At 47.9% G+C, this 70,580-nt stretch overlaps 1 protein-coding gene and 2 long non-coding RNA genes across 13 annotated transcripts; 2 read left to right on the top strand and 1 right to left on the bottom strand.

The window, feature by feature from the left end:
• The first annotated feature begins 20,853 nt into the window (after positions 1–20,853).
• On the top strand, positions 20,854–42,162 carry LOC106010653 (uncharacterized). Of its 3 annotated transcripts, none has more exons than XR_015449676.1 (5): positions 20,854–20,971; positions 32,800–32,875; positions 33,355–33,482; positions 33,965–34,079; positions 36,088–42,162. It is a non-coding gene; the product is annotated as an uncharacterized LOC106010653 (long non-coding RNA). The 3 variants fall into 3 exon arrangements; XR_002387832.2 differs by lacking the exon at positions 20,854–20,971 and adding an exon at positions 20,978–21,197; XR_015449675.1 differs by lacking the exon at positions 20,854–20,971 and adding an exon at positions 29,519–32,570.
• Positions 42,163–42,235: 73 nt separating this feature from the next.
• Positions 42,236–62,227, bottom strand: Msrb2 (methionine sulfoxide reductase B2). Of its 4 annotated transcripts, none has more exons than XM_087207241.1 (6): positions 62,171–62,227; positions 60,895–60,945; positions 57,612–57,712; positions 52,656–52,732; positions 43,805–43,952; positions 42,236–42,940 (listed from the first exon to the last, which is right to left on the bottom strand). In XM_087207241.1, exons 2-6 carry the CDS (start codon positions 60,914–60,916, stop codon positions 42,836–42,838), a joined length of 453 nt encoding a protein of 150 aa, XP_087063367.1. In that variant the 5' UTR covers positions 60,917–60,945; positions 62,171–62,227; the 3' UTR covers positions 42,236–42,835. The 4 variants fall into 4 exon arrangements, with proteins under 4 accessions (XP_087063367.1, XP_004859975.1, XP_087063366.1 ...); XM_004859918.4 differs by lacking the exon at positions 62,171–62,227 and adding an exon at positions 61,798–61,931; XM_087207240.1 differs by lacking the exon at positions 62,171–62,227 and adding an exon at positions 61,280–61,561.
• LOC106010650 (uncharacterized) lies at positions 53,587–65,035 on the top strand. Of its 6 annotated transcripts, none has more exons than XR_015449673.1 (6): positions 53,587–54,618; positions 55,890–56,292; positions 56,613–56,701; positions 57,253–57,876; positions 59,305–59,654; positions 64,639–65,035. It is a non-coding gene; the product is annotated as an uncharacterized LOC106010650 (long non-coding RNA). The 6 variants fall into 6 exon arrangements; XR_015449672.1 differs by having other exon boundaries at positions 53,588–54,547; XR_001184414.3 differs by having other exon boundaries at positions 53,588–55,748.
• Positions 65,036–70,580: the final 5,545 nt, after the last annotated feature.

Raw genomic sequence — 70,580 nt, 5'->3', positions numbered from 1 at the left:
ACTAAGGTATGAGCAGCACATGGCAACCATGTCTCTATCTCTCTGGCACTTTGTTAGTGCCCTTGAGAGGCGATGCCATAAATCAAGGAATGGATTTTTTTAATGTGGCATTTGTGGTCTTCTTGTGTTTGTTTGCAAGCATTTTGGGGGGTAGCCAGGGATTTTTCTCATGTCCCTTGAACCTCAGTTTATTGAGGTTTTGCCAGCCTTGGAAACCTGTTCCCTGTATTCACCCCATGGCAAAAGACCTCTCTGTGTCCACCTGTGCTCCTGACCCTTGGTGTCTTTTTGTCAGAAGCTTAGGACCTAGCACACCTGAATGCAAAAACCCACAAGGGAGCTGGGAACATGTGCAGAGGCGCCTGGAAGTGATAAGGGCTTCCTACAAGTCAGTGGAGCTGCGGATGCACCATCCACTTTATTATTTCCCTGCCTTGATTTCAAATGAGGTGGTGAATTCCTGTCATCTTCAGCTTTCTAGGTCCCCAAAATGTAGGGAGTACTTCCCTTCCTCCGCTGGGCAGGTTTGAGCAGGGAGGAAAGGGAGGTGCAGAAGGATCATGAGGTTGGGTGAGGGTGAGCTCAGTGGCCAAGCACTTGCCTGGTATGCGTGACACCCTGGGTTCCTTCCCCAGCACCCCCCACACACCACACAAAGTCATTAACTACCCGTGACTAGGAGTTAACCTGAAACGTCTGCCATTAACAGACTGAGGGGGCCCGAAGGCCACAGATACTCTAGTTCTTCTAGTGGAGGATGACTTGTCTTTCCCCACCCTCTGGGAGTGGAATGGAGCCCTCTGACTTGCTGGAGCTAAGGAAAAAATGACTGAAAATGATAGGCTACTCCTGGGAGGAAGTCTTAGAAGCCAGTGCCCAGTTTCTCTCTTTTTCTTTCCTCTCCTGTAACAGTGGTGGGAGCCTGGCTTGAGGCAGAGCTTGTGAGCAGGGGACCTCAAGTGACCATGGACAGGAAGTAAACTTTGATTGTGTGAAGCCTCTGAGATTCGGGCGTTGCTCCTGCAGCAACCCCTGGCCTGATACAGCTGGGTTGGTGCACATTACATTCTGCACCTTGTGCCATCATGTGGTTACTCGGCACATTTGTGCATTAGTTCAAGATCTTTTGATTTCAAGGAATTGACACCAATTTGAACTAACTTCAGCATTAAAATGGCCTGAGGATGTGGGGCATGTCGATCTTCTGTACTCCAAGAGCAGAAATGTATTAGTTAATTTACTTTCCCTTGCAGCTCAGTATGGTTGTGAAACTAACTTCTAACTAATGAGTTGTGGATAGAAGTGAGGTTGGGGCTCAGTCTTTGAAGGAGAATCACATATTCTATGTTCTCTCTCTCTTTTCACTGGATCAAATGCAGAGGCAATGGGAGATGTTGGAGCAGCCATTTATGAACTGCGAGTTCAAAGTTACATACTGAGGACAGGTAATTATTCCACAGAAGGAACTTGAGTATCCTACATCATTAGAGCCCCTACCTAGCCTCACCTATCATTTTGTTTCAGTAAGTCACAAATCTAGCAAAAAGATAGACAGAATTCTACCTTATATTCTTAAAAACTCCTTTATACAGCAGCCAAACTTGTTTCTCAGCTAGCACTCTATGATCTGGAAGGATGCTTAGATAGTCCCCTCATCTTCATGGTGCCTTCATTCTTTTTATTTTCTGTGGACCAGCTTTCTTTCTGTAGAAAACATGGCTGCCTTAGAGATGGACAATGTTCATTTGTACAACACACATTTACTGAGCGCCTATTCTGTGCTGAGAACTGGGATAGGCAGTGAATGAAGATCCTTTATCATGGAGCTTATAGACTAGCAGAAATGGAGAGTGAAGTAGACATCACTGTGAAACAGAGACAGGGTATGATTATCATGACATATGAAGAAGTAAAAGGACTTCATTAAGAATGAAGTAGATGAGATTTCACCTCACCCCACAAAGAATGGCTGCTATCAAGAAATCAACCAATAACATGGTGGCAAGGGTGTGGGGAGAAAGGAACCCTTCTCCATTGTTGGTGGGAGTGCAGACTGGTGCAACCACTGTGGAAATCAGTATGGAGATACCTCAAAGAACTAGGACTAGAGGTCCCATTTGACCCAGCTATTCCCCTGCTGGGTATCTTCCCCAAAGAATTGAAAGAATTATACCACAGCGATATATGTGCACCTATGTTTATAGCGGCACAGTTTGTAATAGCTAAAGTTTGGAAACAGCCCAAGTGCCCATCAACTGGAGACTGGATAAAGAAGATGTGGTTTTTTTATAAAATGGAGTACTACTCAGCCACAAAGAATGAGAAACTAGAGTCATTTATAGCTAAATGGATGCACATTGAGGCCATACTCTTAAGTGAAATAAATAGGACACATATGTGTAAATACCGAATAGTGTCTCTAGTGTGAGAAACTGAAAGCGTAAATAAGGATGAAAATGATTGAAACGAATAATTGATAATTTGAAATAGGAAAAGGTCCAAAGGGGTAGAGGTGGTGGGAGGGGAAAGGGAAGAAGGGAAAGGAAAAATTATGAGAAAGAAAAAAAAATGGAAACAAAGTCTATGTAAATAGGGAAGGGGGGGGTGAAGGGTGCACAGGGAATGGGGAAAAAAATAAGAACCAAGATACAGCATGTTCAGGCACAAGCACCCAGTGAGAAATGTAAATGTACTGTATACCTAAAATGTACCAATTAATATATAAATAAAAAAAGAATGAAGTAGAGAAAATGAGGGTGCAGATGAACATCCTCAAAGCAGGGAAACCCTACCTGTTGTGTGAAGGAGTTTGACCCAAAGACCAGTCATTCCCAGAGTGGATAAGCTCCACTGGGACATGGGAAGAAGATAATAGAATGATCATCTGTATTTTTTTTATCTCATGCTTTTCAAATCACATTTTTTTGCATTCTTTACAATGTACGGAATTGATTGCTACAGTAGCACATTTACAATGTATAAATAAATCATCAGGGAAGGATGCTGGGGGTGAAGCTCAGAAGTAGAGCATTTGCCCAGTATGTACGAGGCCCTGGCTTCTATTCCGGCAGGGAGGTACAATAATCAGGAAAGAGAGAGCCATCAAAGAATTCTAAGCAGAGGTAGTGGGATCAGCTCTGCCCTTTAGGAAGGACAGTTGGGCTGCAGTGTGGAGGATGCAGTTGGAGACACCAGTCAGAGGGAACTGCAGGAGATGAAGGCCTGAGCTGAGCAGAGGCGGCTGGGCACACTGGAGCAAGATTCTGGAGAGAGAATTGTTAGATTTGTGACTCACTAAATGTGGGGCTTGGAAAAAAGGCAGGAGTGTAAAGGTGATGCGGGAGATGCTGGTTTTGGCATGGAGATGGGCCTGTTATGCAACCTGAGGCCAGATAAAGCCTGTGAATTGTCCTTAAATCAGGGGCCATAGAAGTCACTGGTAAAAGTGATCAAAACAGTTTTGGTGTGAGAGGGTAGGTCTGTGTGCAGAGCGCTGGGGGCTGAATAGAGGTGATGGAATCCAAACACCTATGGGAAGGGGCCTTGCCCCGGACATACAGCTGTGACTGAGACAAGAGAGGCCAGGGTGATTATTTTTTAAGATGGGAAGATGTTCGTCTTGGAAGGGATCCAGTCTCTCCCTCTACTCTTTTCTCCATTCTTTTCAGACACAGTCATCTTGATTCTTTTCACCATCCCTGGTCCACCTTCTCGGTCACTGTGAGAAGGTCTCTCAGTCCACCACCGAGGGCACCTACAGCAGCAGCGAGGCTGTGACCGGCAACCAGGCAGCTTCGGGCTCAGCTTAGACAGTAAGGAACCGACTCCAGAACCTTTAGCTGTTCCCTCAGACACGCCGAGACACAGACGCAGCAAACACCTCGGGGTGTTTTTATATTGTCTCACTGTGGTAGCAGGACTTTCTGTACGTGCTGTTTTCTTTTTCAGTGTTTGGGCTACGTGAAGTCTTTTGGGGGCCCAACCTAGGAAGTAAACCGCGTGCACAGGTGTGTGTGTGTGTGTGTGTGTGTGTGTGTGTGTGCATCTTTGAAGTTTTGTTTCAGAGCCCAGCTTGAGGGCGAGTCCCTGGCTTGCCAGGGCAGGGAGGACGAGGCACAAGGTGATCCTCGGAGGGCACAGCCGTCGCCATAGCCTGACCAACTCTGGCACCTTCCGCGGTTGCTTCCTGGGCAGAGCTGGGGAGAGGATCTCCGAGGAAGGAAGGGGAACTGCTGTTAAAGGGGCGGGTCTGGGCCCGGGGAGGGTGGAGGGGCCGGCCCGGCCCGGCCCGTGTGGTGGGGGAAGTTCCAGTGAAGTCCTGGCCGATCTGAGGTTCCAGGCGGCCCGACACGGCTCCCCGGAGAGCCGGCCTGCGCTCTGCCTCTGCTCTTTGCCTTGGAAACGGGTCGGGGCTGGGCAGAAGCCCAAAGCCTCCGCGCCCCTTCTCCATCCAGAGGCGCCTGTAAATAACGCCCGGGCCCCTCCTCTCGGGCTTCCCCTGCCGCCCGGACCTCCACCTGCAGCCCCGGCTGGCGGCTCGGGCTATCCCCCGCCCTGCGCGCCCCGTCCGCTCCCGGGCGCCTTACAGCAGGCACCTGCAGCTCGGGCGGCCGCCGGGCTTTCCGACACAAGGCGCTGGTACCTGAGCCCTTGACTGGTAATGCACCGTAGACGGGCTCCTTTCAGGCCCTTTCACAGCCGGAACGCGGAGGTCACCGCGTCCACAAACCCCTCTGTGTCGCCGCGCCTCCGGGCCGGGCGGCCGCGCGCCGGCCGTGGGAATCCGAACACTTGTGCCGGGCGGGCGGGCGGGGCGGGGCGGGACCACCCGGCCTCCGGGCCTCCCCGGCCGCCTGCTGCCGCCCGCCGCTCTCGCAGAGCGCAGCGAGTGGAACGAATGGGGCGCAGCGTCCTCGGACGCTCCCGGAAACCCAATGCGGGGCGGGGCGCGACCCCTCTCCCTCCGGCCGGGCCGGGCTGCTCCGGCCCGGACGCCACGCGCCTCGCTGTCCCTGGCGGGTCCCTGGGGCGCGATCCGGGCGCGGAGCCTTCCGAGCGCCCGGTGGGCGTGGGCGCCGCGCTCGAGGCGCAGGTGCGGGACGGATCGTGGGCGGCCATCAACACGTGCGCACGCCCTGGGAGGCTGAGGCAGGCGGTGCTCGCGTCTCCCAGGCCCAGCCGCGTGCCAGGGCCTCAGCTCCGGGGCGCCGAGTCGCAGCGTGGGTCCGGGGAGGAGTCCGGGTCCCGAAGCGGGACCGAGTAGCTGGCGGGTGTCGGAGGACGCCACGCTGCCGTCTCCCCGCCGGCCCGCTCTGGGGACGGTTGGGACGCGGCGCCACAGCGAGGGCGCGGGAGGAAGCGGCGGCCCAGGCCTGCCCTTCGCGCCGCGCGCCCCCTCCCGAGGCCACGGGGACGCGAGTTACCTGCGGCGCCGGGCTTTGTGGGCCGCGCTGGCCCCCGGGCCCAGAACTAATCAAACGCCCCCGGGGCGGAGCGGCCCGAGGCTGCCGGGCGGGGCGGCGGGGCGGCCTGTGCGCCGGGATAATCGGGATAATCGGTCCCATTCTTGCGCTTCCACAAAACCCGCGGCGAGCAGGGCACAGCGGCCCCTGAGAGGCGGTTTCAAAAGGCGACACCTGCGGGCGCGGCCGGCCTGCAGTGAATGCGCGAGCGGCGCCCGCGTACCTGCGCCGGCCGCCGCTCCATGGGAATGCGGCCACTTGTGCGCGGGCGGGAGGGGCGCCGCCTTTCAGAGCCTACACAATCAGGCGCAGCGCTCGCGAACGTTATAAATGATGTGCGATCGCTCTGCAGATTGCCTGGCAAATCAAATTATATGGTCGCTGGCGGGCGATTTCCACGTGCTTTAAAAACTTAAACAGGTATTGGCCCATTAAAGTAAAAAGGGGGGCCGACTCAGATTCCGGAAAACAACTGAAACTACAACTGAAAGACTCGGTGCTGAATATTCACACGTCCCTTAGAGAGCGGCTGGCTGCACAATGGGCTTGCGCAGGGGGCGCGCTGGGACGAGACACATTTTTTACTGTCTTGCGTACTGCGGAGGAAGGCGCCAGAAGTTTGCATTTATTTCGACTCACAATGACAGTGACACTGTTTTTCTCTTAAGACTAAAATCCTCTGTAGCTGGGGATTTGGCTCAGCCGTTCCGCCGCCTGCCTTTCAAGCACAAGGACCCGAGTTCGATCCCAGGTACAAAAAAAAAAGACTAAAATCCTCCCAGTGAATGACTCCAAAGCTTCTGTCATTCTAATCAGACGGAAGAAGAAACATTGTAATCAGACTGAAACGCGCCCCCGCACTCTTGGGGAAGGGAGGGCTCTGCTCCCCGGCGTGGTTTTAACCCTGGAGGAGCTGGGCCGCCAGGCTCCGGCCGGTCCCCGAGGCTCCCCGGCTGTCCACCCCCTCCTTCCGTGCGCCGAGGGGCGAGGGGCAGCAGCGCCTGGCGGCCAGGGCGGCTCTGGCACCGGTTCCGGCACCTCGGCCACTGTTGCTCCGCCCGGGCTGGCCCTGCACTCTGGCCGGCGACCCTCGCAAGAAAAGGGGCAGCTGGAGGCGACAGGATCGCGCCGAGTCCAGGAGCCGCCTTCACGGAGCAAGAGCTGAGTCGATTTTGGCTTCTGGAAAAGAAAGAAAAGAAGTGGCTGCGGTCCGCGGCCTCACATCCCTGCCGACCTCCGTCTTCAAGTTTTCAAGTTTCCACTGTGCTGGTTTCCAGATAATCGGGCGAGGGGAGGGGTGCTGTTCTGTGGACCCTGGATACAGCAGACGGACGGCGGCGGAAAGACCAGAGGAAAAGAACCCTGGAGAGCCGACGTCTGGGGTCACCTTGCCAGGGGCTCAAGTTTCCTCATCCATGAAATGCGAGCCAAAGTCTGGCCTTTCTTCTTCACTGGATTTTTTTGATTACTTTAGCCAAGAACGCCAATTTTTTGGTAGATTGTTACAGTCTGTTTGTCAGCTTTAAAGTCAGGAGCTATACACAAACCCCAGGGCGAGAAAAGTTGTTTGGAAGAACAAACCTCCGAAAACCAGAGTCCAGAGCATTTCCCGTTTCTGAGTCCTTGTCTAGGAGGCAAGGAATGCTCTGCCTTCCACTGCGAAGAGGGACTGAGCCCTGAGGAACTGAACCCTAATAACTTACAACCCATCCGGCTACACGTGCATGTGTGTGTACGTGTGTGTGCATGAGTATGTGTGTGTGTGCGTGTGTGTGTTCGCTCACGCGCAAGGGGGCCAGGCCTCCAGTAAACTGATCATTTTCATATCCCCTTGTCCAACACGTTCCCGTGCTGGTACCCACAGCCCCTCTGTGAAGAGCAATTATTGAAGCTCAACTGGAATTAGCGCGTCTCCTGGAGAAGGAACCCTCCTTTCCTGGAGTCCTGGGCGCCAGAGCCCCGCCAGGAGTTGGGCTGGAGGAGCCCGGCCGGCCGGGAGCGCTGGCCTTGGTGCTGAAGGTGGAGGAGGCGCCTGTGGAGCGACCTCTCTCAAACCCTGGGCCATCTGCTGAGGAAACCGCCCACCCCTCCGGCCACCTGCCCTGGGTGAACCTCTCCAGCCCTCCCCACCCCTTGCAGTGAGAAAAACACACTGAAGCTTCTGCCTGGACCACGGCCTTTCTCTCTGCGGTAAGATGGAATCTCAGCTGTTTTCATTTGCATTTATCTAACAGGCAGCGATGTTGAGCATTTCATGTATTTATGGGCCATTTGCACTTCCATGAAGTAGCTATTCATTTCGCTTGAAAGTTTTTTATTGGGTCTTTTATATTAAGGGGTCTAACTTTTTTGAGCTCCTTATACATTCTAGATATGAGTCCTCTGTCTGAGGAATTGCTGGCAAAACTTTATTCCCTTGCTGTAGGCCATCTCTTCACTCTGTCAGTTGTTTCTTTTGCTATGCAGAAGCTTTCTAATTTGATAGGATCTCATTTGTTGATTTTTGGAGCTATTTTCTGTGCCATCCCATCGCTAAGAAATCATAAATACTGAAGAGTCTTCAGGAAAAGAACGCTTCTACATTGTTGGTGGGAATGTAAATTAGTTATAACCACTGTGCAAATCGGTATGGAGATGCCTCAAAAAACTGAAAATAGAAGTTGCATTTGATCCAGCTATTTCTTTTCTATGTATCTTCCCAAAAGAGTTAAAGACACTTATATATTACAGTGATGCATGCACACCCATATTTGTAGCAGCCTAATTCACAATAGCTAAATCTTGGAAGCAGCCCACATGTCCATCAACAGATGAATGGATAAAGAAAATGTGGTATTTACCCACCATGGAGTACTACTCTGTCATGAAGAATGATAAATGTGAGTCATTTGTAAGAACATGGATGCATCTTGAGACCATAATGTTAAGTGAAATAAACCAGATGCACAAGCTTAGATATCACATGGTTTCTCTTCTATGAGAACCCAGAGTAAGTAAAAATAAAGAGCAAAATAAAAGATGTATGATAGGAAGTAGGAATATAAGTCTTTCTTAAATGGGAAGGGAAATCAAGGGAAGGGGAGGAAAAAGGGATCAAGATGTGCTACGTACACGTATCAGCTTCCACAAGGAATATAAGCACTATGCACTACACATGTGGACCAATAAACTATAATCAACATTTAAAAATAAAGCATACTGCCTGAAATATAATAAGTTCCCAGTAAATTTTAGACAATTGTATGGATATGTAGATATTTTTCTCTCAATTTCTGTAGTAGCCTACTGAATTCAGTGTAGGAATGGTTTACTAAATGATGGCCTTACACTACCTTAAGAATACTTGGAATTCTTTCCAGTTTTCTTTTCACTCTTTGATGTCAACATGATTGGCAACAGTTTGGACAACAGATGAAATCATCAGGGTCAAAAGTTGTTACCAGTCACTGCTCCCTGGTGGCATTTAGGCTTCTCCTCCTGGGCTCAGAATGAGCTGATTCCTTCTCAGGAAAAACAGGATGACAGGGACAGGGAAGTCTTGGAAAGGTACGTGTGGTTTTAATTAAAGGAGGAAACTCAACTAGTGCCCAGTGTCCAAGGCTGTGTGCTGTCATTCACGGGGAACATTGCCCCCTGGCTAAATGTAGTCAAAAGACCAATGACCAATATTTGTGTTCACTTTGCTGTCATAATATCATATTTGGTCATTGAAACTATTTATAACTCATTCAAGATAGCAAGTAACATGTGCAAATACGCTTTAACAGCATAAGAAGATAAGTAAATGAGAGTATTTTGGTAAAATGTAGGGAAAATAAGATGTCATTGGGATGAAGTTCTGTGCACCAGCTAGAGATGGGCCAAGCTTTGGCTCCAAACTTCCCAGCAGCCAATACAAAGAGGATACAGAACAAAGGTCATGATTCACAATGTCTATGATAAAAGAAAACTGGCTTCTCACAGGACCAAGATTTATGTGGTACTAACAGTTGAGAGAAATTCTTCCATGTATCCCCCTAAAATGACATCTTCAATGGTGACATCGACAATGTCTCACAGGCAAATAGATTTGAGTTGTGCAGGACAACTCCTATTTGCATCACTTGGTGTAGCCCTGTGACTCCCTCTTTGTCTAAATCAGAACAAAACTGGTGAGAAAAAAGGCTGAGCCACACCCTTCATGGAATGTTAAAATCTGAGTGTTGGGGAAAACCTGCCCTTGTATTAGAGTAGCTGCAGCTTCTGAAAGATTTGCAAGAATGCTCTGAGGTTCCAGTGTGTGTTTAAGGTAAATAAAGTCACAGTCCTTGGAAAAGAGGAGCTATAACTACACTTAGCCCTGGAAATATAAATGCCATTTCTGGGCCAGTGGCCCAGCTTTGTTACCCATGAAAATACTCTCTTTGAACTTCTTATTTCCAGGCCCTGTGATTCTGAGCCAGTCTACGTAGCACCAGGGAATGATTATATGAGATTTTGGAAGAAATACATAATTTTGATAAGCACCCTGCTATACAATGAGATTGGTAAATTTTGCCTTTTACCCTGGGTTAGAGCTAAACTACAGTTTCCAGAAGCAGTACAGGACAGGGCAAGAGAGTCTCAGCCAACAGGATCTAGGCAAAAGAGACATACACCTCTTCTAGCACAAGTCTCTATAACCTTGAAATCCTTTACATTGCCCTTTTCTCCTCCTGTCATCTACAAGCTGTGTAGAGGACACTGTGGGAGTCTCTGAGGTCCAGGATGATGGCAGAGGCATCAGACAGAGGGAACCTGAGCCCCTAAGTGATTGCTTAGTGAAGCCCATGCTTCACAACCTGCCATTTACTCACTGGACCTACAAAATGAACCACATAATCAGTAATAACTAAATCTATGCACCATTAAGCTACTGAGATTTGGGGATGGTTTGTTACAGCATCTAGCTTTACCTAACCTAATATACCAGGTGACTCTAAAATGAGCCAATAGCCACTTCCAGGCAAGACTGTGAAGAAGGAAGTGCTCAGCTTTCTGATGACAATGTTTAATGTCTAGGAATGGGTCAAGTGGTAGCAATTCCAGGTTAAGTGGTAGTCCAAGTGAAGGCAAGATTTGGGGTAACTGCCTCTCTAATTATACCCTGTAAATGCTGCATCCTCAAAATATAGCAGGAAATCGTGATTTCTATGGTATTACTTAATTTCCTGGATATTTTCCTCTTCTTTTTCTCTTCCTTGATTCTGTCACCACTGGGGGGAGAAAGGTGGACCTTAAGCGAAAAGGAGGCACTTCCTAGCTTTGCTGTGTGTAGTGTGTGGTAGATCTTGGCTGAACCCTTGTGGTGTGTTACTCACAATGTTGCTTCAAAACAGCCATTCATAATTCCATTTTACCACGAGGGTTCTAAAACTTTGTTTGAATTGTGCAGAGATGTACCAGTTAATTGGAAGCTTTTTAATTCCTTAGAGACTCTTACTAGATGACCTAAGTGCACCAGTTTATGGTTGTCTGGAATGAACCGATAGGAGATGGATGGATAGACAGCTGGTAGACAGATGCACAGACAGACAGATGGACTGACAGACAGAGGGGCTATATTGGTGGAACTGGCTCACATGGTTATAGAGACTGAGAAGTCCCATGCAGGCTCCGTGCAGGCTGGAAACCCTGGGACACCAGCAGCATGGATGGCTCAGTGCAGGTTTGAAGGCCCTGGAACTGAGGAAGCCGGTGGGGAACTCTCGGTCCAGGACTGAGGCTGGGGAACCCATGGCTTCTGGTGTGAAGTCCTGGAGTTCAAAGTCCAGGGAACTTGGCATTCTGATGTCTAAGAACATGTGAAGGAGGGTGTGCCTGGCCCAGGAGATAGACATGTTCGCCTTTTCTCTGTGTTTGTTCTCTCTGTCCCCTTGGCCAACTGGTTGGTGCCTGCTCACACTGGGAGCAGATCTTCACTCAGTCCACTGACTTATGCATTAATTTCCTCACAGACCCAAAGTAATGTTGTATCACTGTTCCTCACTTTCGTTTAACATTGTAATGCCCAGTAACATTGCAACATCCAGTAACATTGTAATACCCAGTAACAACATTGTAACACCCAGTAACACTGTAACACCCAAGTTATGCAGCAAGAAGAAAGGCAAAGGGACATGATGTTAGTGGACCACTGGACCAGAGCAGCTGATTGGGAAGATCTGTACTCCATGGAATACACCAACTGGCCCAGGGGCTATTCTACTCAGACCCAGGATAGACCTATCTGAACTAGTTTTTCTTTCTTTAAATTTTTCTTCTTTTTCTCTTTCTTTTTCTTTTTCAATACTGGGGATTAAATCCAAGGCCATCACACTGGGCTATATCCCTAGCCCTTTTTCATTTCTTTCTTTACTTTGAGACAGTATCTTGCTAAGTTTCCAAGTTATCCAGGCTGGGCTGGAATTTGCAATTGTGCCTCCCAGAAAGTAGAGATTACAGGCATGTACATATTCTAAGGAAATAATTTGAAATATAGAAAAGACCTACACAAACAGTTCTGCCATGATGCTATATACAAATTGAAAAAGAATAACCTATGTGCTGTTTAAGTGGTCATTAAAATAACCCATTAAGCATGGTAGTGCATGCCTGTAGTCTCAGCTACTTAGGAGGCTGAGGCAGGAAGACTGCTTAAGCTCATAAATTCAAAACTATCTTGGGCAATGTAGTGAGACCTTGTCTCAAAGGAAAATCATGCAGAAGGCTTGAAATAACTTTGAAGATGATTAAAGTCCATCATAGAAAAATGTCTGGAAAGAAATATATCAAAATGTTAATAGTATTTGTCTTTGGGAGAAAGAATTAGAGGTAAATTTCCTCCACTTTTCTATTTTTTAAAATGTTCTCTTATGCTCATGAATATATTTTATGATATAAAATCATAAAATAAAACTTTAAATATGAGGAATTTGTTTTTAGGGAAACAGATTTAAATAACAATTTTAAAACTTTTAAAATTGTAAAATATAAAAATGTATAAAATACACAACTGAAGGATTTATCACAAGACAAGAGCCACCAAGGGAAAAAACAGACAAATAAACCAGAGCACAGCCAGAGCTCAGAACTCCATTGTATCTCCTTTCAATCATGATCCCCTTTGTTGCCCCAGGAGTAATGACTATCAAATTTCTGTGGGAATTATTTCCTTCCTTTCCTTAAAAATGTTGTCTACTAAGTTTAAATGCTTAAACATTACATTAGCAACTACTTTTTGAACTTTATGTAAGTGGAATCAGAACATTCTGCTTTTCTATTCTGCTTTTTAAAAAAAAATCCAACAGCATAAACCCACAGAACTGAAGGACAATCAGAAACAACACTTAGATACTGCAAGGTTTAACTGTGAAAGTGAACTACATCCATGGTGTTACATATGGCAAAAGTTGTTCACTGCGTGGTCGGAGCACCACCATTTGTTACCATGGTCTCCTAGCAGTTTCCGGTCTGGCCTGGTAGGCAGTAGGCTGTGAACACCCTAGTGCATGTGTGCAGACATTCTGAGGCGGAGCCTAGGACTGAAAGTCCTGGGTCAGGACTGGGCTTGTCTTTACCTTCAGTAGCCCAATGCTGAACTTTCCCACAGTGACCCTGACCCTTTACACTCCCATGAGCAGGAAGCTCATGCTTAACTCTGCTTAGCCTGAGAGCATATGGCCCATGAAGGGTGATTCCGGGGATTTGCTGTTAGCCCTTTCCTCCCAGGGACAGGCTGGGGGAGTCTGTGTCAGACTGTGGGATCGCCTTGGCTCTCTGCCAGGCAAGAATCTATGCTGACCTCCAAGTGAATCTTCCAGGGTGGTGAAAACAACCCACCACCCACATGGAAAGACCCGCAGGTGAGCGACACTGAGGCGTTAAGTTCCAGCTGTAACCAGACAAGAATGAAACATCTCCTGGTAATTCTCAAGCTCGGGGCTTCAGGAAGCTGTAGGGGTCTACTGGGTACAGATTGGATGCCCCAATATAAAAATGTTCTGAATGCTGACATGCTGCTACAGGTGGAAAATTCCACGCCTCACCTCATATGGTCACAGTCACAGTGCAGACACACTAAAAATGCTTCGTGAAGTTACCCTCAGGCTGTGTGTCTCAGGTACAGTGGATAGAAAGTGTAAATGAATATTTAGACTTGGGTCCCACTCCTCAGATATCTCACTCTATGTGTACACAAATATCCCCAAATCCAAAATACATCTGACATGCAAACTCTTCTGGTCCGTCCCAAGCATTTCAGGTAATGGTTACTCAATCTCTATTTTAAATACTAAAAATGAAGAGAAATCAAACATTTACTCAGGATGGAGTGGGAAGGATTTCTAAAGTTTTCTGGCTTTGTTTTTGCCTGGAGTTCTATGAATTTCCAGTGAGAACCCTGGCTGCTTCATACTACTCACATACTACTCACCAGCTTTGCTGGAGCCATACGTATCTCTAATAAAACTTGGAGAATTAGTTAAAAATTGCATGTGTGTGGTGGTGAAAGGCTGGAAGCACTGAAGGGTTATTGGGTGGAAGACAAGGCTCTGGGCCACCCCTAAAAATGCCCACAATCACCGCTCCACACCGATTTCTAGGCCATTCTCTGCCTCCCCGCGGGGCTCGCACTGAAGGTTCCATGTGGGATTTACCCGTTTTTAAAAAGGTGGAAGTGCCTACCAACATCTGGCTAGCCTGTTACCTGGGTTAAAAGAAAAAGCATGGAAATAGGTTATGCTAGCTTCTTAGGAAACACATCTTGGAAGCCAGGGTGGGTACACCAGGTGATAGGAAAAAGACTCTCCATTCACTGGTGGCTTAAAACACCACTTTTCAGTTCTGTAGATTAAATATCCAGCACAGACCTCACTGGACTAAACTCGAGGTGTCTGCACGGCTGCACTCCTTTCTGGAGGTGCCAGGGGGAGTCCAGCTTCTGCGGGCCGTGACTCCACTATGGCTTGAAAGTTAGTGGCAGCAAAATTTGTTGGAACTTAATTTCCAGTGGGATGGGATTAGGAGAGGGGGCCCTTCAGGAAGTGATTTTGTCATGAGGGTGGGGCCCTTTTTAATGGGATTAGTGCCTGCTGAAGGGGTGTGATTGCCCCTCCACCATGTAAAGACACAGCAGTGGCCCCTTCCCTTCTACCAATGAGGGTGAGCAAGACGACTCCACCTTGGAAAGAGAAGGTGTCTCAAGTCTGCTGGTGCCTTGAGCTTGGACTTCCAGTCTCGGAAACCAAGAAATGTTGATTGTATTCGTAAATCATCCCAGCTAAAGTGTTTTGTTGCAGCAGCAGGAGCAGATGCACACAGACTCCCTCCATCTTCAAAGCTGGTGACAGTAAACCTCTCTGACCATTTTTCCATTATACCTCCTTCTTCTTCCTCTTCCACCTTGAAGAATCAATCCTGTGACTACCTTGGGCCGCCAGGTCACCTGAGAGACTTTCTCTCTGAAGGTTGGATGATCAGCACCTGCATTTCGCCTCTGACCTAGCATATTCACACGCTCCAGAGATTAAGGTGTGGATATATTTGGGGACTCATTATTCTGCCCACCCAGGCTCTGGGTTGCAAAACAGTTGGCTGGTGAGCCATGGGGCTGCAGAAAGTGGAAGAGGCTGTGGGTGTGAGGGAGAAATGCCAGGCTGAGTAGGCCCCACTCCCCACCTCCCCTTCCTCCTGGCGAGGCAGGTACAAGTGGAATGACTACATTTCGGTCCTGAAAGCAGCCTCCCTGGGTTCCCAAAGAGCCTGATCTTCCAGAGAGTTCCAGACAGCAGCTCGATCTGTTTCAGAGACACTGATGTACAAGTGGTTCTTCTCAGTGGTGGATTTGAACCCTTCTCCCCTCGCCTCTCGGGAGAGATATTTTAGTCCGTTTTATGTCACTGTGACAAAGTGCCCAAGATAAGCAACTTAAAGGGAGGAAAGGTTTGCTTCAGCTCATGGTTTCAGAGATTGTCGTCCATGGGTGCCTGGCCCTGTTGCTGGGTGGCACATGGTATCCTGGTGGGAGGACTTGGTCCACTCCATGGTGGCCAGGATGCAGAAGCAAAAACAAAACAGAGAATGGAAGGGCTGGGGGCCCAGGATCCCCTGCGAGGGACCCAATGACCTAACTTCCTCTCACAAGGCCTGAACTCACAGCAGTCACCATCTTCAGCACATGCATGGGTTTTTGCTGGAACATTCAGAATCCAAACCACAGCAAGTGGTGTTGTCTAAACGTTGGCTAGAAAGGACTAGAAATACCCCAAGGAGGGGCAGAAATCCTAGAAATCAGCAGCAGCATAACCGCTAACATGGGTCTTTGTATACATCCGAGATCGGGCTGAAGTACTCAGCATACATGACCTTAATCTTTGGGAAAGTAGATAGCATGAGGGGCAGGAACACATGCCTGACCCTGAGCCTCACAATCCTGCAGTCCTGGCCCGAGGAGGGGCAGGAGGAACCGGGCATGGAGAAGCTTTTCCTCGGCCAATGTTGCCATCCCGAAGGTTGTCACGTGGTGCGTGGTGCATCTGCAGCTCTGCTCAACCTCACTGCGCACGCGTGACTGCCTGCATCCTCCCTGCCCGCCTGGGCGTTACATTCCTAATTGAGCAGATTAAAAAAGCCACTTCCCAGGGGCTGAAGGCAGCACCGCCCCCAGGGCCACCTGGCCCCTAGAGGCCCCAGCCGTGCCCAGAGGGGAGGGAGGCCCAGGGCTGGCCCAGGGACTTAGCTGTCCTTTGTCCCCAACCCCTCTGGCCTGGGTGGGGCCGCATCTGCCGGGGGCAGGCTGTCCTGTAACGAGGCCAGTGTCTTGGCCGTTTCTGCCCTGTGGCCTGGTTGGCAGGGGCCCAGCCTTGCTGGGATGGGCCTGAGCCGAGTGCCCTCCTTATGGAGCTGAGCGGCATCCTGACCCCTCCTCCTGCCCAACTGCGGTTCTCACGGCTGTGGAGCTGCCTGGCCGCATCGCTGCTCACAGCACTCAGCTTCGTCTTCACTTTCAAATCATTTCAAGAGGGTCGCCTCTCACTGAGTTTCCGGAAGGCAAACACTGCTCCCATTCTCTGGAGTTGCCAAGTGCTGAGCCCTATGAGGAGCACTGAGTAATTGCTGCTGAACTCTAGCAAGAAATAAGTAGTTTAAACCGATTTCTAACATGTGTGGTTCTCTGGGAGCAATAATCGAAAGACCTAAACCTTCTCAGCAACACCTACCAGAGGCTTTATCTGCCTTATTAAAAAATGATTTCCCATGCTTAGATTTTATCTTCTAAAACAAAAACTGATGCCAGAAAACTCTGTGGTTTTGTCAGGAAACCTTTCCTGTCCAGAATTTGGGCTGTGCTCTCCTTTCTGTGAATTAGAAGTATTTAAACAATTTGATTTAAATTAAAGGAGTAATTATTAAATTATTACTTAAATAATACTGTTTTCTTTCTGACAGGGGCCTCAAGGTGAAAATAAAAATGTATTCAGAACCACAGTAGTCCTTCTCACGGCTCAAATTGTTCATTCTGTCCTCAGGTTATGTTTAGCGAGGGGTGCGGTGCAGGAGTGAGTGCACAGCTGAGGGTGCAGCAGCTACAGGAGCCAGAGGCTGCCTTGCTGAGGAGGAGACTCGACCAGAAGGTCTTCGGGAATGGTGTTCCTGTCACCGTTTACTTTCTTCCTTTCAAAGCCCTTTGGTCCTGGCCCCCAGCCCACTCCTTCCTGGGTGTGCTCCCAGGGCCGGGCCGTGAGGCTGCCCAGGTGGACCCCCCTCCCCAGCCAGGGCTCCAGCCAGCACAGCCCCGAGCCCCGAGGACAGACAGACTCTCCCAGTGTGGCCCCCAGCGTGCCCAGGACGGGTGTCTCCCACCGCTGCATTTCCAGTGTTGGCTCAGCTCCCCAGGCCACCGGAAGGAAGCAAAATCAGGAAAGGTCCAGTTCAGCACCTGCACTCTCCCGCCAGAAAGGCCCAGCCCCGTCCTCGTGTGGCGGAGCCGGCCCACCAGGTCCCGGGTCTGTTAAGCTGTATCGCCCCTGATTTACTCTTCTTTTTGGTACCCGGGATCGAACTTGGGTCCTTGCGGTTGCGCAGCAGGCGGCAAAACCGCTGAGCTAAATCCCCGGCCCCCTGATTTACTCTTATGCGGGGGTGTTTTCAGGGTGCAGCAGCTGAATCCTCCACGGAGCCGTGACATGTCACCTGGGTTTCGGCCTGCTGTTCCAGCTGATTATCACCTGTGAACTCTTAAATGGCCCGTGAAGCATTCCAGAGCACTCAGCAAACCCACTCTACGCCATGTCCATCTCTGCTATCCATGGCAGAGCCTCGTATGACCCCACAAAGAACCCTCGCTGTCCTTAGCTCTCCCTCCCTGCTCCTCTAGCACCTTGGGGAAGCCACTAATCTACTTTCCATCCCCACAGATTTGTCTGTTCTGGAGATTTCACACAGCTGGCTTCCCACAACATGAGTCAACTGGCTTCTTTCACCTAGCTGCCCGTCCGTGCGCACACCTGTTGGTCCACTATGCAGTTCTTGCCATAGGACAGACAGTCCATTATATGTGGGGACCACAGTAGCTGGTGGACATCGGGTTATCCCCACATTTCAGTAATGGAGGGCATATTGTTATGAATACAGTGCAGGTTTGTGTGAGGAGACGTTTTGATTGGGGTCTGCACCGTGAGTAGGACAAATGCACGTCACTGTGGCCATCTGGGGAGCCGCCACCTTCTGCCAGGGCTGCGGCATTTGCTCTCCCATGGCCGGGGCTTTCCGGTGCCTCCACGCCCTCACCAACATGCCACTGCTGTCTAAATTTTATACCTGTTCACCAGTGTGAGGAGCTGTCTCACCGTGGCTTTGATTTGCACTTCCCTGGTGGCTCACCATGTCGAACCTTTTTCTTGTGCCTATTGGCCATTTATAAAATGGCCTTTAGAGAAATGTCCATTCATTTGCCCCTTTAAAAATTGGGTTGTCTTGGGGCCGGGGATTTAGCTCACTGGTTCTGCCACCTGCCTCGCAAGCACAAGGACCCGAGTTCGATCCCCGGTACCAAAAAAAGAAAATTGGGTTGTCTCTTTAGAATCAGGTCTCCATGGCTCTTCATACAGTTTAGATGCAAAGATTTTCTCCTGTTTTCATGGGCTGTCTTCCCACTTTCCCAATAATAACCTTTGAAACACAAACACTTTAAAGGTGTGTGATGCCCAGGTTATCTTTTTCTTTGGTTGCTTGTGCCTTTGCCTGGGGATGTGAATTGTCCAGAAACCTCCTGTTCCAGATCTATCTTTTCTCTCCTCCACGGTGCCACCCTCTAGTGTGATGAGCAGGTAGCATCTCTGTCCTGTGGAAGTGGAGACTACAGTAGGGCCGAGGACACAGGCCCGAGCCCCAGGCGTGCTGGAGACAGTGAGCCTCCTGCTCAAAGCCCTGCTTGCTTTTTTATTTTCCTCCAGAAAACTGATTCGCAGATGCTCATGTGGCTGTCGGGCGAGGCCTCCCTTCCCAGCAGTTAAACGTCACCAGGAGACCGAGGTCCCCCAAAGGTGGAGCACAGGGCCTCGAACGTGCCTCCTCCACTCCCCTCCTCCAGCCTTTGCCTGCAGCATGGACCCCTGCAGTCCACGCAAGGTGCAGACCTCAGGGTGTTGGAGGCCATGCAGAGGAGAGGGGCCTGGTCCAGAGAGCTCGCCGGCCAGCACGAGAGTGAGCCCTTGTTTATAAAAAAAACCTTCGAGCTGTGTTTTGGAGGAGGCAGAGACCCCGCCTTAGGCCTGGCCTCTGGCCTTGATGCAAGCAGCTGCCCTAATTAGGCTGGATTCAAGTGCTCTGCCGTCAGCCCTTGGGGTTCCAACCCCAGTCCCAGTTTACACTGCTCATGGCTCCAGGCAGGTTGCTCGATTCTCCTCACTCATCACTTCATTTTTCTGAATTAAAAAAATCATTTTTATTCCCTGGGATCAAGGGCCTCACACGTGCTAGGCAAACGCTCCACCTCTGAGCTCCACCCCTAGACCTCTATTTGGAGACAGAGTCCTGCTAAGTTGCCTCGGTTGGCCTGGCCTCCAACTTACACCCCCGGTCCCAGCCTCCCTCGCTAAGTACTTAAGAGACTGGCCCATGCACAGTAAGTACTTGCTGGCTCTTAGTTCTTCTTTTATAACTTGTTCATAGATATTTATTTCATAAACAATGACTGACTCCTAAGTGTATGGGTTCTCCTAAGTATGTGGACTCCTCTTCCTGTTTGGTTCTGGGGCTATGGAGGAAACAGGACAAAATTTCTTCCCCGAGGAGCTAACAATGTAATAAGGAAGTCAGAATTCACAATGGAATCGCACCATGGCTACAGAACGTTTCCCGAGGAGGTGGCGTTTCAGAGAGGACCCACTGCCTCACGCTGTCAGGAAGCCGAGGATGGGGTGGAGAAAGAGGGGGGATAAGAACTGGGTTGGTTCAGATGCCTTTTATTTTCCAGCAGTTCCTGGGCTGTAGATTGGCCAGCCAGAGAAAACATCACTGACGTTACACAGAGACCCTAGATCCCAAGTGGGACACAAGTGTGAAACACGCATCTGTGTAGGGAGTTCATTTTCATCTCTCTCTCTCTCTCTCTCTCTCTCTCTCTCTCTCTCTCTCTCTCTCTGTGTGTTTTCTTTCTCTTTTTGGTGGTACTGGAAAATGAACCCAGGGCCTTTGCACTGAGCTACATCCCCAGCTTTCATTCATTTAGAAACAGGGTCTTGCCATGTTGCCAAATGGCCAAGGCTGAGCTTGAACTTGCGATGTTCCTGTCTCAGACTCCCAGAGTGCTGGAATCACTGGTATGTGCAGCACCACGCTGACTTTTAACAGCTCCTCGTGCAGAAACAACCCTGTCCACGGCGTTGAAAGAAAAATTCAGTCCAGTCCCCCTTTTTAAAAACGTGTTTAAAAAATTATTTGAACAGGTATGAAGCACTTAGCTCTCCTGGATAAGCTGGTTTGTAACCCTAAGTGGCTCTCTCCTGGCCCTGCTCCCCGGCCACTACACTTACCTGGATGCGTCCCTCTCTCTGCACCCACAATTTCACTTTTCCCCTACGACAAATCTCTTTTCTTTTTCTATTCCCTATTAAGAAGACAACCTTCACATTGGAGACCAGAGCGGCATTATTTGTTTAACGTCTATGGTCTGGTAAGTATAAATAAGTCAATCAATCAATCGTCAATTGACTATGGATTTCTAGAGCTATGATTGCTTCTGATTGTTGGAGGGTCTTGCACCGGGAGGAGAAAGGAGGAGGCAGCTTAACATTTCACCCAGCAGCATCCCCCGGAGGAAACCCAGGGGCGAGGCGTCTAATGCGGTCGTCGGGCTCCCTCTGGTGGCCGCTCGCAGACTTACAGTCCCGCCAAGCGCGCTGGTTTGGAGGCCAGAGCAGCGCCGCCCGCCGCCCGCCGCGCAAAGCCCGGCTGTGCGGAGGAATTGGCTGGGGTGAGCTCCGTCGCGGAGGCCTCACTTGGGGGAGAAGGTGGGTTCGACTCTTTTCCGAAAGGACGCTGCGTTTTTGCGCTGTCGCCCGTCCCCTCCCGCCCGGGCTCCGCGCAGGCCAAGGGCGCCCTCTGGCGACGGGGCCCGGCGTCGGCCCGGTGTCGGCCCGGGGCTGCCTCGGCCTTCTCTTCTTCCAGCCGGTCAGACAGAGCGCCATCAGCAAGCGCCTCTAGCCGGCTACCAAATGTATTCGTAATAAAGCCACGGTAAGTGGACGCAGCTGAGCGGGGCAGCGCGAAGCGCGAGGCGCGTGTGCGCGTGCGCCGGGCCAGCCTCTCCACGCGAGCCGGGACCGACCGCTTCCCCTGGCCCCGGCTGCGGTTCCTGGCGGCCGGAGCCGCCCCCTGGCGGTCGCCAGCGGTACAGCAGGAACCCGGGCCCTGGCCGCTCCCTGGCTGAACTCAGGTTCTCGGTGTTTAGTTTCGCTTTTTTTTTAATGGTATTTTAAATGATATTTTTTAAAGTATCTGCTGCGCCTGCGGCCCTTGCTGGACACTGGAAATCTGCCGGTCAGTGCCAAGTCCCTCCAGGAAGCAGTTTCCTTTCTTGTGGGGGTGAACGGGTGGCCAGTGAGAGGCGAAAGCTTGTGCGCACGGCTTAAGTATCACATGGCTTCTCTCACGGGAGGCCAGAGTAAGGAAGGAGCAACCGGAAGGTGGGTAGCAGGCAGGAGGCAGATAGACCTTTCTCTCCAGAGGTGGAGGAGAGCGGCCCGGGGGCAAGAAAGGGGTCCAGGAGGCCGTGAGCCCGCAGCTCGCACGCACTGAGACTGGAAGCAGCCTGCGTGGCCAGCGCAGGAGCACCCTCTCGCCTGGAGTTCAGCCCGGACCGCTGGGTCCTGGGGCTGTCCGCACACTCTGTGCCCTGGGTGGAAAACGCTGCTCGTTCCTTTCTCCTCTCTCCTCCCTTCCGCCTTCTCTCCTCCTCTGGTTCCCTTTCCCCCTTTCGTCCTTTCTTCTCCTTCTTTTCCTTCCTCCAACCTTCGTCTCTTTCTGTCCTCACTGGCGTGGCTGAGCCCGTGCTGAGCAGAGCGAACACAGGAGCCAGGCGGGCGGGCTCGGGAGGGCAGGCGGCCCCTCTTCCCTCGGGGCTGGCGCCACAGCAGGTGTGGCTCTGCTCTGTCCCGCGGCCGGCCTGGCCTCACCCTCACCCCGACGTGCGCACGCGCACACACGTGCACACGCCCCCCTTCCTGGCCCACCCAGCCCCGCCTAGCAGACTAATGCTTCACCCCTTGCCTTCCCCGGGCTCCCCCCCCACTTGAGGCTGCTGTGAGCCTGCAGACGAATCACAGGATCCCGGGACAGTCGGCCTGTCAGCCCGCCCGCGCTCTGGTGATCTACTGCCACTTAGGAAACTGCCTCAGAACCCAGTGATTTAGAACAATCGCCGTTGTGTTGCATGCACGTTGTGGGCCACACGTTCTGCAAGCTCACCAGGGAGTTCTCTCGTGTGGTGTAGACCAGGGCGAGGGAAGTCTTCGGCGGGCACATGGTCAGGAGGGTCCCAAGGGGCGTCACCCACACACCTGACGCCTCAGCGGGGACAGCTGGGAGGCGGGGCTCAGCAGGAACTGCCCGGGCGTCCTCAGCGCGGCCCGGCCAGCAGGGCCATCTCGGGGGGCCTCTTACGTGGCAGGCGTCCCCCACCTCCAAGGGGGGTTGGGGAAGACGCCGAGGGGAAGTTGAAGGCCGCGTCTGACAGCCCCCATGTTCCCCGCATGGCCTCTGCCCGTTCTGCTGGGCAAACGAGCCCTTGTGCAGGAGGCGCAGACAGACTCTTCCTGCCCCTGTAACTTCGGGCACCTACTTCCACCTTCCCCAGCCAGCCGCGGTGGTCTTGCAGACACCAACTGCCGTTCTAGTGAACAGAGCCTGTCCACGAGCGTCCGCAGCCCTTTCCCCTTTCAGGGCCCAGCCGCGAGGCAGGGCCCGGCCCTCCTCCGCCCTCTGCCTTCCGCGCTCTGCCTTCCTCGCTTTGGGCCTCTCTCACCCTGGGCTTGGCCCTGAAACAGCCCCGTCTTTCCTGAATGTCGGCTTCTCACCTCTGCTCCTCTTTTCTCTCAGATACAACTCTTAACTGCAGTGTCTTTAAGAATCATAACAAACTTAAAGTACACACATGAAGCATTTTGCCCTTTCAATGTATTTGTAGGGTTTGACTTTATATTATGAAAGCGATCTCAAATCCAATAGAGAGGGAGAAAAGCCTAAGAGAGGTGACAGTGACCTATTGTTTTAAAAATGTATATTTTTGTGTGTATGTCCACCAAAAATGTCAACAGTGAGAGCCACTTTGTTAATCGGTCAAAATATGGTTTCTGGTACTTCTTATTACCGCACCCTAAAGAAAAGTGCTGATTGGCCGGCCGGTGGCTCTGGGGCTCTAGAGCACTTTGCAGGCACCCGGCATACACGTTCACAGCGCAGCAGCCCCAGGAACTGTCAGACGGGCCACACCCCCACATGGGATATTTTCCTAAGAACGCAGGTGATTTAGCCTAAGAGAAAGCTCTCTCCTGCTTTCTGAAGATGTCCCTGTTGCCCATCACAGTGATAAAAATCCAGGAATTGTTCCAAGATGGCGCAGAGCTAAGGCAGAGGCGTGGGAGAGGTATCCGAGCCAGGGCCACGGAGCTGGGTGTGCCCAGCCTGTCTGGACAGGGTGACAAATCGTAGCAACGGCAGGGGCTTCACCATGGCCACAGCCCCCTTAGGATCGGCGGACAGACGACTGGGGCTGTTGACTTCTGCAGGTCACAGTCCTGGGTCCAGAAGGGGAAGGGAGGCAGACTCCCAGGAGCCAGGCGCTGTCCCCAGCAGGGAGCAGGACACGCAGGGCTGCGGGCACCAGGCCCTGGCACCTTGGCTTAACGCCTGCCTTGCTGGTCCTCCAGCGAGGCTGTGGTCACCATGGTGACCAGGGGGCCAGCAAGGGCTGCGAGAGCATCCACGAGGCTGAGGGAGGCCTGGGACGAAGCACAGGCAGGCACGGGACTTCCTGTCCTCCTGCCCCCATCCTGCATCCCCACATGGCCATGCACTAGAGACCTTTACTTCATTTCCACTCCCTGAACTGACAGCACCGACCTGTGGGATCTCAGCCAAGTCCCGAATTCCTCTGGGCTTCATTTTCCCCCCTGGCCCAATTGAAAATAAGGACAAAAACCCTGTTCAGTACCCACCCTTTATTCCAGCTAGACTTGAATAGAATGCATGTAATGAGCTCTAAATATATATGCCAGGCACTGTGCTAAAACCATCCGTTCTATTGTATATGCTCTTCCAACAGCCCCCATCTGAGGCAGACTCATGGTGTATCATCATCCGTGAATTTACACCCAAGGAAACTGAGGCACAGAGAAGTTGAAGAGCTGTCCCAAGTCGGTAGAAGGACCAGGACTCGCACCATGGCTGGCTGTGGACTTGCAGCCACCCTGCTGTGCTCTGAGCCTGAGGCCCTGGAAGGTCAAGGCCAAGCTTATTTCTCTGTAAGGGACCCAACTGCTGCACAGCAGGAAAGAGGCAGGGCCTCCACTGAAAACCAGGGCTTTTCTGACTAAAATCCACCTCTTCTGTACCCTGCTGTAGCAGTGCCCATGTGCTGTTTATAGCAGCGAACTCCTAGAAGCATAAATGGAGATGTCCAATGTTATGTGGTGTAGCTATACAAAATAACAGGCCTTAAAATTATATGGAAAAATATTTATTTATGGCCAAAGGTGTTCGAGATATACTGATGTAGAAGGCAGTTATGAAGCAGTATGCAATTTCAATTTACATGGAAAAGGTAGTAAGAGAGAAGAGTGAAATACAATTTCTAGCCCATTATATCGCCGTAAATGTAAATGGCCTGACAATACCAACGCTGATGGAAATATGTGGAAATGAGAAACTTTATCTACTGCTGCAGGGAGTGCATATTGGCAACAACCCTCTGGAAATCAACTTGGCAATCTTGAAATGGGGGTAACCTTCAACCCAGCAATTTCACTTCTAAAAACACATCTTGGGAGAAATTTACAAAGTGTGCGAGGAGAGATTACGGCTGTAGCTCAGTGGTAGAGTAGGCACCTTGTATGCATGAGGCTGTGAGTTCAATCCCCAGCACCACACACACACACACACACACACACACACACACACACACACAAGGAAATTTGGGTGGGGGATTTTCCTTGCACCATGCAAAACACTGGTCTCAAAATAATAAAATATTGGAAACAACCTAAACTTTAACAACAAAAAAAGCAAACCAGTTAATGCCACATATATCAACATGGATAGATCTGAAAACAATGGAAATAATAGGTTGCTGATCAATACACACAATAATTGCCATTTATGAAAATAATGCAAACACACATACCAGACACACATGCATATTACCTTACCATTTATCCATTCTGCTAGTGAGTGGTACAGGTTAAGAGCACACTACACTTTCTGTAGTAAAATTTTTTCACCCCCTTTCCCCAAGGGTGCTTTGATCTTTGTAAAATAAGAAGAGTATATTTCCATTGGAGAAAATGCTCCCCAAATATTCATAGTGGCTTTTAGTGTTGAGATTAAGACAATTTATATTTACCTTTCTTTGAATATCTGTATCTTCTAAATTTTTCACATTGAACATCTATTACTTTTGTACTAAGAAAAATAATTTATATGCAAATCCTTGTTGAGTCTAGGACCACTATGAGGAGTTCAGTGCCCCCCTATATTTTTGTCACCACACTTTGTGGTAGCCAATCAGTGTTTCTACTCAGAAATTCAATGTTAGCCACTAGGGGAAGATAGTTAGAATTAAAACCAGCTCTCATGCAAAATAAAACAAAAAGAAGTTTGGTGCCAGGGCTGACATTTACAAAACTCCCGCGGCCAGGATCAGCCTGCTTATGGAGACTCCAGAGCCTGACTGCCTTGAGCAGAGCCATGACAAACTCAGCTTTTGGAGCCACATGTGAGACAGCAGTTTACACCTGCATTTGAGTCCTCCATGGGCAGGGTGTGTGTGTGTCGCGTGGCGAGGTAGGCGCTGGGTGCCATGTTGGAATGCTCGCAGCCATACTCAAGAGGGAAGGAAAGGCTGCTGTTAAATAAGTGATTGGAGAACTTAGGAACTGCAAATGCAGTGAGTGATTTGAGGGTGCAGGGCATGTTAACAGGGGGATCTGGCCTGGTTTGGGAGCTCACAGGTTTCCCCAAGGAGGCGAGTTATGCTGAGACCACAGCAGTAACAGGAGTTGGCTGTAGGAGGGAGGGAAGGGGTCCACGTAGAGGCCCTGAACATTCAAAACAAGGGGCACAAGGGATTCACAAATCTGAACGAGGCCACGGTGACTGGGGAGTAGAGAAAAGTCCATGTGTTCAGCTTCTTTTTCCCCATTTTATTTTAAACACAAAAAAACCATTACCCCCCCCCCCCCCAAAGCCACACTTCACTAGAAACGTTACTGAAGTCTTTCCAGAGGTTTCAGGGAAAGCAATCTGTGGACACAGTGCTTCCTGGGAAGTGTGGAGGAAGGGACACGCTGGCCAGGGAATTAAGACTGCTGAGTCTCCTCAGCTTGCGATTGCAGCCATGTTCCAACCTGGCCCCTTTGCACCTTTTTAGGAGCTTGCTGATTTGATGTCCTAAACTCCCTCTTGCTGTTTCCTGGAATACAATTTTGTCTTTTAAGTGGACTGGAAATTCTGTCACCCCGATGGGGTCCAGCCCATAGGAGAGAGGCTGCTCACAGGGACAGCCTTGGGGCACATCTGGTGCTGATGAAAACAGGTTTCTTGCCTCTGCGGGGCAGGCTCTGCCATTTCCCCAGGGGTGGAGATTTCCCTCTGGGTTTGGCCCTGAGTGTGGATGCTGTAACCCAGTAAGGTCACCTGAGAAGTTTGACTTGTGACCTTTACCTGGGCGGGGGCAGAGTGTCCACCAGAGTGATGAGGAGAGTGGGCACCCACATCGTGGGGACCCCACCCTGACACCCACACTCCAGGCACGCGGGGACCGGCCTGGCCAGAACCGACTTCTGCCTGTTTGGGGACAGCTTGCAGGGTGGATTTCTGAAAATTGCCTGTTAATGTGTGTTGCTCATTTATCTGCTAAACTTTTCCTTTTTATTACTGAATCACAAGAACTTCCTACATATACTATGAATATTTTCCCTATTTTATGCATCCTTTTAACATTGTTGAAGAAAAACAGAAGGTACCAAATCCAAGCAGCATTTCTGGTCTGTTCCCTTAGCCTCTCTCTCGTGTTTCACACGACCGCTGGCTGGTGCTGGGGGGCCTCGCCCGTTACTCTTTCCCCCTAGGCTTTCATACCATCACATCCCTCGCTTTTTCTCCCCTTTTGTGGCTGGGCCTTCCTGCTCTCTCTCCTGCCCTCTGCCCACTTAAACACCCAGGACCCCCAGGCTTTTCACCAGGGCTCCCTCCTGCTGCGCTCTCCCCAGCGGATTCCCACCTCCTCCCGCATTTCAGTTACCCAGTGACCACCGCGGCCTGGTGGCTCCCACTTCTATGGTGTCACTTCCGGTCTCCTGACCTGCAGACTCCAAGGTCCTAGAGTCCTGTGGACATCTTTCCTTGGGTGTCTCCCACGAACCTTGAAATTGACAGAAATCACCATCTTCTCTTTTCCTCTCTCCTTATCTTCACAATGGCCGCACCATCCATCCAGCTGCCTTGACTCCTGCCTTGCTGCCTTCCGCGCCTCCAGACACTCAGCCAGGATCGGAGAGTTTGCCTCCTGAAGATCTTCAGTTCCACATTCTCCATCTCACACCTGCAACCCCAGTTCATCTCCCTCTGGACTGCTCCAGCAGCCTCCCAAACCTTCTTCCCTTTAACTCCACTGCAGACGGAGTTACCTCCCAAAAAACGCATCTCATCAAGCAAATCCCCTGTTAAAATCCTTTAATGGCTCTCGTTATACTCAGGGTAAAACCTAAATCCCATTATAAAGGGTGCCCCATCTGCTTCTCTGCTCAGCTTTTCAGCCCTTCTTCTTGCTTCTTACCTTGTGCTTTTCATTAAAATCCGACAGGACTATCATATTTCACTGAGTGTGGAAAACTGGCATCATTATATTATGTGACGTTAAGAAACATGCTAACAAGTAAAAGTATAAAACATCTTATATTGTATGGCATATCAAATTGTGGAGATGCTGAAGTGGGAGAGAAATAATGGGTTCTGTATCAATAAAACACTGTTCTTCTGTTAGCTCTGTAGAACCAGCTTCCATCCTACCTGGGCCCTTCCATCCGAATTCTGCTTCTTCCTCCCCTGTTAGGCTCCACCCCACCTTTCTCTCTCTCTCTCTCTCTCTCTCACATACACACACACACACACACACACACACACACACACACACACCTTCAGTAAAAATTAAGCATTAGGCAAAATTGCTCTGTTGCATCCATCCTCCTTTTTTCTGAAATCTCATTTCCTTTCCCAACTGAGCTGAGGTTTGCAAGGGATCTTGTTGAGGACTGGACTTTAGTTTTGACAGGAAGTGTCCTTTTTCCCAATATCAAGCTTGCAGGGATCAGAGCTGGATGTAAACCATGGTACGGAGATCTCTCCTCTCAGAGAGGGCTGGGACTCCAGCGGCTGCAAGCAGCCCCTACCCCTGCCTACCCTCCATCCTGCAAGCAGCTTTCTGGTGAGCAGACAGTAACTTCTACCATGGATCCTGCCACTTGCTCTTACTGGTGCAGATTAGTAAAGCAAATCCAAGCTGCATCGTTCCATCCACAAGTACGTCAGCACACATCTCTAAACAGCAAGACTTCTGTAACAAAACCCTGTAAAACCACCATTCTACGCACAATATCAACAATAATTCTTTAACTTCATTATGTATTACTGCAGTGTTCAAATTTTCCAGTTCTTTCATAAATTCTTGTTCAAATGCTGATACAAGTAAGGTCCATACATTGAAATTGCTGCTGTATTTCCTGTCTCTTTTAATCTGAGGGTTCTCTGCCTCTCCTGTTAACAAATTATTTGTCAAAATCAAGTTGTTTTTCCTGTGTCATTTATCACATCTGATTTTTCTAGTTGCATTTCTGTTGTAGATATTTAACATGCTCCTCTGTACCCTGTATATCTTCTACACCATTAGTTCTGGCTAGAACTCAATCTGTTTCATGTTGGAGATTCTGATGAGCCTACTTCAGCCAGGTGTGGCAGTGCAGACCTGTGATCTGGGAGGGTGGAGAAAGAGGATGGCAATTTCGAACCCACCCCAGGCAATTCACTGACAGCAGGGCAATGTCTCAAAATAGAAAATAAAAAGGGCTAAAGATGTAGCTTGGTGCAAAGGCCCTGGGTTCAATCCCCAGTGGTGCTTTAAAAAAGTAAAAGCTCTTCAAATTTCTTCTTGTCTTTTTGTGATTTTCCTTCATTGGGGATTGCAAATGATATACCATTCCATTTGTTATCTAAATTAATTCTACAAAAAATTCTCCAAAATTAATATTTTGAGTATGCTAAAGTACGCTCCCCATAAAAAAGGTAGGAGCAATGCTTGAATTCTTTTTCTTTTTTTTTAAACTAATCTTCAAAACTATTATTTGAAGTGAGAAATAATAACTCAATGAAGTCTCAGTTTGCTAACTATAATTTTCCCTGTGAAGAGAGAATGAAGAAATAAGGGGTGAGGGATTTAGCTTGCTGCCTGCTGCACAAGTGCAAGGACCCTAGTTCGATCCCCGGTACCAAAAAAAAAAAAAAGAAAGAAAGAAATGTTTTGTCTAGCTAGTGTTCTCTGTACTTTAGCATTACCATTATTGTAGGTACACGGGGTATATACATGTGGGCTTCCCTGGACTGTGATCGCATGAAGCCCCATTAACGTTTAATGCCCGAATTACAATAGGTGCACCTTGGAATGGCATGGCCACCATGTGTCTCCCAGTTATTTGGGGTGTCTCTGGTGGGGACCTCAAAGGCAGCCACCCACCCACCAATCTGCTAGCGGCAGTCTCCACAAACAGCTGCCCATTTCTCTTTCCTGCCCTGCAGCTTCCCCTGGTGTAGAGTCCCAGGCTGTGCAGACACATCAATGGGGCTGCTTGCTGCTACCTGCTTGGTAGCTTTGCGAGAACAGCAACACGGACCACCCAGGAGGGATGGCATACGGGCGGGCAAGGTGGGAGCAGTGGCTGTCTCCCAGTACCAGGCCAGCCCATTGCTGGACCCCACCCTGCAAGCTCGTGCGCATGCCCTCAGGGTGCGGAAGAGCTCAGTCTGCTCTGGCTCCCCATCCTCATCCAAGGTGTTAGAAAGATTTTAGAAGAGTTCCTCTCTGGGTGGTTCAAATTCCACATGCAGCCCAGGAGGAGGTCTGAGGCCGTCTTCTACGCCATTCCACACGATCCCGTGGGCGTCCAGGAGCCAGACACAGGAACATGGTGACCCGCGTGAGGGTCTTAGCGACACTGAAAACATCGCATGGCACAGCCAAGGCCCTCTGTCCAGCACACGCGTGTGCACACCAGACTCGCTGACTGGGGTAATGGTGAAGCAATACCATTAAAGCCAGAAATACTAACTGAAAAGGAATTTAAGTCAGTGTAGAAAGCAAAATAACTGAGAAAGTACCAAAAAAAACACAACCAAAACTACTTGAAATTTCATTTAAATGTAAAATCATCGTTAGCTATACAAATTCTAGGGATCTGAAAGATTCATTTTTGATGACTATTCTTTCAGCAATTTACTCAGAAACAAAAAGAAAATTAAAAATTCATGGAAACATTGTTAGCCAAGGAGAATAAGTGTGATTTAAACAAATTTGGGAAAATATTCCCTAATCTGGAAAAATTCTAAGAAACATATCAAATTTAGAAAACTGCCCTAGGATTCATAAATATTTCCATTCATCCTCATACTTTAAATAAGAAAACATGGGAAGTTTAAAAAATGGCTGAAAGGCACATAAAGTTTGCCGGAAACTTTATTTTTTACTGTTGTTTTCAATTGGTTATTCTTTGTCACAGGCTCTCAGCCCACTTAATTTTGAGTAAACCGGAGCCACTTCCGTAAGTGCAAACTGCCCTGGGACAGCCTGGGCCCTGCAGCTTGGTGCCCTTAGTAACAGGATATGGCAAACAGCATGGGCACTCGGTGCCGTTATACCTCGTCCGGTCAGATGCCACCAGCCCACTGAAGACATTTCCTCACAGATGCCATGGTTTACATCTAGATGTCATCCCCGCAGCCTGACCCACTCCAAGACAGGGCTCGGGAAGGCGATCGGAGCACAGGACACCATGCCTGATGTGCTGGCAGGTCCCCAGGGTGTGACCTGGACGGGTGGCCCTGCCTCCGTGACTCCCTTCTTGGTTCTCTCCTCTCCTTCTCCACCCAGGCCCTTCTGCCACACCATTTGTGCCTCAGGGTCACTGACCACAGCCCAAGTAAACCTGCCCCCTTTTAAAGTTGTGGCTGTCGGGTACTGTGTCTCAGTAACAAGAAGCTGGCTAAGACAGGGTCACACAGCAACACTCTGCCCACTTTGTCTTGGCAGTGAGGCTCCTTCAGCAGGCTGTGCTCCATTCATGCCTGTTTATAAGCTGCCCCTGGGGGAAGAGATGCCAGGGTAAGGTTCTGTCGGTTATCCTCATCCCTGGAAGCATTTCAGCAGGGGACCCAGGGATGACAAATGCCTCAGCCACAGGTGGCAAAGGCTGCTCAGAGGCTAAAATCCGCTCTTCCTCCGACTCCCTGTGGCCCAGTTGGGGAAGGCATGGTTCCTGCCCTTTCTTCTCCTTTGGCCTTGGTCTTGGTGACTGCTCAGTGCCAGCTCCCGGGCCGAGGCATAGTGTTCCAGCTCCATGAAGATGGGAGGGGACTGGTGTGCACAGGCCGGAAGTCGCCCGCCCTTGTGGGACATCACTTCATTTTCTGAAGCTCTTAGAGAATGGTGGAGCTGGCCATGCCCTTTGGACTTCACCAGGTCTGCTTCTCTGGCTGGAATGTGGGTCATGCCTGAACTATTTCTGCAAATATAACATCTTGCTTTTCCAAGACAGAAACCACCCATAAACCCACGAAGCCATGAGGCTGGCATGCAGATCCAGGAGCTGAACTGCCGGGCCCTCATTAGCTAGCTAAGGTTCAATACCTGCCACCCACGACTTAAAGGAGGAAAGATTTCTTTGGCTCACAATTTCCAGTGGATTCAGTCCAGAGGTGGCAGACTTTAGGGCAGAAACACATGGTGGAAGGAAGGTGGCAGCCAGCGAGAAGCAGAGCGAGAAGGAAAGGGCTAGGGCGGAGAAGACACCCTTCCGGGTCCTATCCCCAGCCCGGCCCCTTCTGGCCACACCTCACCTTTGCAGTGAGACCTCTGGGGGGTGTCTCGCAGCTGAGCCATAGCTCCCCTTTTCTGGATGGTTCCCTGAATGATTCTGATTGTTACCTGAGATCCTCACCCTGGCCAGGTGTTTCTTACTAAGACTCTGGCCTTGAACAGCCCAGACCAAGGGGTCTGAAGCCAGAAGCCCCCAGCAGCCCTGGTGCTCTATTCCAAAGTTCAGGATGCACTGAAGAAGGCCAAGAGCTTCTGTGAGTCTCAGGTCTGGGGAATGAGTGAGTGCAGAGCCCGCGCCCGTGAAATCAATCAAGTAGCTGTGTGTGTGTGTGTGTGTGTGTGTGTGTGTGTGTGTGTGTGTGTGTGTGTGTGTGTGTGTGTGTGTAGTGAAACATAGAAAATAGATTATTTTAATTGCTAATTGTACTTGAGACCCCTACCAAGATATTTTTAAAAATGTGGCCTAAATGTTCTCCTCAACAGGCGCAGTGAAGGAATTACAGTTTATTCAGAGGCTGACGTGCAGCTGCTGATTGGAGTACAAAGAGCAGTAATCAAGGTGGTTGTAGTTTTTTTCATATGGCTTTTAACATTTACAAAGAAAATGATTTCAAGGGTACACACTAGAAAGAAACACGTCTGTAAACAGTTCCCAATCAGCCAAATACTCCGATTACAGTGAATATTCCCTCCACCCCATAATCAGCATCTCAATGCAATGTGAATTATTCTTTTGTTCTTGACTCTGAGGGGAGGGCAGGAAGGGTCAGACCGAAGGGCAGCTTGCTCTCTGAGACCGCTGGACCCGGACCCAAATCTCTCAGCACCACCCAGCAGGGGAAGGCTCCAATTCTGGTGAAATGAGCAGAGCCAGGGCTCGGGAGGCCACATGGACCAAGCCCGCAGCCGGGACCCCAGGGGGCTCCTTTCCATCCCTGGGGTGGGTGCTCAGTGAGTGCACTTTAATATGGGTGAAATCCAGAGAGTGAGGAGAGTCAGAAGTGGAAAGCAAGCCTGTGCACCCCCTGTGCTTTACAGAATTCTCACCCACTGCGGTCTGAGAAGCATGGCCTTTTCCTGGAGTCTGGAAGCACAGCGGTGTCTCAGGAGTTTGCGATGTCACTCTGGGACGGACCCGGACCGAGAGTCTCAAGGTCACTGGTCAGGTAGTGTGTTCCAATCACTCCTAGACGTGGATAGGGGCATCCCCCGCTCTTGGGGGATGGATGATGCCATTTAAGGCTGCATCAGGACAGTCAATCACACAACTGTGAGGCCCATCCTTAGGATGAATATTCTTAAAGCCAAGCTTCCTTAAAATCCCTCCGACAGATAATGGCTCCCAACATGGCTGTGACCCGCAGAAGAACCCCAAGGGCCACTGACAAGCCTGCAGACAGTGACAGGAGCCTGCTGGCTCACGTCTTAAACTTGGTCTTTAAGCCAAGCCTAGCTCAGGACAAGAAAAGCAATGTCCATCCTGGGCTCCATCTTTCCTATTTTTATTCTGATTAACTTTTCCAGATTTAACTAATCCTCGCCATCCTCCTGGGATGTCCTACCCCTTCTGCTTTACTCTCTTGGCTGAGGAGGCAGAGTTTTGGGGATTTCAGATTGACTCTCCTCCCTAAAACTGTCTTTACTCCAGGCCAGGGAAACCACATGAGGTCTCAGCTGCAGCGAAGAACGTGTATCCTGACGATGTTACCCAGGACTGGACAACGACCCAGGGCAGGTCCATGGGCTCACCGGATAGGTGGTAGGTGAGTTGAGTTTGGGCCAGGCCTAGCTGCCTCTGTGCAGTGTACCCATCCGGGACTGGTGTCTTTCAGTTCTCTGGAATCAGTGACAATCGGATTCCAAACACAACCGACCTTAAAACCCCTAGACTTTGCTCCTCTCCTCAGTGTACAGAAAATGAATGAAGGTGGACCCTTTGGAGAAGTTAATACCACCCTCAAAGACTTAACAGGTGTGGGTCAGTGTCCCCAGGACATCTCCATTAGCTCACCCTATGGAAGTAGCAGGTAGGTCGCTGCATGTCCTTTTTCTGATTTACCATTCTTTTCCCTCATTTGCTCCTGGCCTTGCTGTTCCTCCTGCACTGCCTGCACACAAAGCACTGCATTCTCTACAAAGCAGTCCACTGGGAATTCTTCCCTTCCCATCTGCCTGGCTTGCTGCAGCATCTCCAAGTCGGCTCACAATCTCTGCTCAGTGAGGCGCCCCTCAATGACCCCATATAAAACCGTCACCTGTTCAACATGTCTTCTCCTCCCGTTTAATTTTTCTCCATAAGACTAATATCCAAAATATTATGATATTTGCTAGTTTATTGTATCGCCTTTCCCCTGTATCAGCATGTAAGGTCCCAGGGAGGGCAGGAACTCAAAAGATTTTCACTGCTATATTTCCATTCCCTAGAACAGGGCCCAGTATATGGCAGGTACTTCATAAATGTGGGCTAAGGAAATAATGTTGACTCCCTCCCCATCACTATAGCAACCCAGTCTTTCCTGAATGCTGTGTTACCACTTCCGCATCCACCTCCCACCAATCCCAACCTACCTGAAAGGCTTCTCAATTCCTATAGGCCCAGTAATGCAACTAAGATAATACGTTTTAGGCAGATTCTCTTTTTGTTCTGTTTCAACCTGGAGGGTCCTTCAAAGAATCTAATTCATCATATTGATCAAAGTGACAGCTGAACTATTGTTTTAATACAATGCTCAATTCATTTCGTTATTAGTGTGATTAATGTTTTCACATCTATTGTCTTCAGTGAAACTGGTTTGTAGATTCCCCGCTTCTCTGTTATCTTCTACCACTGACAGGATTTGATGTCATCACTAAGCTGTTTTTCCAAATATTAAAACTGATTTCTTCCTCTTCCACTCCCCAGCCTGGGAACCATGGATGTGGTCCAGGAATTGGAAGTTTAACTGAACACATTCATAAAACTAAGGAAAGAGTCATTTTGGGGAGGCAACTATGCTTCTTCTGTGAATATTAGTCTATTCAGTTATTATCAGTTATTACTGGTATTAAAGTAAATCTGGATTTTTTTAAAACTCTGGTGCTGGGGATGGAAGCCAGGGCCTTGCACTGCTAAGTAGAGCTCTATGCCTGAGCTACACTCCAGCCCCTCTTATGACGATACTGATGATTAAATATTTTCCGCAAACATCCTGTATTTCATTCATATATCCTGCTGGAGCTCTACAGAGTCTTAGTTTTTAAATTCCCCATGTCTGTCTTTGTATTTCATATTTCACTTGTAATTTTAGCTCAGATAAATATTCTTTTTCTCTTGATTAAAACTGTTGTTTGCTTTATTGTTTTTCAGAGACTAGTTGATGTTTTATTCTACTCTGTTATCTCTAATTCATTTATGTTTCCTTTTATCATTTTCTTATTCTATTTTCCTTAAGATTATCTTATTTTTCTGGGCTGGGGATGTAGCTCAGCAGCACAGCGCCTGTCTGGCAAGCACAAGGCCCTGAGTTTGATTCCCGGTACCAAAAAAAAAAAAGATTATCTTATTTTTCTAATTTATTTAACTGAATCTTTTATTTCATGTCTTTTATAAATAATAAAAAGCATTTAAGGTTAGGAATATAATCGTAACAATATCCTATAATTTTTGATCATGCGGGGAAACAACCAATACTCTACAGTGTACTGTGTGGCTAAGTTATGCTGTTCGGTGGGTCAGGTGGATTAGATACATTTTTGACGGATGACATTTTCAATTTATTATTGGTTTACCAGGATATGACTCCACTGTAAGTTTAGGAACATCTTCCCTGGCAAATAGGAGCCCTACATTTCTACTTCTGGAAGTAACAGCCAAGACCCTCCCAGAGGACTCAGCTCCTGCAGAACAACCACAAAATCTGAACAGGACACAGAAGCAACTACCCGCAGCGCTGGGGAACAGCAGGGGCAGATGGCTTTGCAGAGGTGGCGAACCTGTGTAAGACCGAGGGCCTTACCAAACGCTCTGAGGAGCTGACTGCAGGGAAGAACACCTGGGAAGGAACACACCGGACAAGTTGGAAAGTAAAACAGACCTTAGTCTGGCCAGACTGCACTCCCAAAGCAAAGTAGCTTAGAGAGGCGACTAGCCCAGAGTCCAAGGCTCTTTTTTGCAGGGGAAGTTAACAGGCGAAATTTACAGAAGAGGAACAAAGGTTAGTGGTCAGCTGACACGTACTGATGGTCAGCAGATGTTTGTAGATTGTTCTATAGATAGCGGTGTCCGGAACATCAGTTTCGAACAAAGAGTTGAGTAATTTACTTTGGGACCTTATGGCTGATACAGATCTTATCTAGTGTCCTGGGACTAACAAGCATCTTTATCTATTTACTCACATTTACAGTTGGGGCTAGGGGAGTTTTATGATTACAGAGTTATGCAGTCCCCCACCTGTGGCACGCATGCCACAGTGGGCCATGTGTTATTACCAAAAGCTCTAAAAGGTTCACCATCACTGGCTCCTAGTGAAGACCGTGAGCTGTCGGGAGGGAGAGGAGGGTCACAACTCAGTCAGTCCCCATGCCCAGGTCTTAGCTGGAGGCCAAGAGAAGCCTGCACTCGGTGCACACGGCAATACCAGGGACAGACACGAAAAACACCTGCAGCCTGATTTTTTCTGAAAAATCAGAAAAGTGGACACTTAAAAGAGAAAGAGACGCTTACAAGGGGAAAAGAGAGAAGATCCCAACTCAGCCTTCCCACGTCTCTGACTGAACCCTGACCCAAGTACCATGGAGCAGACACAAAATGGCTCAGCTGAAGACAGCAGCAACCACAGAAATTCCAAACCGAGACTTCCATCCAAGAAAAAGAGTGTGCGTTCAGGTCGAGCGGAGACTGATATCTGCTAACACAGAGGAAAAAGACTCCTTAGAGAAAAGAAAAATCCAGAATCTCCACAAACTAACTTTCATAATACTCAGGACACAATCCAAAATTACACGATATGGAAAAAAAAAAACTAGGAAACATTCTTAACAGAAAAAAATTCAACCAAGCCCAACCTTATAATGAACCAGATGTTGGACCTAACAGAAAAGGATTTTGAATTTGCTCTTCTAACTCCCCTCAGGGAAAGAGCACAACCATGATTTCAAGGACTACAAACACCAGCAGAGAAATGAAAGTCTGAACAAGGAAACAGAAACAGCAAAGAGGAAACAAATAGAAACAAAGAACCAAACTTAAAAAAATACAATTTCGTAAATAAGAATTCACTTACTAGACTAAAAACTGAATGACTGTGATGGATGAAAGAATAAGAAAACGTGAAGATCGATCCACAGAAATACACTAGGTGAAGAGGGGAGCAGAGAGGGAGAGGGAGGGGCAAGGACTGGAAAGAACCAGACCCTTAGTGAGCTGTGAGATGACATCAAATGGTAAGTTATATGTGTAACTGGAACACCAGAATAAGAGGGGAGAAAGAACAGAAAAGAAACGCTTGAAGGAATAACAACTGAAAGTTTCCCAAATTGGTCGAAAGACCAAAAGCTGCAGATACGAGACATATTTCACAGAAGGAGGCCAACGTCAAGGCACATCTGCTGGAAGCCGCTGTGGTCCAAGTGTGTCCCGAACAGGCTTTCTGTTGGAAATGCATTTGCCAGTGTGATTATGTTAAGAGGTGCAGCCTTTAGGAGGTGATTCAGTCACGAAGGTGAAGCCCTCAGGGATGACATGAGGACCCTTACAAGAGTCCACTGGGTTTGTCCCCATCGATCTCTTCTGCCCTGTGACAACACAGTGTTTGCCACCTTTATCATTCTGTCTTCTACCAGGTAGGGGAACAGCAACAAGATGCCTCCTGGAAGCAAGGAACAGACGCACATGCCCCAAACCTGTACCTTGATACAGAAGAACAACAATCCAGTGTCAGCTGACTTTTCTCTAAAAACCAAGGAAAGCCAAAGAGAGTACAGCAACATTTTTACAGTCCTGAAATCAAAACAACATCAAAAACAAAAAACCACCTGTCAACTCAGAGAAACTATCACTTAAGAATAAATGTGTGGGCTGGTGTTCAGCTCAGTGACACAGCAAGTGCTTAGCACGTATGGAGCCCTGGGTTCAATTCCCAGTAACCCCACCTCCAAAGGCAAAATAGAGAGAGACGTTTCATTTAAAAGAAAATTTAGAGGATTGTTCACCAGCAAATTGCCACTCTAAGAAATGCTAAAAGAAATTTCTTCAGAGGAAAATTGATACCAGTCAGAATTCCAAGATTTTCAGAAAACAATGAAAAACAGGAATGTAAATACTTCGATCAATGCAAAAGAAGTTATTTTGCCTTTTTCCCTTTACCTTTGTTTTCATAAACAATAACTGTTCAAAAATTGTAATATGGTCTTTGTGGGTATAAACCAACAGAATTGTGACATGCTGGTATGCTCATCAGACAGACCACATTTGCTGGCCATAAAACCCACCTCAATACATTTGAAAAGTTTGAAGTCCTGTAGGCCAAGTGCTCTGACCACAGAGGGATTAAATTAGAAACCAGTTACAAAGAGAAAACCAGGAAGATTCCAAATATTTGGAATTTAGTACACTTCTAAATAATTATTGGGCCAAAGAGGATTCCCAGGAAGTATTAGAAAATATGTTATTTATATATAAATATGGTAATGAAAATATACATGTCAAAATTTGTGGGATATAGACAAGGCAGAGCGTACAGGGGAATTTATAACTTTAAATGTTTATGTAGGAAAAGGAAGGTCTAAAAGTCAACCTAACCCCAAAGCCTAAAATAGTACAAGATAGCATAAAAAGAAATGGAAGTTATACACAAAGCAAACAAAAAGAAGGAAAGAACTGAACAGAAATCAATAAAATAGAAAAACAATAACCGTGAAAGCTCTTTTTATGTTTCTTTTTGGACCCGAATTGAATCTAAGGCGTCACACATGCTAGGCAAGCTCTACCACTGAGCTACACCCCCAGGCTTTTTATCTTGAGATAGGATCTCTCTAAATTGCCCAGGCTGGCCTTGAACTTGCTGCACTGCACTGCTCCTGAGGAGCTGGGACTACAGGCATGTGCCACCAGCAGTGGGGAAGCCAACAGCTAAGTCCCAGAAGGTGCTGAAAGGGACACTGCCCAGCCCTTAGGTGCTTGCTGCACAGATGGTATGGCTGGGTGTGAAACAGAAATCCGAGACAGTAACAGTTCAGATAACCACAGACACCGTGTGGGTTAGGAGTACGGAAGAAAGGTGCCAAGCTGGTGAGCAATTTGTCCCCACTCGATGCAGAGCAGACTGGGTCAGGGGCACCAGCACAGGCGGGGGAGCGAAGGCTGCAGGCACCCGGTAAAGCATCCTGACCTTTCCCACGCTGCTCTCCTGCAGCGTCCCCTGTGCAGAGCTACGGCGGAAGCTGCTATCAGCACCATTACTCAGCTCAGCGTTATGTTCAGGTGCCCACAAAGGATCCACGGCAGCAGGGCCACTCATTTCACCAGCGCTGAGACACAAAATTGGACCAAGGGTAACCAAACGCAAGGGAAATTTCACCCGCCTTACAAATCCACTGAGGCTGCTTAATTAAAAGGGGGGTCGTTAAAGCAATAGTTAAAAGGCTTAAAGGCACCTTGTGTGGGGGAAGAAATTTAAAACTTCTGGAAGCCACACTATTCAATAAAAATCCGGGCCAGGGGCCAGGGTGTGCCTCTCTCTGAGTTGTTGCCCAGGGAGGTCCCCAAGGCCCCCCAACCACACAGGCCGCTGCAGTTGGCTGCACCCCACAACGGGACGGTGAGCCCCTATTGCTGAAAACACCCCAGGCTCTGGCTGGAGGACCCGGAGAAAGCAGGCTGTGACTGGCTGGCAGCTTCCTAGCATTCACAGCCAGAGTGCTATGCGGGCTGCTAGAGAACTGTCCACCACGGTCCTGCCCGGTTTGGGCCTTGAGTGCTACACTATCAGCGTGCCATGCAGGGTGCCTGCTGCTGCAGTGGTGGCACATCTGGGTGGGCTGCACCTCACTTCCCACCGTCCCACACAGAAGCAAGCCCGACCCACGCACACTTTGTCGGGCTTCTGCATTCTTGATGGCACTGTCCTAGGGCTGAGCACCAAACCCTGCAGCTGTGACACAGCAGCCAGGCTCAGGGAATGCTGCAGAAGAGAGTGCAAAACATGGTGAGAGCAGAAGAGGGCTAGGCTGCGGTAGAAACTGTCCTCCGAGCACCCAAAGCCTCCATGTAGTAGCGGGCTGCTGCCAGCCGTCCAGGGGCCTCACCAGGTGCTGAGCTGTGTACCTGACTACAGCACAAGGTGGCCCACCACGGCATGACTCTAAATTATATGCCCGGGAAAACATTCTTCAAAAATGAAAAGGGGGTAGGGTCATGGGTCAGTGGAACAGCACTTGCTTAGCATACATTAGATCTGCAGCACTGAAAAAAGAAAGAAAAAATATATCTCATCACTAACAAAAACTAAAGAAATTCATCAGTAGGAAACATGAACTGAAGGGAAAATAAACAAAAGAAGTTATTCAGGCAGAAGAAAAATAATCCCGCAGGAAACACGGAATTGCAGGAACAAAGGAGCAATCAACGGGCAAATACGTAGGTCAATATAAATTCGCATCACAGTTTGTGACAGCTAAAACTTGGCAACAGCCCAAATGCCCATCAACTGGAGACTGGATAAAGAAAATGTGGTTTTTTTATAAAATGGAGTACTACTCAGCCATAAAACATGAGAAATTAGAGACATTTATAGCTAAGTGGATGCACATTGAGGCCATACTCTTAAGCGAAATTAATAGGACACACATGTGTAAATACTGAATAGTTTCTCTGGTGTGAGAAACTGAAAGTGTAAATAAGGACTAAAATGTATAATAGGTAATGTGAAATAGGAAGAAAAGGGGCAAAGGGGAAGGAAGTGGGAGTGCTAGGGGAAAGGAAAGAAGGGAATGGGATTAATATGAGAAAATGGAAAAATAGGAACAAAATCTTTGTAAATAGGGAGGAATGGAGGGGTGGAAGGGAGGGCTGGGCAAGGGTGAAAAATAAGAACCAAGAGAGACTATGTAAAGGTGCAAATTTGCAATGATGAATGTCATTATATTGTATACCTAAACTGTACCAATGATTAGAATGAATAATCGATAATGCAAAATAGGAAGAAAAGGTCCAAAGGGGTAGGGGTAGTGGGAGGGGCAGGGGAAAGGAAAGAAGGGAAAGGAAAAATGATGAGAAATGGAAGAATTGGAAATAAAGTCTTTGTAAATAGGGAAGGGTGGAGGGGGTGAAGGGAGGGCTAGGAATGGGGAAAAAATAAGAACCAAGATGCATCATGTAAAGGTACAATTCCCAATGAGAAATGTAATTGTGTTGTATACCTACAATGTACCAATAAAAGAATTTAACAAAAATTAAATAAATAAAATAAATTCGCATCATCTCTACACTAGTAATGACAATTTGACATTATCATTTAAAATGTGTGTGATATTAAACATATGGCAACATTACACAAAGTCTGACAGAGGTCAATGGAATTCATGTTCTAGGGTTAGCACCCTTGGAGCAACCAAAAAATAGCTCAGGATTTGCACACAGCAGGAACAAGGTAAGGAGGCGGGGTGGGTCTTCCAGGGTACCCACAAAGAGAAGGCGCAAAGAAGTGTCTCACAAGTCAGCAAGGAGAAAAACTTGTTCTCTTTCTGTCCGTAAAGTCACAAAGAAAATGACTCAAACACTACTGATAACCAGTTATTCAAGGCTCAATCTGTAAAGTACCAGTCACCAGGCCTCTTGGGTAACCAGGTGCCACTACCAGATGATCTGGTTATTTTCTGTTATTTTCACTTCCAGTCATGTTTATAAAAGAGCAAATTCATAGGCTTAGACAAAAAGCAAACATTGATTTCAGTAAATATTCTATTTGAACATTTTAAAGTTTAACTTTGTAGGCAGAAGGTACAAAGGTGAACATTTCATTGTAATCAACAAAATCTAACAGGCCCACATTGGAGCTGCTTTGTGGGTGGTAGGGGCAAAAGTAGAATATTGGAGACATTAAAAATCTGAAAACATATCACTCATATGGTCACCATAATGTGTGCTAAGCAAAGCTCAGCCTCTCCCCGAATCTGCTCCACAATGCTGGGATGGCTCAGGGCTCCGCATCGTATGCTCCTGGAGGAGTTCACTACAGTGGCAAGTTCAGGGTCATTCTGCAGGAACTTCTACCCATCAGCCTCCTGATGTCCCACAAGGGCCCACCCTGCTGACCCACCCCAGGCCTTTGCAAGGCAGTGGTGGAAACAGCTTCCCCTCAGGTAAAATTCCATGGTCCAAGAAGGTGTCAGGCCAGACCACAGGTAAATAAGAGAAGTTATAACTTGCTTGGAGCCAACAGCAAGCAGCCTGGCTTTGCAGCACACAAAAGAAATCATCTACCTGAATTATGAAAATCAAGGTTGCTTGAGGAGCAGCCCGGGAGGGGACTGCTAGAAACGGTCACTGTTTGCTTGGCTTGAACTTCAGGGCCACACTGTTGATGCAAAACCTCTGACCGCTCGGCTCGGGTCCATCGGGAAACACGTGGCCAAGATGAGCTTCGCACTGCAGGGGAGAAGCCGCTATCAGTTTCACGGGAGAGACCTTTCTGGGAAACCAGACGGAGGAACCCTACACCGCCACCCCACTCCAGAGCTTACCATCTGCGTAGGAAAAGCAGAATTTGCACCAGAATTCAATTAAGAGAGAAGAACACAGAGCACAGCAGTGATGAATAGTCCTACCTTCCCAGTAAGAAAATCAACAGAGTATTAAATTTTGGCCTTGATTTACTACTCATATATGACATGGGGATAATACTTACATAACAAAGCCATTGCAATGATTAACTGGCCCAGTGCAAGTAAAATGTAACACAATTCCTGAACGAGTACTCAATCATGTTGTAGACTGTGCATTATTATTTTTCTTTATTGGTGGCAAAATGATACTTTACCTACTTGCCTCTGTTGCTTTATAATATAAACTGATGCAACAGAAAATGTGAGCACCCAAGGATATCAAAATGAAATTGCTGTCAGGATTTAACTTGCTCCCTCCCACCAGGCGCACGGAAGGACCCGGGTGCTGTTGTCACCTGAGCAGCCTGCCCAAGGGTGACATGACGCAGAGCAGGGAAGACAGGAGGTGCAACTCCACAGGGCCTTCCTGCTGCCTGTTCCTGCTCAGAGCAACATGCAGGGGCAGCCCCTTCCTCTCCCTCAGCCCCTGGCTTGTTCCATCTTAGGGGAAGGCGAGAGCCAGGCAAAGCACTGGAGAAAGTGGCGCAGGCAGCCTTTCACCCGCAGCACCCAGCAGAGTCCAAAGTGCGCCGAGGACAAAGTGCCTCATGGAAAATCAGCAGTGGTGCCAAGGACAGGCAGCACTCAGCGTGGCACTGAGAAAACCAGCCAAAGCAAACTACGCCACCTGCTTGCAGACGACCTCTGTACGAGCCGACCCCGAGGAGGTGTCCAAGCGTCTCAGGATCCCTGCGCGACTTTCGTCGGAGCCTGATGTACCATGAGCCTCAGAAAACGAAGGCCATCCAGTGCCAGAGCAGAACTTCTTCTCCGAGCTGTGGATCACAACAAGGCTGTTACAGGCGCTGTGCTTAACATGCCAGGGGTGTCCACTGCCCTGTTCACAGCAGCCGGCAGGGCCTGCATGCTGCCTCTCCTCTGCCCAAGGTCCCAACTCAGCTCCGTGAACAATCAGTTCCAAAAACTGTCCCTGCTGCACCTCACTGTTAGACACGGCCTGGCCGAGGGGCAAGGGGGCCTTGTTCCTTTGATGCTAGTGGCTTCTTTCTCCATGTCCGATCTAAAGGACCGAAAAACACGAGGAGCTTTGTGAACGGTGCTGCATATTGGGAACCGCAGATCAAGCCCATGTGTTCCGAATGCAGAAAAGGGAAAATCAAAAAGAAGTTAAGAGCAGTCAAGGGAGGTCCGCACAATCTTGGCCATCAGAGAAATGTCGCATCTGATGAAACAGCCACTTTTAGCACCGGGCAGGTGCCTGACTGCCTACAGGTATTCAAAGCTCCCACCTGCTATTTCTTAGCAGTGTGAAATTAGGTGACTATTCCACAGCCCACAGGCTTGGTCTTCTTGCCTGTAAAATGGGGACAATAATATCTACTCTACAGGGACATTCTGAGGATTTAGGGGGTGCTCGGTGGAGTGTGGTACAAAGCTCAGCACAGTGGGGAGCACACGGTAGGTGCTCAGGAACGTTCCTTGTGATTATTAATAAATAATCGCTGTGTCCATCACTCCAGCGAAGTCTGACCACCCAGGAAGTTTCCCAGGGTCTGGTGAGACTACGAAGGTTTGATCTGAAATGCCACCCACAAGCTCATGGGCTGAAGGTTTTGTTCCTAAGGCCTTCGAAAGTAGGACCTTGGGGTGGGGGGGGGGGTATTGGAGCCATAGCTTTATGGGGTCTGAGGAGGCAGTGGCTGTGGGAGGTGGGCCCAGGTAGAGGAAGTAGGTCCCCGTGGTGTGGCCTTGAAGGGTCCACTTTGTCCCCAGGCCCCCTTGTCCTCTCTCTGCTTCTGACCCCGATGAAGGGAGCAGCCCTGCTGCACTGCAACTCCCTGCCATGATGTCCTGCTGTCTCACCACGGGCTTAGAAGCCACACAGCAACATTCAAAATCAACCTTTGCTGCTTATGAGCTGTTTGTCTCAGGTATTTTATCACAGCACTGGAAAGCTGACTAATGCAGACACTGAAGCCTGGAGTGGGGCACAGGAGCTATCAGGAAGAGGAGGAGGACAACAGGCAAACTGACTCACCAAAGACCCCGTTCTTGGGGCTGGGGATGTGGTTCAGTGCTAGGGAGCTTGCCTGGTATGCAAAGGGCCTGGGTTCGATCCTCAGCAACATACACACACACACACACACACACAATTTAAACAAAGACCTCATTCTCTAAGAGTCCTATCACATAAGCTCCTGTAAATGGCATTAGGAAAACAGATTTTAAAAAGTTTAAGATGGTAGAGATGATGCTACCTGAGTAATAATTGAAAATTAAAACCTGCAGAAACTGAACAAACACGAAAAGAACAGGGAATAATTGAAAACCTAGATGCTGAGCCCAGAAGGAAGCAGAGCTGGGAGCAAAGCTCCACCAGGGGAAGGACAGTGGGATGAGTCTTGTGCACTCTGGGCTTGGGACCCCTCTGCACCTCAAAAGCACTACGAGTCTCTGAGCATTTCTGCCCACTGGGGTGCATTCATCGATACTTAGCAAATTAGAAATTATAACAGAGATCTACACATGCAGTCATGAAAAATAATAAATCCATGGCGTTAACACAACACTTTTGGACAACAGTTTTTTCCAAAATGAAACAGACTCTGAGCGAGAAGGGCTGCACTGATTTACAACTTCACGAATCTCTCCATTGCCTGGCTTGAAAAAAGGCAACTGAATGTCCTTCCGTGCCTACACCTTCACTGCTGCAATGTTCTGATTAAATTTCAGGAAGAGGCTGGGGCCCGGCAGGGAAGGCCTCCCTTGCATGCCCGAGGCCTTGGTCCCATTCCCAGCACCAAAAGTAAAAGGATGCAAGCACATGCGGATGGATCTGTGTCGGGAAAGGGAGTGCCTCGTAGATCCTGGGGATCCTCAGGGATCCTTTGTGAGAAGCACAGGTGTATCCTCTAGAAGTGAGGGCTTGATTTCCCAAAGATTCATGTAGGAATGCATGCTCTGCTACATCTGTGCATCCCTGGGAATTTATTTAACTTTCTGAAGCCTCAGCATCCAAATAGCTATGGCTTTATTACCTCACATGGTTGCTGAGAAGACTCGCTGCCATCTTTTCTGCATATGATGTTTAGAATAGTGTCTGACACGTGGTACATAAATAAATCCATAGCTATTGTTTTAATATCATTATAACAACAGATATTCATGAAATTTGAGCCACACAGGCCCAACTAGCAGAGTCTGAACAGTTGGGTTGGGTTCTTTGTGACCATTTTGTAAGGGTTCAAAAATACCTGAGGTTTGGGGTGCATCTCAGTGGAAGAGGACTGAGTTCATATGAGGCCTTGGGTTTGATGCCCAGTACCAAATAATACAAAGACCAGAACAAATAAACAAAAATATGCACTCGGCCACTGTGTCTCAGGGAAAACCATCATAAGCATCTTTTAACCATATCCTCAACATTATATAAATGACTGATCATTAAAGGAATTTTGATAAAGAATTATGAATAAAGTTTTTTAAATGAATGAATCTAAGACTAATAAAAAGTCATTAAAACATTTCATGGAAAACAATAAACCTTTACTAATGCAATTAGCAGAACCTGGAGAGTCCTAACAAACAACATTTAAGATTGAAAACCTAAATACGAAGGCCAATTAGAGATTCCAATATACATATTTAAATGACTAGCAGATGAAAACCATTCTGGATCACATACTGTAAAGGTTCTTCTTTTGTTTAGTTTCTGCTTATCTGGCTTGCTGCTGCTTCTTTCTGGGCTTCCAGGGTCCCCAAAACAACAGCAGAGGCACGTGGTGGTAGCTGACAATCGTAGCCCTCCCTGATTAGATTTACCATTCCTTTGAGGGTCTTTAAACAACATTACTCAGTTCTCTGGGTCAGGCAGGACAGCAGAATGTTATGTGAAAAGTGAACTTGTACCGAGCTATCTGTTTCCTTTGGGTCTTAGATTCACGTTTTGAGATTTAAGTGTGCCCCAAAGTCAGGCACCCAGAGTTGCAGGTTTGGGAGGGCAGGGCACCACTGATGAGTTCACAGCTAAAGGGGCTTGTTAAGAGCTGGGGCCCAGCTCGGGGAAGGAGGTCTCCGGGGCACAGACTGAAGGGTGGGTGCTGGCTGGATGGGGTGACACACGCCTGTCATCCCAGCACTGAGGCAGGAGAGGTGGGGGAGTTCAAGTTTGCGTCCTGACTGGGCACTTAGTGAAACCCTGTCCCATACATACACACACACACAGAGCTGGGGATGCAGCTCAGTGACACAGGGTGCCTGGGGTCCATCCCTAGTACAGGAAAAACAAAAGAAGAGGAGAGTACAGTACATCCTGTTCTCAGACCCTTCTGTCTGCTTCCTGGCCACCGTGAGGCAAACAGCTCCACTCCGCCAGCCCCTTCCGGTCGTTTCTACCTTGGGACCAGCCAAGCACGGAGTGAAGCCACAAGCCAAAACAACCCTTTTCTCCCTTAAGTCGTGGGTGTCAGGTACTTGGTCACAGTGACAACAAGCTAATACAACTGATGACCCTGACAAATGTGGTCGCACAATACATTTTAATAAACCTTTCCAGAACCAGTTTCTGGGGTGGAGAAGCAGGGAGACAGAGGGGCAGGGGAGGAGGGCAATGCCATTTAATTCCAAGCTTGGCAGGGCAGTCTGGAATCCCCAGGGGAATGTGCTGACATCCTGGAATACACTCTGGACCCTAACATCCTCACCAGGATGGTGAGGTCTCTAACCAGGATGGGCAGCAAATGCCCAAGAATGTACACTGTAGCTGGGCATGGTGGGACTCAGGAGCCTCACACAGGAGGATCACAAGTTTGAGTCCAGCCTGGGCAACTCAGTGAGACCCTGACTCAAAATAAAGTTTTAAAAAAGAGCTGGGAGGGCTGAAGGTTTAGCTCAGTGGTGCCACCATCTGCCTCACAAGCGCAAGGTCCCAAGTTCGATCCCCAGTACTAAATAAAATAAAAAAGAGCTGGGGGTGTAGCCGGTGCAAAGGCCCTGAGTTCAATCCCCATGACCCCCCCACACACACACACCAAGAATGTGCACCATATTCGTTCCAGTGACAATACAGCCATGGGGGACTACGGTAAGTCTGACAGAAGTGGTTCGGAATGAGGCTCTGGAATGGAGCCTGCTGGTGAAGCTGGCCGGCCATGTCCCCAGAGGCTGGCTGTCTTCCCCAGGACCTCTGCCTGCCATTCAGAGAGCTGGCACCACAGTGCTGGAGTGCCCAGGTACAGGCCACTGCCAACGTGGCTTACAGAAACTCAGATCACAGCATGCACTTTGGAGACCCAGAGCCTCATAGTCTCGCTGGCAGCTGCAGAACCTGGACAAGCTACTTAATCTTCACAGGACTCAGTTTCCTCACAGGAAATGAAAATAACAGCACCATGGAGAGCTACTAAGGGTCTGTCAAAATGGTGTACTTGAAGAACAGTTCCTGGCTTACGCCCAGAAGGGTCCTTCACTGCTGGAGTGCTTCCCTCCCTGAGGAAGAGTGTGCTGTAGAGGCTTCCGTAGAACATGAATCCAGCACTGTCACGTATGAGATGAGACTGCTCTGCTATGAGTACAGTGTCCCCTCTGAAACAGACTCAAGACAGTGACCTGGAACAAGTTACTTGAAACCTGGAAGCACCAGTTTTCACATCTCTTCAAAGGGCTGTGAGGATTATTTCCAAAGTGCTGAGCCCAGTGCTTATGATAACAGGCCAAGAAGTTGTGGCTTCTTCTCTCTTGCATTTCCATGGTGATGTCACAACTGTAACGTCCTAACTGCGATGCTACAGGGCAGGAATCACTAAGCTGTCAGCCAGGAAGCTTTCATCGAGTGCCCCATACTAGTTTCACAGGTGGCTGGGATGCTCTCTGCCTGGCTGGTGGCTAACTCCAACTTCTGGCCCTGTATTCACGTGGTATTCTCTTTGTGCATGTGATTCTTCTCCCCTATGAAAGACAACCACTGTATGGATTAGGTACCATTACTATTCTCATTTTACATGTGAGGAAATCCAGTCACAGGGAGGTTCAGAAACTTTCTCAAGGCCACACTGCAAAGGAGCCAGGATGTACAAAGACAGCCTTCTGTACTCCATGGTGAATGAGTGCATCTTTAAGAAGAGCATATTATTATCTCGGAATGGTGGCACAGCCCTGTAATCCTACACTCTGGGAGGCTGAGCCAGAAGGATCACAAGTTCAAGCTCGGACTGCTAACTTAGTGAGACTCTGTCACAAAATAAAAAATAAAAAAAGGGCTGGGGATGTAGCTCAGTGCAAAGGCTCTAGGTTCAATTCCCTGTACTGAAAAATAAAAGAGTATATCCCAGAACATAAATGATTCTTATGAACCGCAATAGTTTGGATTGTAAGTATCCCCTGGAGGCCCATGTGTTAAAGCTGTGGTACCCACCTTGGCACTGAGGGAGGTGGAAGAACCTTTAAAAGGTGGGGCCTCATTGGAGGGGTGCAGGTCCCTGGGAGTGTGCCCTCCAAGGAGATTATAGGACCCCTGCCCCTCTTCCTTCCTTCACTTCCTGGCTCTGAGGTGGGTGCTTCTGCTCCGCCATGCACCCCAGTCATGATGAGCTTAGCAAAAGAGGATCGACCAATCATGGCTCTGAAACTGTACGCCAGAACCTTTTCTCTTTATAGAGCAGGTATGTGTTATAGTACTGGAAAACTGACCCCACACGAGGATATGTTCTTATTTCCCTCAGTCTTAGCTGGAACAGCAGCAGCCACAAGAAAATGGAACACAAACAAACTCGAAAATTCTTAAAAAAAATTTTTTTTCAACTAAAACTAAATGTTTAAAAAGAAACACGATTTGGTGGTTCAGTGAACTGGCCACAAGGTAAACAGGCTTTTGAAGACTCAGCTGGTGTTTCTGTTAGTTTTGGCAGTTTTGCTACCTCAGTGACCTGGGATTCACCACTTAACTTTCTTAATTTGAACAAGCATTGTGCTAATACAGTAGCCACTGGCCACATGTGACCTTCTAAATTTAAGTGAACTAAAATTAACTAACATGAAAAATTCAGCTTTTCAGCCCGAATCTCCAAGGCTCCTAGGCACAAGTGCTGAGCAGCCACCACCATGGCCACAGTAGACACACAGTTTCCATCTTCACCACGAGTCCTGTCAGGCAGAGCTTTCTGCTAGCGTTTCAGGTCCCTGCCTGCTCCATCGTTCTGTGACCTTCACTGAGCCTGCACAGCTAGGGGACAAAGGAGGGCTGGGGTCGTGACAAGGGTTTCTCTTTACAGATCTGGAAACTGGACACCAATGAAGCTGAAGAACAAAGCCTAACACCTGGAAGCGTGCCCTCAGGAGGGGGGCTCGGCATCTTTTGTCACCATGGTCCAAACACAGGCACAGAACGTCGTCCCGATGGCTAGACAATGACACTTCCAGAAAGGTCCTTTGGCTGAGAGCAAGCTGGCCAACTTAAGGTCCTCCTTCTCCCCTTTCCCTGAAGGAAAGGACAAGGAGTGGGTGACACCAATGCGGGCCTCACATTCTTTGCTGTGATACTGCTGAGTGCGCATCTGGTACCCCTCCCATCTCCTGGCATACGCAAAGCCTCAAACCCCTGGACTCTTCAGAATGACAGTATCCTCTGTCTGCTAAAGAGTCCACTCCTGGCTGGCAGCCCCTAGGTAGCTGCAGGGTGGGAACTATCACCGGAAAAAGCAAGGCAGGTGTAGAAGGTTGGGACTAAGGGCTGAAGGTTAACCTGGTCAAATATGGTCAATGATTAATCAACCATGACTATGGAATGAAGCTTCCATAAAACCCCAAAAGGACAGAGTCCAGAGAGCTTTCTACAACTGGAGGGTGTCCCCAGAGAGGGCATGAAAGTTCTGCGTCCTTCCTTCATACCTCCTTGTATGCATCTTTTTATCTATGGCCTCTGTAATATCCTTTATGATAAGCCAGTAACAAAAAACAAAAACAGAAAAATTTAAGGAGAGCTGGGCTTTGTGGCACCCAGCACTCAGGAGGCTGAGGCAGGAGGACTGCTGAGAGTTCAAGGCCAGCCTGGGCTACACAGGGAGACCCTGTCTCAAAACACAAAGTAAATATATATGTATAAAATTTAAACCAGTAAACGTAAGTGTTTCCCTGAGTTCTGTGAGCTGCTCAAGCAAATTAACTGTACCCAAGGAGGGGGCTGTGGGAACGCCAGTTTACAGCCAGTGGGTCAGAAACACAAGTCTAAACCTGGAGTTTGCAATGGGTGTCTGGAGTGCAAACGGGTGGCAGGGTGACCCCTGGGGACAGAGCCCTGGGCCTGCAGGGTCTGACACTTCCTCCAGGCAGGCAGAGTTCGAACTGAACCAGATGAGGGCACCAGCAGGATCCACTGCAGAAGTGACTGCCTGCTTCCGGAGAGAGGGTCCCCAGTCTTAGGAAGTTACATGAAAGAGTCTTCCTTGCTGACTGCCATGGTGTGAGGCCAGGGGACGGTCTGCTTCTCTAACATCACTGTAAAAGTGAACTTCCTCTTATTCTTCCCACGCCGTCCAGGGCTGGCTTCCTCCCCAAGACCTCCTCAGCAGTTCCCACAACCTCCAGGCTCCGCGCATGAAGGAAAATCAATCTTACCGCTCCTCGTCCCTGCAGTGGGTCTGGCCTCCCTAATGCAGTCCCCATTAGCAGCCGCCTGGCCAGGAAAGCCCGTCTGCTTAAAGCCCAGAGGACAGGAGGAACCCTGCCTAATGGAAGATTCACAGAGCTGGCTTGATTTATATTTTATTCTAAACCAATTTAGGGTTGACGCAAAAGAAAGGAAAACATCTTTGAAGTTCTGAAAAATAGAGCTTCAAAGATGTTTTTCTTTTTCATCGAATCCACTTTTTTAAAAGACTGTTTCCTGCATCTCTAAACAAAAAAGCCTTTGTGGAGAGATTTTAAATCCCGATTGACTTAAAAGAGGCTTTGAAATCAAGGGACAATTAAATTTACTTTTAGCTACACGGAAGAGGGCATGGTATTCACTACTGTCAAGCACTGTATGGAATCTATCCTCATAAAATTGTACATTTCCTAAATTAAATTATAAATCCATTTTCCCTGAGAGAGGTATACTTTTAATCACATGGTCAAGCAAATTCTATTACGACTTAGATTTCTTTAAATATTTTTCCCTCTAAAAAACTCCAATAGCTTTATCGTGAGGTACCCACCAAGGTTTTATTTATCTGCTCTTTCTCCGGGAGACCTAAAGGAAGAACGTAAGCTAAGAGGGCTCGTTCACCGCTCCCAACCCTAGGACAAAGCCAATGCGGACAAGCTTCTCGTATAAACAGCTCTTCTGACTGCAGCAATGCCAAGAGCGAAGGGCAGTTCAAATCCAAGGAGGGCCTGGGTGCAGCAGAGGCAGCTCGAGGTCTCGAGTGCAATCCTCAGCACCGCGAACCAGAAAGCATATATTTATTCCAGACTCCAAATGAGCCAGAGCATATGGATAGGGAGGCTCCTTCCCTCCCCCAGCACTGGGTCCCTTATCTTACCTGAAGAGGGGGCTGTCACAGCACACACAGTGATACATTCCAGGCTCCTTGTGGTCCAGGTAGACCCCACTGAAAGGCTGCAAATGAGCGAGATACGTCATGTGCAGTTCTCCCATATCACCCGCAGGAGGTGGCACCGTAGATTTACCCCAAGATAAGGGCTGGGTCTGGGTAGAGTCAGTGCTAGAGTCCTGTCCTAGCATGTGCAAGGCCCTGAGTTCCATGCCTAGTGTGGCAAAAAACCAAAGACAGACAAACAAAAACAACCACAATAAGTCTCCAAATTGAGGAATTTCTGTACCAGTTTGACAAAGTGTAGCATCATCAGAGGGAAAAATTAGTCACCCAGTGAAGCAGCCTGCAGGTTTACTTACAGCCGGGCCCTTTACTGTGTCAAATATTCAAACTGTGACATTAAGAATGCTTTGTATTTCTATACCACCTTTCATCCAAGAACATCAAAGTCCATGAAAAAGCAAGAAAGCTGTGTCTCGTCCCTTGTGATTGAGTAAGATTTCAGTTTCCCATTTCGAAAGAGTTAAAACAACAGAAACCTAAATACTTGTCTGAAATACTCTGAAATCTACAATTAAATATAGAATATGAAGGGCTTGGGACGTAGCTCAGGGGGAGAGTGCTTGCCTAGCCAGAGGGGGACGAATAGAAATGCAAAAAAGCACAGTTCAGTGAAATGGAGCCAGGGAGGATGCTGCCCATCCAGCAAACGTTAGAGTGTGAGACCAGGATAAACCCAAGAAATGCCCCCTCATGCCCCTCCCCTTATAAAATAGATGTTTTTGTAACTGCTTGTTCTGCTTCTGTAAACTTGCTTCATCACTTCTCGGAAAGAGATAGTGCCTGGTGCCTCTCTTTACTGTAGATTGCCCCAACCTGACAAAACAGCAAGATAGCTGAGTTGTGAAAAATACTTTTGCAACTAGTCAAAAACATGTTAATCTACCCTTGAACTTCTCTTCTTAAAATAACACCTATAAAAGCTATGCTGCTATAACACCCTGTGCTGTTCCTGGACTCAGGGCTTCACTTCACTTAGGGAGTGGAGTCCGCGCGCGTGAATAAACTCCTTTCAGTTTAACTTTGTCGTTGGTGTTTGATGATTTATCGGCTCGCTTGGCACAACAAAAGGATGAGCCAGGTCCTCCCAGGGACGAGGTTACTACTTATTTAGTGACCACGCTCCTGGTGTCTTCAGGACTTTTCAGGTTTTCAAAGGTATTCTAGAGGGACATGAGCCCACGAGCAAGCCAAGAAGAAAGAATTCTTCCTCAACGTTACTCTGCAAACTGGATCACACTGGCTTTTGTCTTTTACAAAGGTCATTTCTGCCCAATTCCTTTTATCATTTTCTCTGTCAAAGACAAGTTTGGAAAAAGAAAGTCTTGCACATGCTGTGAGGATCCGCACCACAGTGCCTGGTGGAAGGGTCACCCTATCCCATGGGGAAGAGGAGGAGGGGAAGCACCCACCAGCTCCCTGGGGGACAGAGCCCACTCGGGGCAAGCGGGACCTCTCGGCCTGCTCTGCATCTCCCAACTCAGAAACCTCCAGACTCCCTGAAGTGGCACCAGCAGCATGGCTTCAGCAAGACGCAGAAAGGACATTTTCAAATTAACCTACTGAGCTTGCCAGATGAGACCACTTGGATGTTTTTCCTTTTCCAAACCCTACACTCAGGTGCAGACATCCGCAGGTGGTCAGCTGGCCTTTCCCAGCCCAGCCCCTGAATGCCTCCTCCCAGCAGTGGGCTGGACAGCATCTGTGCCCGAAAGGAAGTTTTACGCCCCCACCCTGGGCAATTGGCCCTACTTGCCAAAGGAGCCCCTGCCACAGGCTGATCTAGAAGAGCCTACTGATAGGAACCAGGCAGCATGGTAAGATTCAAATCCAATTTCATCACTGCAGGGGACAGATGGGCACAAGTGACAGGGGACTGCAAGGAATAGTAAGTAAAATAAAAATTGTAAATTCAAATAAAAAGGAATTGTTAGCCAGTATTGTATGAATGGCTTCCTGGTATCCTCCTTCCTGTCCCTCAACCTGATACGAGTCTTATCACTTACTTAAGATCAAACTCAACTCCTATCCATTTGTTCATTCTAATATCTCTTTATTTGCACTGTTAAGGCTCGAAGCCAGGAACCCAAGCAAGCTAGACAAGCTCTCTGCAATGCAGCCATGTCCACAGCCCTCATTCTAGTAATGACTGCCAATCTAGTACAAACTCAGTGCTAACAAGCCTCAGGCTGTGTGCTAATGTTGCAGGTGGGGAAAACAACGGCAAACTCATAGTTTCTGTCCTCACACAATCTGCTGCCTCGGTGGGGAGTGACACGTGAGCTGCACTTACCTGGCATGATGGTGGCCACGACACAGAACTGGCAAGGGGTTTGGTAGCTCAGGACCCTTCCCCATGGGGGGAGTTTCCACGAAGGCTTGCAGCACTGCATACAGTCTAAATTGAATAGGTCTTTTTCTCTGAACCTTTTATTATTACATTACACAGCTGACTGGTGCTTGTTATAGAAAAATGCCAAAACACTAAGCCGAATGTTTAAGTATAAGTAAGAGTTGATGAAATGAAAAGATGTAAGGATGTTTCAGGACAATGGGAAGGACAGCCAGACGAGGTAGAGAAGGAAGAGGATGCTGGGCAGGCAGGAGAGGCCAGGGCAGGCTGAGCTATGAGCAGACCCCACTGCAGTGTGGGGAGCCTGCAGGAGTGGTCGCCGCAGGGGAGGACACAGCCACTGGCGAGGGCTTCCCTCGGCAGGGCCTGAGCCCCACCTGGTGTCTCTGCCCTGCCCTCTTTCTATCTTGGTGGTGTTTCTTGCTGCCTAAACTAAATCAGTAACCAGAGGTCTAAAGAGCGAGTCCCTCTTCCCAGAGGTACAAGCAGGGACCTGCTAAGGAGACTGCGTCCAGAGAAGGATCTGCACAAAACCCCCCTCTGTTGGCGCCAGGCCTCAGCTACTGCTCAGCCAGGTGCAGGCGCTTTCTGAGCTAGCAGAGCAGCAGCATATGTGGCAGCCCAGTTAAAAACACAGTGACGAACGCCTAATTTGGAGTCACCCGGTAGGAAGATTTCATGTTTGCTCTTCCCTTGGCCTAAAGAAGCTAAGGGTTGCAGTTCTGCAATATTTTTAAAAGTTCAGTGTGGACAGCTGAAAGGGATTTATGACCCTATTTAAAGTAACGGTGGCACTCATTTTGTAGAATGGCCACATGCACCGAGGACACGGTACCATCTGTTCCAGAAGCCCACGGATTTGTTCTCCTCAACGTCAGGCACTGCATGTCTAGGCTCTGCACATACAGCAGATCTTGCCGGGCTCTGCACCTGAGTCGGGGCTGGCTGAGGTCACCAGGAGACCTGCCCTGCACCTGCTCAGACTACCGCCTGTGGCTCCCTGAGCCTCTCCAATGATGGTGAGTGTGGCCTTCTTCCCAGGGAAAACTTTCTCAAAACAAGCCCTGCCCACAGAAGTTGGAAAAGACTGGCATTTCCTGAGAATCCCCTGGGATCTGCTGGTGGGTCCGAGGACACTGGTATCAGAGACTGATGTGACCGTCATTACCAGGCTGTGTGCACACAGACTTTTCTGCCTGAATTTTGCAGGTAAAAGCAGAAATATTCTACAAGATGGTGAAACCACTGTACGGTGGCCTGTGGGGCTGGGACTGCTTTGCAAATGAAAATATCTAGTAACAGAGTTCAATAGCTACATTGTAGCAGCTATATTTCCTTCTAAGATTGACCACTTGATAAAAACAGCAGTACTATAAAAAATGGTTATAATGCCGAACGGCTGAGGGTTGCTCTCTCAGGAAAGGAAGGACAGCTGAGCTTGGTGAACACAGTTTAAGGAACTGTTTCCGCCTCTAAACAGTCATTCAATATTCACAAAAATTTATTTTTTGCTTGCCTACTACTGCCAGGCCCCACGGACAGTAATGACAAATGCTATGATGGAAAAGAACTGGGAGAAGTGAACCTCACTTGGGAAAGAAAAAGGCTTCCTAAGAAAGTGAGTAAAATGTAGGTCTGAGTTGATTAGGGGGAGGGGCATGGGCAAGGGGGAGAAACCCGGGTGCAGGGCCCTTATGTGGAAAGGGAGCCCCCCCCCCCGGGGCGAGCCAAGGCTGGGAGGAAGTGCAGTGCAGACCCAAAAGGGAGCTGGCTGGCTGTGAGGTCGCGTCAGAAATCTGGGGCAGAGCTGTCAGGAACTGATTAGCCATTTAGTATTGTCTCTTTCCTTGAAAGCAGTGGGAAGCCAGAGGGATTCCGAGCTGGGCAGTGGTGTGGTCAGCGGTGGTAAAAGACTCTGGCACGGGACAGGGATGGCCCGAGTCTTAGCTACTTTCTCTCTGCGGAGAACACCAGCCACAAGTGAAAGGCGGAGAGGCTTATTTCAGCTCCCAGTTTGTAAAGATTTCGGCCCACCGTGCGGTGGCTCCAAGGCAGAGGGGCACGGTGGAAGGGCCTGGAGGAGGAGAGCCGCTGACGGGTGGGGAGGGAGGGAAGGGACCAACACGAGCCCGCCAGGTCACGCCCCTGTGACGCACCTCTTGCGACCAGCTCCTCGAAGACTACCCCACCCAAGACCCAGTCCCCTCCCGAAGCCCCAGCTGTGAGCTCGCGCGGCTGTGGAGGTACACCTCGGCCTAACCGGAGCACCGGGCAAGGAACAAGCGCTGTGGCAGGGAGGCTGGCGGCTGCACGGTCAGAGGCTAAGAGGAGGTGACGGGGCTCAGTGGCGAAATGACCGGAAGTTTATTTGGAACCCAGAACAGACAACGGAGGCGACAGGACAGAAGGTGACAGCCAGGGAAGGCTCTGGGATTCCGCCACTGAACTGGAGGACCACATCCGTGCGGAGGATGCCGATCTGTTCCAACCCTTCACCCCCAGCCCAGCTGTCCACTGGCTCAGCTCACCGGTTCGGTTCCTTTTTCCCTCGTGACACAGAACTGCTCTGGCGTCAGTTTCTTCTGCCACTCAGCCTCGGTGAGAGTCAGCTCACGCTTCAGAAAAGACCCTGGATTGTTAAGTAGGAAATCTGTGTTATTAAAAAAAAAAAAAAAAAGCACAACGGACTCTCCTTCCCTGGCCTTTCTCCCAAGTGCACCATCTTCCGGCGGAATAATCCTATCCTTCTTCTCTCCGCCACACTTCATTCTTCACAGGAACCTGAAGCCTCAGGTACAAAATGCTTTGACTATGTAATTTAATAAGAAATCAGTAATAAGTAGGGAGCGAGCTTTCTAGTTCTCCAGGGGCACAGGAGCTAAAGAGGCAGCTGAAATGTGTAATAATGCAGAATATATTCTCAGACACCTGAGCAGGAAATTGATCCTCGCCTCCTTTCCCACTTTTGGAGAAGCCTTCCTGTCAGGACACAGCTGGGAGTAGGGGAAGGATTGGATAGAAAACAAGCCTGAGCTAGCACGTTATTAAACTCCTCGCTTGCTGGTTTATAAAGATATCTCTGATTTTGTTTGTCACGGGAGATCTTTATTAAAAAATCTTCTGGCGTAGAGACTCTTATCTATTTCTGAAAGGGAAACTGAGACTTACCATAATCTATTATGCTTTGGGGATAAAGTCCATATTTTGTTTTCCTCTTTCCTACTTCCTTTAGCTTCTGTCTTATTACTTTTATGTGGGTGAGCATAAACAAAATAATTAAGATGATATTCTCTTTAGCTTAAGCATGCTGAAAGCACAATTCTCTTGGTAAATGTTTTAATCATCCAACATGAAGAATACGAAAGGATTTTATGATCTCTCCACTCTTCAATTGACAAAGGAGAATAGAGGCCCCAAAGGGTTAGGAACCTGCCCATGGTGCTGAAGATAAAAGTTAAACAACGGTTGATAGTGGCCAGGGCTACAGCTCAGTGGTAGAGGGTGTGCTTAGCATGCATGAGGCCCTATGTCCAATCTCCAGAATCCAAACAAAAAACACTTGTGCTGTGGAGTCCCATATATCAAACATGTTATGAATTTATATTTGAAATTCATTTTTGATCTCAAAATAGTCATAACTAATCCTTTAGAAAAGACTCTCTTCCTCACCAGTTTGTAATACTGCACAATTTTCTGTATTTTCAGATTGTACAGTGTTGATTGGTTATGCTTATTTATATTTTTAAAGGTTTTTTAAACCGTTAAATATATTACAAGATTTTTTAAATATACATTTTATAAGCTACAGGAATTTCTTTCTTACTATAGAACATACTTCTGAAATGTTCCTATGAAAATATAGCTCAGTTAACATACTTTTTTTCAGAAACTCACCTCCTGGGACCAAAGCAAAATGCATGTGTGTGACAATTACTATTGCCCGTGATTTTCACTTATCATGTAGGCAGCCAAGTAATAGATGGAAAAAGAATGATAGAATTTTAAAAATCACCACATTTGCAACCACCAAAATAATAACCAATCCGAGCACAAATCGTCAGGGGATTCTAAAACCCTCGGTGAAAGAAAGTTATCATGAATTCAGCGTAAGCTCACCGGGGTCTCCATGAATGGCGGCTTTTCTTCTCTGTCCTTATCTAGCTCTATTCCTTGCTCCACAATTGGCTTTTTAAACTTTCTTCTATTCTCCTTAAACTACAGTTTCCACCAGGTCCCTCCTACTCCAGCAGACGATGCCACTTGGGCGGAACCAAAACTGTCACCGGGGAAATCTGTTTCCTGCTTCCTGACCACCACATATCTGCGCCTGTTCACATCCTTCCTCCTGCACTGCTGCAGTGAAACGATGACCACCCCTTCTGCTTCTGTGCTGTTGTTCTTCAGGATCACATCTCCTTTCGCCTCTTCAAGGACCAGGACCCAGTGGCAGTTCCTCCTTGCCACCCGCATCTTGATGTGCTGGGTCTCTCCGAGGGAGAAGACCAACCATTCAGCCTTACACGAGACACTTAAGCTGTTCTCCACTTAACAGCTCCAGCTTCTAGGACATGGTGAGGACTCCCAGATATCTGTTTCTCCTTCTGTCCTAGATCTCTCTGCTACTCCAGACCCACATGTAATCAGCACCTGGTAGCTCCATTGGATGTCCCATCCCAAACACACAGAGAAACTTCACAGTCTTCCCTACCCAACCTACCAACCTAATTCTTTTGGGGGTGCCTAGGACCAAACCCAAGGCCTCATGCACCCCAGATAAGCACACTACCACTGAGCTGCAGCCCACACCCCGCTCGTCTGTGTGTGCTAGCTCAGGGAGTTTCAAGCTGGGAACCCAGGGCATCAGCCATGTGACTCTTTTCTCCACACCGAGCCCTGCTGGTTCAGGGACCTGTGCATTCTCTCTCCTCACTCTCAGACCCTTATTCCAGCACACATTGTTACAAAAATTTGCTGACATGTATGCCTTCCTCCTGTCCCAACCATTTCTGATTTTTTTCTCACAGCCCGGAACTGTTTGGTGAAACCTAATACTCTGAAAGTCAGAGTATCTGAGTCAGTCTCCCTCGTGTGATTTCCAGTGCCCTTTGTGCCTTAGTCAGGGCTGCCAATTTCAATCCCTCTCTTCTGCACCCGTCATTCTGAACCAGTCTTCAGGGCACGGTTTCTCCTGTCTTGGCATTTCCATGCTCTGCTCTCTCACGTTCATACTGCTTTTTTTTTCTTTTCTAACCTGCACGTGTCCTCAGGTGCCAATGCATGCAGCACTCTAGAGAGGTCCATTATCCACAGTTGGTGGTGATGAGTTAAACTATACTATTCCTAATTTTCTGCCTGCTGGATCTGTCCATTTCTGACAAGATGGTGCTGGAGTAGTCTTCAACTATGATAGGGGATTCATTCATCTTTTTCTCGTTGCAAGTTTATCAGTTTTTGCTGCCCATAGTTTGATGCTCTGTTGTTAGGTGCACACACTTCAAGTCTCATTATATCTTCTTGAGGAACTGGTCCCTTTATCATTATGCAATGCCCCTAACTCTCCTTGCTCTGGACTCTGTTCTGTCTGAAGTGTAGCTAGCTACTCCTGCTTCCTTTTTATAAGCGTAGTTTATTTTTCTCCACTCCTTTACTTGTAATCTGTATGGGACTTTCTACTTTACACAGGTGAGATCCTGAGAGGGGCTCTCATGTTAGGGTTCTCCTAGTAGGATCAATGTGCATCAACTTGCTCTCTCCCTGCACACAGGCTGTGGGAAAGGCTACAAGGACAGATAGGTAGCAAGGGGTCCTTACCTGGCACCCGATGTGTTGCCATCTTTCTCTTGGATGCCTCTGCTTCGAGAACTGTGATGGATAAATGTCTGTTGTTTAAACCACTCAGTCTACGGTATTTTATCTTAACAGCCCAAGCTCAGACAGAGCCAGTGAGAAGGAGCCAAGACTCAAATTTGGGTGCATCGACAACCAAGCCATTAACCATATTAGTACTACCTGGGCATCATTTTTAACGGGTGTCTAAGAGCTTGTTGAACTGAACTTCCAGATTTACCTAGGTCTCCCTTAACTCATCTGGGTTGAAGCCAGTTTCCGATTGCTAAGAGTAACGCTCTTAAGCACGTCTTAGCACATATAGCTTTGTTCTTCCCCCGTGTTATTCCCTTAGAGTAAGCTCCGAGACCTGTAAGTTACCCGGCTCTGGTATGTATCGGAAAAACTTCAGATCCCAGAGCAATTTATTCGCCCCTTCTGACAGCCCCAGCTCCAGCGGGAGAAGTTTCCGCTACCACCACTGGCCGCAGGGCTGAGCTCGGCCGGAGGGGCGGCCCCGGGAGACCCTGCGGGGCTCAACGGCGCGGCGCGCAGCCGGCCGGACCGTGCGCCTGGGCACAGCCCTCGGTGTGATCAGCGCACTCGGGTGAGCCAGGCCGCTGTTACTGCGTCCGAACCCCTGGCCGAGGGGCGCGCACGGCACACGGGGCACGCGCACGCAAGGGCACGCGCGCTCCCCCGGCGTCTCTACAGGGCCCTCGCGACCCCGGGGTCCCCGGCCCGGTGCGCTCCGGACAGGGCAGGGCCGACCAGCCAGGTCCCGAGTCCTACGCCGCTCCCCGCGGCGAGGACGCGCCTTCCCGGGACTCTGTCCCCGACCCCAGCTCCCGGTCCCCGGCCCCTCGCCGGACCCAGGCTGTGTCCTACCTGCGTCCCCGCGCCCCGACCCCGCGAGGCCCCGCACGACCCGGCCCCGCCACTCTCCGGAAGGCAGGAGCAGGAGCGCTCGCGGCAGGCGGGCCATGGCTCCCGGTGGCTCCGCCCCTGTATAGGCCCCGCCCCCTCCCCTCCCCCGCGTCTCCCCTCCGTCACCCCCTCCGGTGACCCCTGCCCCGTCCTCTGGCTCCCGACCTTCCCTGCCTCCCTTCCCCCGAAAGGGAATTTCCAGGCAGACGGATATATTTCTAACAGAAATAACTAAATCGGATAAGTGCGAGTTAAGTGTTGTTAGGCAGCGGTGGGCGGGCTAAGGGTAACTGCGCTCTTCGTGGGAGGCGCCTGAGCCCGGCCTGCTTCTTACTTTGCGTCCGGGAGCGGGAGGCCCTCGGCCCCACCGCGCTGCTGGGAAGCTCCGCCCCTCCCGCTCCGCCCCCTCCTGCTTCGGCCCCTCCTGCTTGCAGCCCTAAAACTGCCGCGGGATAGGACATTCTCGGAGCGGCCCCGAGGCCTGTCGCTTAATAGAAGGATGTACACCGCCTCCTGCCCGGGGTCTTCCTTTCCGGCATGCAGTCTGCGGCAGCGCCCCAGATGTGCCCGTTCCATCCACACACACCCGGGCTGCGCCCCAGGACACAGCGCCAGCTGCTGATCAGTCCAGACACCGACCGGCTTCAGTTTGTTTGCACTTTCCAGAGTTGTATAGAAATGGAATCATACAATTTGTGCTTGATTTCGTCTGGCTTGTTCCGCTCAGCATAATGATCTTGACAGGCCTGCGTGATTTTTTTTTTTTCATGTAGCAATTGCTCATCCTTCCTCAGTGCTGAGTAGTATTCCATTTACCAAACTCCTGTTTGTCTACTCACCAAATGCTTCCCATTTTTCCTTCTTAAAACTAAAGCCACCAGGAACATGCCTGTACCAGCCTTTGCGCGGATAGATGCAGTCTTTTCTCTTGGGTATACCTAGAAGCAGCATGGCTACATCATAAGGTAAACATAAGAAGAAAGGAAGGGAGGGAGAGAGAGAGAGACCCAAATTGTTTTCCAAGTGACTGTCGCAGTTGCGGTCCCTCCAGCAGTGCGTCAGGGTTGCCTTTCCTGTTCACCCTTGACGATGTGAATGTGCAGGCTTTTTGGTAATCTCATTGTGGTTTTACTTTACGGTCCCCAAGGCCAATGATTATGAGCTTTTCCATGTGCTCAACTGCAATGAGCGTATGTTCCGTGGTGAGGTGTCTAACTTCATCGCCTATTTATTATTAGGTGATTATTACTGAGTTGTGAATGTTCTTATATATTCTAGATATAAATCTTTGTCAAATATTTGCTTCACAGAGTGCCTCTGCTCCCATTCTGTGGCTTGTCTTTTCTATCTCCTACAGTATCTTTTCTTTTTCTTTTTGAGACAGGGTCTCCTTATATAGTTCAGGCTGGCTTTGAACTCACTGTGTAGCCCAGGCTGGCCTCAAATTTGTGGTGATCCTCCTGCCTCAGCCTCCCGGGTGCTGAGATTACAGGCGTGTGCCACCACGCTCAGCTTTGTAATAGAATCTTAGGAAGAGCAGAAGTTTTTAATTTTGATGAGGTCCAATTTATCAAATTTTTATGGATTATATTTTGCGGTATCATATTTCTTTCCCTAATCTAAGATCACACAGATTTTCTGTGTTTTATTCTGAATGTTTTATTGTTTTAGGTTTTACATATACGTCTACTACTCATTTTGACTTAACTTTTATATATGACAACTTTTTTATTGTTTGTTTTCAACATCAGTGTTTCCACATCCTGTGGTAAAAGGACTACCCTTTCTCCCCTGAATTGCTTTTGATTCTTTGTTGAAAGTCATTTTGTCAATGTGCAAATCTATATCTGGACTTTCTATTCTGTGCCATTCATCAATTTGTCTATTTTTTACATTACGACTACAATATCATGATCATTGGACTTCAAATCAGGTGGTATAAATGCTATAATTAAATTCTTTTTCAAAGGTGTTTTGGCTGTTCTAGTTGTTTTGTATTTTGACATACATTTTAGATTTAGGGCCTCAATTACTACAAACTTGCTTGAACTTTGATGGGGATTGCTTGGCTCTGTCCATAAATTTGGGGAGAATTGATATCACAGCTGTACTGAATCCAGTTCCTAAGTAAGATACACCCCTCAACTTCTACAGGATCTCTTTGCCTTCCATCAGCAGTATTTTGGAGTTTTCAGTGTATAGATCTTGGCACATCTCTTGACAGAATTATCCTGAAGCATATTTTTTGATGCTGTAATATTGTTTTCTTGTCGTTGTGTTGATTTGTTTTGTTTGCTATGCTGAGATTTAAACCCAGGGCCTCACACTTGCTAGGCAAGCTCTCTACCACCAAGCAGCAGCCCCAGCCCCTTCATGTCCTCTAATTAATTTTAATTTCTGATTGCTTTTTTGCTAGTATGTAGATTTTGTATATTTATCTTGTCTTCCACAATCTTGCCAAGCTCATTTATTCTAGTAACATTTTAATGGATTTTCTATATAGACAACCATGGCATCTGTAAAGAAAGAGTTTTATTTCAATACAAACGTGGGTGTGAGGGCGATCTGGCTGCGACATCTGTCACCCCATTGATCACCAGGGTTGATTCGGCTGATCTGGCTGGTCAGGGGGGTGTTCCCTTCCTCCCTCACTGCTCCATGTGCGTCCCTCCCGAAGCTGCGCGCTCGGTCGGTCGCAGAGGACCGTTTCCTCGGTCAAGGGTATACGAGTAGCTGCACTCCCCTGCTAGAACCTGCAAACAAGCTCTCAGTACAAACGTCTTCCCTTTTTTTCCTTTCCAGAGTGAACATCCTCGTGTTGTACTTGATCCTAGAGGAAAAGCATTCATTCTTCCACGATTAAGTTTCAAAGTAGCTATGTTTTTCAAGGATACCTATCAGATTGAGGAAATTCTCATCTATTTGGTTTTTTTGTTTTTGTTTTTTGGTACCGGGGATCTAACTCAGGACCTTGTGCTTCCAAGGCAGGTGGCAGAACCACTGAGCTAAATCCCCAGCCCAATTCTCATCTACTTGTAATGTACTGAGTTCTTATCAAGAGGCGATGTTGAATTTTTGTAAAATGCTTTTCTGCAGCTATTGTAGAATCATACTTTTGTTTTTGTTTTTAGTCTGTTGATTGAATTTCAAACGTTAAACCACCTTAGTATGCCTGTAATAAAGCCCACTTTATCTCTTATGTATTGTTGGATTTCATGCATTTAAGTTTTTAGGATTTTTTAATCCTTGCTCCCAGGAGGTATTGGTCTCTAGTGTTCTTTTCTTGCAGTATCTGTCTGGTTTTATAGCTCAGTAATAAAGAAACAATTCAAATCCAGGGAGGTTAAGTGTATTGTCCAGGATCATATTGCTAGTTAGTTGGAGAGTTTATAAAGGCCCTCTAAAATTTAGAATTAATAAAATATTAAGGAATAGGAGACGTTTAACTCACCCATCTTAATTCCTAATCTCAACAATAAAGAAATGCAAAAATAAGTTTAACATTGTGACATTGTGGGGAAAATATGGATCCTGCATATTTACAGCATGGGTTGGAAAGGTGCATGGCCTTGGTCAAATATCCAAACCGGTTCAGCTTTAGCATCTTTATCTCTCACAAGGGGTCCTTGCAAGGATTAAAGATGATATATAGGAAAATCCTCTTGTGCACAGTTGGTTTTAATAAATGTTAGCCATTGTTATGAAGATTCAACGAGGAACACTGGGGTTGGGAAACAGTTAATGACCAGTGCACGCCTGCATTTCTGTATATTCCCACACCCCCAGAAAGACATTCCAGACACGGGGAGTCCCTCCCTCCATCCCTCCCACCACTGGCATTTAAACCTGTGGGGGGACTCTTGCCTTGTCTTTGCCCAGGCCCTCTCTGGCTTGAAACCTCCCCTGCCCACCACCACTGTTCTGCATCCAGTTTACTCTCAAAGAGCATGCCCTGATCTCACACTCATGGCCCTATGGTCTTCACCTGAACACGACACTCCCTGCTGGTGTGTGTTCACACTCCAGGTGGTACACACTACTGGTGGCCTGGCAGTAGCTAGTCTCCTCTCCCTAGTTACAACCATGCCTTTGATTTTATTGAGTGTAACAATGCGTCTGGCTAAAATGTCATACCCACCAGCTCCTTTGGTTGGCAAATGACACAATTCTGGGAAATAAGCAGAAATCCCTGGAAGGCTACTAGGGAAACTAGTTAAAGAGGAGCTGATTCGGCACCAGGTTTTGCTCTTCCTATCCTTCCTGCCTGCAAATTAGTCACGATGCTAGAGCACTGGCAATCTTCTGGCATAGGTGAAGATGAGGCTCACGTGTTGATACTAATGGAAGACATGAAGGGGCCTAACATACTTCTCTGCAAACTATAAGCACAATACAAATTATTGATAATAAAATCCCTAAAAGGGGCTGGGGATTTAGCTTAGTGGTTACACCACCTGCTTCACAAGTGCAAGGACCTGAGTTCAATCACCGGTACCAAAAAAAAAATCCCTAAAAGGACAAAATCGGGGATCAGTTCAAAAGCCAACTTGCTTTTCTCCACTTACAACCATCTAAGAAAAAGCTATGCAATGCATGAGCTGTGCATAGTACCTATGTCCTTACCAAGGGGCTCGGTCCGCTTGCATCTGCCCAAAGGCTCATTTTGGCCCTCCCACACTCTGGAGAGTTCTTAGAAACTAACCAATTGGGACATATCAAATAAATGGCTGTGAGAGGTAGTTTTGAAGCTTGAACGGCAGTAAATGAAGACTTAAATGGGTGGATTAATAGACAAACTATAGTATGACCTAGACTCTGGATTCAATTTTCAATTATTCCCCCATTGTGCATAGATTTTTAGATCAACTTCAGGGCCTTGGTTTAATCACTGGGAAATGGGAATAGTAGACCAGATCTATAACTCAGATAAGGTCTGAACTCTCGTAAGTCTGTTATTATACAACTTTTGGTAGAAAATGGAAAGATATCCTCTCCTGGTGATCAGGGAGCTGAAATAGTAAAGATTTAAATAATGTGCAAGTTCATTTATAGATTTAAGCAATACCATTTACAATCACAATGACTTACTTCATAGAAATTGACAAAACAACAACTAGAAAGAAAGTGAGTAGATTGTTGTAATAACAGTAATATTGGAGAAGTAGCCTCACCAGATATTACAGGAACTCATCAAAGACCAGTTATCAAAATGATCTGCTGACTAGAATAATACCAGAAAGATAGGCCCAACAGATAAAATGGAACATCCCTAAATTAGTACACATTCAATTTATTATAAACAAAGAGATATACAATTATTCGATGTATATTTGGAGGAAAGTTTCTGGCAGTACAGGCAAACTAATCTTAGTGTCTGAGGCTTAGATTGATAATTCACTGTGAAAAGAATTAATTTGAGTTAAATGTGATGTGTATATGTGTATACACACATGCACACACACACGCACACATGAAATAAAACAATGTTACTCACACCCATTTTGGAATAAAAAGGATTTCCTGACAATAAGTAACAAAAAGAGTTGCTAACAAAACAAACGATAAGCTCAGTAAATTCAGGCTGCATGAAAAATTTCAATGCAAGCATGAATACATACCACAAGATAGGGAACAGAAAACAATCCCAAATTGGAAAAATCAAAAGGATAACTGTAGGTAATGTCTGTAATAAATGCAACAGATACACACGTAATGTTATGTATGTAAGGGAAATTCATATCACTTACATGGGCAGTAGTCAGGTCTGTCTGGACAGCTGGTTTAAAGAATATGAGCAGATGGTTTACACAAAGGAAAACACAAATAGTGAACAAATGCTTGGGACAGTGTTTGGCTTCTATAATAATGAGAGAATTGCAAATTAAAATAGCTCCATATATTACCTCATGCATATTAAATCATTAATAATAGGTTTTTTAGAAACCAAAGCTAACAGAACAAAAGAAAGTAACAATATATACTATGTAGGTCATAGAACTCATTCGATTCCTCATTTTTTAAATCTATTTTTTTGGGAGCAAATCTCAAAAAAAACACAATATCTAAGGAAACACTGGTTTTTGCAAAAATGTTTACAGCTATGCTTTTCCTAATGGTAGACAAATCTAAAATTATTAACGGCCAGGAAATGGCTGAATAAATCTGTGGGGTGTGTGTGTGTGTGTGTGTGTGTGTGTGTGTGTGTGTGTGTGTGTGTGACTGGGGATTGAGCCCAGGGCTTTCACATTGAGCTACAATCCCAACCATTTTTTATTTTGAGACAAGCTTTCTGAGTTGCTCACTGTGGGCTTGAACTTTTGATCCTCCTGCCTCAGCCTGCCAAAAAGATTACAGGCATGTGCCACTGTCCCTGGCAGCTAAGTAAATCTTGACGTGCTAATGCAATGAAACTTTACATAGCCACTCAAATGTCACCTATTCTGGATTTATGGAATTATCTACATGAAATAATGTCAAGAGAAAGCGAGCAGACCACCAGTTAATATCTCACAATAACAACACGTAAAACATGCATTGTAAAATTCATTTGTTCTGAAGCATAAAAATTTGGATGACATCAGTATCATTTGGTGAATTTTTTGTACTTTCAAGTGGTTTTTAAAATTTCACAAATATTTCACATTTGTTTTAGATAGATTAGAAAACAGAAGTATGCAAAAAAATCCTGAATGCCATCTCCAAGATCATTACTGTTTTGTTTGGTTTGGTTTGGTTTGGTACCGGGGATCGAACTCGGGACCTTGCACTTTCGAGGCAGGCGCCGGAACCACTGAGCTAATTCCCTGGCCCTTAAGATCATTACTGTTAATATTTTGGTGTACATTCATTTCATCTTTTTCACATATATCAAAATTCATGTTTTAGTTATTTCCCCGCCTCCCCTTCTCTTGAACTCTACTAGGATTTTCCTTTGAGAAATAGACTCCTCCTTTTAGCTACCCTCCTGGGTCGCGTGACTTGGGTAGCATGGGTCTAAAGCAAGGTTTTTCGACCTTGGGGCCAAATGACTCACTGGTAGGGGGCTCAGCAGCATTCCTGGTCTCCAGCCACTAAATGCCAGCAGCCTCCTCCTCCTTCAGAACGACAACTCAACAGGACTCCAGACGCTGCCACATGGCCCGTGAGAGGTACAGTCACCTTGGCTGAAAACCACCGATACAGGCATAAGCGTTAAGAACCTAAACCACTTAGCAGTCTCCATCCTGCAAAGCCTGTGGGTCTCTCCACAGATGACCACATGAGCTTGGCACAGCCACGGGGAGCCAGAGCCGTTCCTGACCGCACAGGGACCGACAGGCCCGTGTTCCCTTTCCTGGACAGGACAGTGTAAGAATGGGAATTGAGACCTGGAAGCACCAGGAGGAAGCACCAGTGTGTCATTTTGGTGGCTGGACATTCGGTGGAGTTTGTGATGAAACCAGTAACTTGGGAAATGGAGACCTAAGAAGAAAATGAGCCATTTGTGATGTTTATTTGAGCTGTTGGGACTCACCCAGGGGTTGCATCTTGATTTTTAATTTACTTAATAAATCATCCCTTTTAAAATTGGCGCATATTAGTGACACGGAGCAATGAGATTCGTTTTGCCGTATCTGCACATGCATGTGACATATTTTATCCTTTGTATCCCCATTACCCTGTCCCTTTCAGTCTGCCCACGTCCCTTTTTAAAAGCCAGTTTGAAATGGATCTTTTATCTTACAAACCTCTACGTCTCATTGAAATATCATATGTATACTTTTTTCACTTAATGTATCAGGAATATCTGTATAAAATTATGTAATTATGAGACATGTAAAATATTCAGAAAACAAGAACTGTGATGTAACAGACATCTGTAGCACATTAACGTTTACACATTTTTTGTATTTGCTCTTAGATTTCTGTGATCCTGTTGCCCCTGCCAAGAAGCTAAGCACAAAGATACATGTAGATACTCATTCCCTGTTCTTCTCCTTTCTTCTTCTATTTCCCTATTTCTACCTCTTTTTGTATTTTTACAACAAATAACAATATTTTCAAACACTTAAAATTATTTTTCAGTGTACTAGAAATACCTGACATATGAGCTGCTGTACTGTCAATATGCTTTTTGCAACTTGATTTTATCATTCAGTATATGTCTTTTAAAGGTTGCTTTGTTTTGAAGACAGAGTCTCGCTATGTATTTCAGGCTGGACTTGACCTCACTATGTAGCCCATGCTGGCCTCCAATCTGCAACAATCCTCCTGCCTCAGCCTCCCGAGTGCTGGAATTACAGGTGTGCACTAGCACGCTCAGCTTAAAGTTTCATTAGGAGAGAGTGTAGGACAGTGAATTTAGTTCATTCATTGGGGTGGGGTAAGGGCAGTGCTGGGGATCAAACCCAGGGCCTCAAGCATGCAGGGCAAGCTCTCTACCACTGAGCTTTTCATCTTCATCTATTTCACCTGCTGAATAGAATCCATTGTATCTATAAACCACATGCTGACCGAGCCCCACATCTACAACACTCTTTGATGTTACGCGGTTCACTACCTTTGGCCAATATAATGGATACAAAATGATGTCTCATTGATTTGTAATTCAGTTTCCCTGATTGTTAGTGGAATTGGGAATCTTTTCTGTATTAAGTGTCCGACCGAGTCACTAAGGTTTTTCTCTCTGTGAATTGTGGGCATGTTGTTGTTCATTCTTTTAGATTCTTTTGTTGGAGCCATGTGGAAATTCTTCGTTCTTGTGC

This window comes from Heterocephalus glaber, unplaced genomic scaffold, assembly GCF_053883595.1.
Source record: "Heterocephalus glaber isolate CG9 unplaced genomic scaffold, H.glaber_assembly_v1.0 deba00000768, whole genome shotgun sequence".
NCBI lineage: Eukaryota > Metazoa > Chordata > Mammalia > Rodentia > Bathyergidae > Heterocephalus > Heterocephalus glaber.
The sequence above is the reverse complement of the archived record's forward strand: the minus strand, read 5'-3'. Positions and strand labels throughout refer to the sequence as shown.

Bases quoted from the DNA above. Each gene is read 5' to 3' on its own strand.
- Msrb2 (XM_004859918.4), bottom strand. From the start codon at position 61,894: ATGGCCCGCCTGCCGCGAGCGCTCCTGCTCCTGCCTTCCGGAGAGTGG. The intron at 52,733-57,611 runs GTGAGCTGAGCC...GCTCATTTGCAG, and splicing joins GGGAAAAAGGAACCGAACCG to CCTTTCAGTGGGGTCTACCT. The intron at 42,941-43,804 runs GTGGCGTAGTTT...TCTCCCCTGCAG, and splicing joins CAGAGGTCGTCTGCAAGCAG to TGCGAAGCTCATCTTGGCCA.